The sequence below is a fragment of the Calypte anna genome, chromosome 13 (assembly GCF_003957555.1).
Source record: "Calypte anna isolate BGI_N300 chromosome 13, bCalAnn1_v1.p, whole genome shotgun sequence".
In the NCBI taxonomy this organism is placed as follows: domain Eukaryota; kingdom Metazoa; phylum Chordata; class Aves; order Apodiformes; family Trochilidae; genus Calypte; species Calypte anna.
Genome location: NC_044259.1, coordinates 16721416 through 16790411, shown reverse-complemented (window position 1 = coordinate 16790411; position 68996 = coordinate 16721416). Strand labels below are relative to the sequence as shown.

General features: G+C 51.7%; 3 protein-coding genes across 5 annotated transcripts; 2 read left to right on the top strand and 1 right to left on the bottom strand.

The window, feature by feature from the left end:
• The first annotated feature begins 3141 nt into the window (after positions 1–3141).
• Positions 3142–12586, top strand: FGF1 (fibroblast growth factor 1). 3 transcript variants are annotated; one of them, XM_030458983.1, is made up of 5 exons: positions 3142–3389; positions 4801–4837; positions 9195–9375; positions 10977–11080; positions 11939–12586. In XM_030458983.1, exons 3-5 carry the CDS (start codon positions 9207–9209, stop codon positions 12128–12130), a joined length of 465 nt encoding a protein of 154 aa, XP_030314843.1. In that variant the 5' UTR covers positions 3142–3389; positions 4801–4837; positions 9195–9206; the 3' UTR covers positions 12131–12586. The 3 variants fall into 3 exon arrangements, with proteins under 3 accessions (XP_030314843.1, XP_030314841.1, XP_030314842.1); XM_030458981.1 differs by having other exon boundaries at positions 11936–12586; XM_030458982.1 differs by lacking the exon at positions 4801–4837 and having other exon boundaries at positions 11936–12586.
• Positions 12587–32935: 20349 nt separating this feature from the next.
• On the top strand, positions 32936–41632 carry SPRY4 (sprouty RTK signaling antagonist 4). Its single transcript, XM_008495453.2, has 2 exons — positions 32936–33026; positions 40546–41632. Exon 2 carries the CDS (start codon positions 40591–40593, stop codon positions 41479–41481), a length of 891 nt encoding a protein of 296 aa, XP_008493675.1. The 5' UTR covers positions 32936–33026; positions 40546–40590; the 3' UTR covers positions 41482–41632.
• Positions 41633–52470: 10838 nt separating this feature from the next.
• On the bottom strand, positions 52471–68707 carry NDFIP1 (Nedd4 family interacting protein 1). The gene is made up of 8 exons (XM_030459027.1): positions 68532–68707; positions 59820–59907; positions 58628–58758; positions 57596–57683; positions 57300–57424; positions 56240–56306; positions 55672–55777; positions 52471–53752 (listed from the first exon to the last, which is right to left on the bottom strand). Exons 1-7 carry the CDS (start codon positions 68568–68570, stop codon positions 55674–55676), a joined length of 642 nt encoding a protein of 213 aa, XP_030314887.1. The 5' UTR covers positions 68571–68707; the 3' UTR covers positions 52471–53752; positions 55672–55673.
• Between the last annotated feature and the right edge of the window lie 289 nt (positions 68708–68996).

Below are 68996 nucleotides of genomic sequence, written 5' to 3'. Positions count from 1 at the left end.
TTGCAGGGGATGTGTCTGGAGCAGGTGGCTCATCCCAGGCCTGGATTTTCCCTCCTGTGCCTCCCCCTCCCCAGAAGAGCCATGGGGGAGGTGGGGGAGGTGGGGACCACCCGGGACAGGTCCCAGCACTGGGGACTTTTTCCACTTTTCCTTCAGGACTGAACAAAACCATTTCCCAAGCAGGAAGAAAACTGCTTTGGCTTGGCTTGGCTTCCAGGGAAGGGTGTGTGGGGGGGGGCAGCTCTGGAAACCCCTGGAAACCACACAACAATCAGAGGAAAGAGGGAAGTGGTGATAAGGAGCAGGCAGCAGCCATGGGGGGGGCTGAGGAGGGGGGTCCTGTCCACCCAGCAGCTCAGCAAAGCCCAAGGGAAGAGGCAGAGGGACAAATCCTGGGAATGAGCTGGGGGTCTTGGTGGGACTGGGAAGGCTTTGGGAAGGCTTTGGGAAGGCTGGGAGGGGTGAAAAGGGGGGTGCTGGCAGGGATAAGCATCAGCCCAGTGCAGCAGCTGGAGGGAGGGAGGGAGGAAGCAAAGCTGGGCAGCAGGAAAAATGGATTTTGTCAAGCTAACTGGATCTATTTTTAGATAAAACCCGTAATTAAGCCAGTCCTTGATAATAGCAGGACTTTAAAGGCAGCAGAGCTTCTGTTCCCTATCTGGCTGGTAACAAAAGCAGCCTTGGCACAGAGCAAATAAATCAGAGCCCGGGTGCTGCCCAGCCAGGGCATTACAGGAGGAGCCTCCCTCGGAAGTGGATCCAGGACAGCCCGGGGGGAATCGGGTCCTGAGTCCCGGCTGGGAGCAGTGAGCAGCCTGAACTTCAGTCCCCGAGGTGGGAAAGAAAGGTTGGGAATCATTCCTGGGCAGGGGGATTGCTCCCTCCTGGGAAAGGGAGGCTGGGAAAGAGCCAAAGGGATCCCGAGGAGCCAGAGGGGCTGAGGGCAAGGGCTGAGGGCATGGCAACCCAAACAGAACCGCTGGGCTGGTTCTTGACGGGGGATGGGGTGGGAAGGAGGTGATGGGAAGGAGAAAAAAACCTCCCTGCCCCCTGCAGCTCCTTCCTATCACCTTGCACCCCCTCATCCTGAACCCCCCCCCCCGAAGCCAGTGAATCCCTGCCCGGAGCAGCTGGAGGTGCTCTGAGACACCCAGGGGGGCATCCAGATGTGCTGGGTGCCAGATGTGCTGGGTGCCAGCTGGACCTGCTGCCAACTCTGCCGCAGCCCCCCCAGCTGTGCCACCCAGAGGTGCCACCCCCTGCCCATCCCGCTCCTGTCCCCGCTGTGTCACCTCCATCCAGCTGTGCCCCTCCGATCCAGCTGTGCCCCCAGCCCTCCGATCCAGCTGTGCCCAGCTGTGCACGGAGCGGGCTCCCGGCGCCCTCTGGTGGTCCCGCTGCCTCCTTTTTAGGAGAGGAAAAGCTGGGAAAAAAAAAAAAATAAACAAACCCAAACCCCAACCTCTCCTCGGTTCATCACATCGAGGTTTTTCCCCTCGAGGCTCCCCGCAGCCAGGGGACCCGAAAGGGACAAACGCGGTGTCCCAGGAGCCTTCGGTTCTCCATCGTTATCAAAACCTTATCAAAGCTCATCAGAACCGATCCTGTCTGCAGAGAGCATCAAAGAAAAGCTTTTTCCTGGGGGTGCTCATAGAGCTCCTGTAAAAAGAAAAAAAAAAAGAGAGAGAGAGGAGAGCAGCTCTTGCTGATTCTTCCAGCTCTGGTAATTCTGAGGTTCTGTGATTCCTTATTCCATGTAAACCTGGGGAATGGGAAGCAGGAAACCAAACAATTTCCCCTGCTCCTTAAAGACTGAGGAATCGACCCAGAGAGGGAGTGGGGCTTTGATTCTCCCACCTGAAACCCTTTACCCAGCAGGATCAGCCCCTGGGCACCTCCTGCCTTCAGGAACCACTCTGTTTCCTGCAAAGTCCCAACGTGGGCAATGCAAAAAGCTGGGCCAGGAGCTGCCCCTCCTGCCACCTCCCACGGAGGAGCAGAGCCGTGTCCCCAGGAGGCTCAGGGACACGGGGACACAGTGTCACAGCCCAGCCATCCCATTCCTACCCCTCGGGGGCATCTCCTGCCTCTCACCGAGCCAGAAAACCCAACTCCTACCTCCCCTCCCGAGGGATGTAGGATGCCAAGGGGACAGACCCAGCCTGCCCTGCCACTGCTGAGCCTGTCCCCAAGGACACCAGCATGTCCCCAGGGACACCAGCCTGTCCCCAGAGACACCAGCATGTCCCCAGAGACACCAGCCTGTCCCCAGTGACACCAGCATGTCCCCAAAGACACCAGCACGTCCCCAGGGACCTGACACCAGGGTAGGGATGGGCAGGATGGGTGCAGGGCCACAGCATGCAGGGGACCCCCGGCAGCCCCCCTGCCCTCCCATGGCACCAGTGGGGCCCCCAGGACCCCTCTGAGCATCACTGGGAGCCTCATCATCCCCCATGTCCTCTGAGAACTGATGGGACCCCCTGCACCCCTCTGAGCACCAATGAGACCCTCAGCCCCCCTTGGGCATCACTGGGACCCCCAGCACCCCCCATGCCCCCCCACATCCTCTGAGCACCAGCGGGACCCCCTCAGCCAGCATGGGGGGGATTCTGAGCAGCATGGGGGGGGCAGAGGAGGGGGTCAGGCCTCAGACTGCTGCAAACTGCAAGCAGCCTTTTTATTTCTCCCCCCTCAGCTTCCTGCCAGGCTGCTTCTGGGGGGGAAAGAGGCAGAAAAAGGGCAAAACGTTCTGGGGAGCCTTAGACTTTGCAGCTGTACCCAGCCCAGAGAACTGTGGGGGGAGGGGGAGGGCAGGGGGTGCCCAGGGGGTGCCCAGCAAGCTCCCAGCCTGCTTGCTGTCACCCTCCGAGAGCCCAGGGACAATTTGGGGACAGAAATGGTTTTGCAGGAGGAGAAGGAAAGGGCTGGGAAGCAGCACCCGGGGCTGGACCCCATCCCGAGGTCCCGGGAGGCCGGCGGGGGGGTGCGGGGGGGGGGGCCAGGCAGCCTGTCTGGATTCAATCCCTGGTTTTCACCTGGGCTGGAGTCCAGCCCCCAAAAATAGCCATCCCAAAAAAAACCCCAACGAGGTCACATGAGAAGGGGGGGGAACAAAAAAACCCATAAAACCAACAAAACCCAAGGCAAAGGATGATCCCTGCTGCCTTCCCCCATGTGGGTGCCCCCACTACTCCCAGCCCCGGCGACATTTGGGTCCCTGCACCCATGCCCGCACCCATCTGAAGGACCCTGCGGGGTGTGTGGGGGGGTCCCTGTCCCCGGGGAGGGGACGAAGTGACACCGCGGGGACCGCTCCGCCCCGGGCAGCCTCGGCTCCTGCTGCCCGCACCACCACCACCCCCCCAGCACCCCAACACATCCCGCAGGTGAGTCAGCACCCCTCGGAGTGTCCCCCCCCCCCAGGGCACCCCGGCAGAACCCCGGGGAGCTTCACCACCCCCTCCCCAAGGGAGCTGCGGGTGCGTTCCGCACCTCCTTCCCAGCCCGGGAGGGTGCGGGGTGGGACAGGGACAACTTGGGGTCCCCTTTCCTCTGGCTGGGGGCGGGGGGGGGCACATCCCTACTTGTTGAAGCCTTCCCCCCTTCCGAGGAGGAAGAGGAGAGGGGTGAAGCACAAGGGGGGGGATCTCGAGGGTCTCGTTGCAAACGTGCAAACCAATTTGGGAGAACTCGTCTCTGCTGTCTGGAGGGTGGGGTTTGGGGTGGTTTTTTTTTTGGGGGGGGACGACGACAGAGGAGCTGCAGAGGGAAGCACCCAGAGGTTCCTCAGGGCAGAAAGCATCTCGGTGGTGAATTATTCCAAACAACCCTGAGAAATCCTGGGGGTTATTGCTGGGGCTGGTGGAGCCAGAAATGCCTGGCTGTATCCTCTTTTTTTTTTTTTTTTCCCTATTTTCTTTTCTATTTTCCACATGTGCCTGAAGGAAACGTCCTGTTCCAACTAAAACTAACAAACAAACAGGAAAATTGAGCTGCTGGGAAAGCTCAGAGCTCACCTGAGCTGTTGGCTGTGGCAGGAGCCATCCCAGTGCCTGCAGCTCAGCTGGGATAGGTTTTAAATATATATTTATATTTTTATATATAATATATGTAATAATATATAATATATTTTATATATGTGTATATATATGATATATGATATATATACATATATGTATATATATATATTTAAAACCTATTCCATATAGGAATATATATATATATATATCAATATATATATCAAGGCTCGGTATACTTTCAGTTTGGGCTGGCAGCTCAATACTGGCTCCTTAGCCCACCCGTGGCTCCCGTTAGCCCACCCGTGGCTCCGTGGCCCTCACCCCCCCTCCTGGCTGCCCTGGGGAGCTGATAGGGACCGGGGGTCCCTTCCCCAGCCCTCAGCATCCCTGGGATAGCACCGAAACCACAGAATCCCAGCCTGGGTCGGGCCGAACCGAACCTTAGCGCCCACCTCAGCCCAAGGCGGGCCCTGGGCAGGGACCAACCCCCCTCAGCAGCCCTGCAGAGGGGACATCGCAGCCCCCCCGGGATGACAACACCCGCATTCCCTCCCGATTTTTAGTGTTTTTCTCCCGCATCCCCCCCAGCCCCCCCTCGGCGCTGCAGGCTCAGCCCCCCCCAACCCCCACCCTCCAGGCCCCCCCTCAATCCTCATCCCAGGCAGCTGCAGGTGACCGGTCCCTGGCTGAGGGGGCTGCTGGGGCTTGGGGGTGGGGTTTTTTGGTTTGGTTTTTTATCCTTTTCATCCCTTCCATCCCTTTCCTGCGCCCGCTGGAGGCGGCGGAGCCGCAGCCGGAGGACGGCGGAGCCGGGGGTAGGTGCGTGGAGGGGAGGGGGGAAAGGGGTGGGATGAGACCCCCGGGATGAGAGCCCAGGGATGAGAGCCCCGGACCCAATTCCCTCCCCCCCCAGGTTGAGATTCCTGGCCAGGGGTCCCCAAGGATGAGACCCCCGGCCCGAGCCCCACCCCGCCAGGGCTGAAAACCCCTCCCGAACCCCCCCCGGGCTGAGCTCCTCGGCCCTGAGATCCCTGCCCGAACCCCCCCCCCCAGTGCTGAAACCCCTCTGCCCAAACCCCCCCGGGGCTGAAACCCCACTATCTGAGACCCCCCAGGGATGAAAACCCCTCCCGAACCCCCCCGGGCTGAGTTCCTCGTCCCTGAGACCCCTGCCCGAAATCCCCCCCCCCGGGAGCTGAAAACCCCTCCCCAAACTCCCGGGGCTGAGACCCCCGGAGGCTGAACCCCCCTGCCCGATCTCCCCAGGGCTGAAACCCCCCCTGGATGAGCCCCTGCAGACCCAAAACCCCCTGCCCAAGCCCCCCAGGCTGCCCCCCCTGCCCTGCCAGATCCTGAGCCCAGATCAGAAAATTAATTTATATATATATATTAAAAAAAAAAATCAAACAAAAAACCCCGTGACAACCAACATTTTAAATAGCAAATCACAGGGTTTGGACCATTAAATTAAAATATAATAATAATAATAATAAGGTTTTTGAAGTGACACAGCACTATAAAATGGTTCCTTCCTGATGCAAAAATTAATACTACTTCATTTCCATAGAAAGAAAAGTCCTTGGACTGTCCCTAGCCAGGCACCCAAATCCTACTGACAAATAGAACCTGTCAACTGGCAGAAGATTCTGTAAATTCAGCCCTTTCCAGGAGTAACTGCCCTGAGCATCCCCCCCTCTGGTGCTGGAGGTCCCCAGGTGTCCCCAGGGAGGGCTCCAGCCCCATGCTGGGAATTCTGGTGAGGGGGAGGAAGAAAGAAAAGAATAAAAAAGGAACCCTTGAGCAGGACAAGGTGGAAGCAAGGGGGATGAAATTCAGTTTTACATCACTTGCCTGTTGGACTCCCTGCTCCTTCCCCTCATCCCGGGTCAGCCAGGTGGCTCAGCACCCTCCAGGATGGGTCCTGCAGCACCCAACACCCAGCCTGGAGCAGGATGGGGACCTGGAGCTCTTCTCCAGGGCTTCCCCTTGGCCAAGGGGCAGGAGAACAGCCAGGGGGGGTTTCTTGCAGTCTCCCTCCTCTTATTTCCATGGTGCACTCAGAGGAAACCGAGCCCAGATTCCCAAGGACCTTCTGAAGGAATCCATGGAATCCTGGGATGTCAGGGTGGAAGGGTCCCCCAGGATCATCTGCTCCAACCCAGGATTCTTTTGCCACCAAGCCAGAAGGGAACACATCCAGGTCCCTGGGACACCTGCTAGCCAGGAAATATTCCTTATATATAAAATATATAATATTCCCTGAAATATCTCTTCAGGGAAGGGCCCAGTGCAGCCTCCCTGACCCACACCAGTGGCTCTGGCACAGCTGGTCCTGGGTACCAGTGCCATCACCCCAGGTACCAGTGCCATCCCCTTGGGTACCAGTGCCATCACCCCTGGGTACTGGTACCAACACCCCTGGGCACTGGTACCATCACCCCAGGTACCAAATGCCAGCCCCTGGGTACCAGTGCCACCCCCCAGGGCTGCAGGGGACAGCGAGTCCCTTTAGAGCAGCAGTGCCAGTGTTTATCTCCTGCTTTTCCCTCTCAGCTGATGCTGGAAAATCCCTTGGCAAGGAATCTGTTGAAAAGCAGCTCAGCAAAAGAGAGGGGGGGACGGGGACAATTGCTTTGTCACTGCAGCTCTGTCACTAACCCTGTGGCCCCCATGGACTCAGCTCCTCCTCTCCCTCTCCCTGCTTGTTCAAAAGGAAGATGCTGAGTGGGGATTTCGGTGGTTTTTGCCTTTTTCCCCCCCATTAGAGCTGTTGTCTCCATGCTGCTGGAGGGCTGGCAGCACCCAGCAGTGAGTTGCAGATTTTCAGGGCTCTGGGTGCTGGGCATGGAGCTTGGCTGAGAGGAGGAGGAGGGGGACACAGCAATGGACTCCAGCCAGGGCAGGACCAGGGCTGCAGGGGAGCCAGGAATTGAAGGAGACAAAACTCTGATCCCTTACAAGCCCTTTTCTCCCCCAAAGCTTGCTCAGACCCAGAGGAAAATAATGTCAGAGAAAAGCTCCGTGTCCCCAGCTGGCAGAGAAAGACTGAGACAGAGAGTGCTGTGCTGAACACCTTGGAATTCCTTCCCAAACCAACAAATGCACCAAATATTCTTCCCATAACCCCAGCACAGCACCTGAACATCCCCTGCTCCAGCCTCAAGCCCAGATTTTGCCTGAAGAGGGCAACACCTGGAGCCTCAGCTAAATAAAAGGTGTTGAGCAGAGCCCCTTCCCCTCCTCTGCCTTCTCCTCCTTCTGACCCTTCCCAGAGAAACTTCCAGAGGAATTAAATCACCCTGGAAAAAACCCTGCAGCCTCCTGAGCTGTGCCAGCAGGAAAGGAAGATACAAAAGAGGGGAGCAGGGATGGCTGGGGATGCCTCAGGGATTGCCTGTGCAGCCTGGCCTGGCTTTTCTCTTCTCCCATCCCCTCTTTCTCTTCTCCCACCCCATTTCCCTTCTCCCACCCCATTTCCCTTCTCCCATCCTCTCTTTCCCTTCTCTCATCCCATTTCCCTGTTCCCATCCCCTATTTCCCTTCTCCCATCCCCTCTTTCCCTTCTCCCATCCCTGTCCCTCCCCCAGGATCCTCAGCTGCCTCCCACCCTGACCCCTCAGCTTTCCCAGTGGGGATCCCATCAGGACCAACACCCCCCTGGCCCCAGGCTGCCCACTCAGGACCTGGAAATTCCCCGTGGGGGAGGCCTGGGCACCCCTGCCAAGGGCCCCCAGGTGCTGCCTCAGCTCCCTCCTACAGACAGCTCCCTGCCCCCTGCTTTTTATGGTGCTTTGTTGTTTCTGCAGATGAGAAAGGGCAGAAGAACCTAAAAAAAACCCCAAACCAAACAAAACCCAACCACCCCCGGGCTCCCAGGGTGCTGCTGGGTTTGTTTGTCCCTTGCAGAGGTGCAGGGGGGCTGTGGGCACTTTGTCACCTCCCTGTCCTGCTGAGGAGCCCACAGGTGCCCAGCTCCTCCTCACCCTGTTTGGGACAGGGAGAACCAGGACAGGGAGAACTTTTCCTGGGCTGGAAATGAGGATGACAAATGACAGCCCAGGGTCCCCCAGGGTCCCCCCAGCTCACGAGGGAGGGAGGGAGCCAGGGAGGGGGCAAGGTGAGCACCCACCCCCCAGACAACCATTGCAATTGCATTTCCTCTGCTGAAAAACCCCAAAAGTGTCCCCTGGGACCCCCCAAGCTTGGCTGGAGCCCCTGAGCTGTTGGGTCCCATGCACCCCCCTTGGTCTGGATGCAGGCAGGAGGCAGGAGGAGCCTCTTGGAAAAGCTCCAGGAGAAGCCTGTAATTAAGTTAATCACCAGACTGCCAGGGGCTGTGGGTGGGGGATAATTACACCTCACCTCCTGTCCCTGTCACCCCAGGAGTGCCACCTAAGCCTGTGAGCTGGGATGCTGGGCTGGGATGTTGCTCCATCCCAGTCCCCGCTGGGTCACCTCCCCCCTGGGCAGCTTTGTCACCCCCAGGGCTGCCTCTGCCTGCAGGAGGATGAGACAGAAACCCAGAGCCCTGTGTCCCTGGGGTCATTCCTTGGAAATCCTGGGATTTCCCCCTAGGGCTGGGCTCTCCTGCCTCTCCCACCCAAGGGAGACCCTGCCAGGCTGGGGGGGGAGCAGCAGAGGAGGAGAGAAAGGAGCATTTCCAGGAATTTCTACCATCCTGCCCAGGCTTTGGGCCACGTATTCCACTTCCAGAGGTTGAAAGCTGACTGATAAATAATTCAAGAGGGAGTTAATTGTAGTGCTGGAGATAAAACTCCCCTTGCCACCCAGCACATCCTGCTGCCAGGCACAAGGTGCTGTTACACATTTATCATGGGTGATGTTTATGCTTTGCCCAAACATTGATTAAATCCTTCCAAAAGGCTCCCCAGCCTGAGGGGGGGGAGGTGACAGTGCTGGGGACAGCTCTGGAGCCACCAGCACCCCCAGGAAACCCCTTGCTGGTCCCCGCTCCTTGCCTGGGTGAGGAAACCCATCCCACACCATGGATCCCTGGAAGAAAATTCCTCTTTATCCCCCAGAACTCTGCTGGGGGTGCTGCTGTGAATCAGCCCCAAGACCCCCCTAAACCCCCCCTGTGCCTTCCCTTTAAACCCCTGAGCCAGGAGCAGCCTCCTCCAGCAGCTCCCTGACCTTCCCCATCTCTTCCAGCTGGGCAGAGGGATGGCTGAGGGGGAAATCACCACCTTCCCCCCCCTGACTGAAAAGTTCAACCTTCCCTTGGGCAACTACAAGCACCCCAAACTCCTGTACTGCAGCAATGGGGGACATTTCCTACGGATCCTGCCAGATGGGAAGGTGGATGGCACCAGGGACCGCAGCGACCAGCACAGTGAGCACCCCAAAAATCCTCATCCCCCTCCTCCCTTTTCCTCACCTGGAAAATAAAAGGATGGGGTTGGGTTGGGCTCTCTCTTCCACTGCTCCTGGGGTTTTTTTCCAGCTTTTCCAGCCCCCCTTTTTATCCCCTGTGCTGAGCCCTGGGATGGGTCACAGCTGGAAGGAGCATTCAGGAGTCCCAGCTCCAGCTCTGGGCTCCCTGGTTCCAGGGTCACAGAAGAGGTTCCCAGTTGGGATTAAAGATTGGGATTAAAGATCAGCTTCCCAGATCCCAGTTGGGATTAAAGATCAGCTGGTTCCAAGCCATGGGAAGGGACACCTCCCACCAGCCCAGGGAACTGCTGGAAAAGGGACAGCAAAAGGCTACAGAGATGTTTAGGGGACTGGGATATCTCTCCCATAAGGAAAAGCTGAGGGATTGGGGTCTTTTTGGTCTCAGCAGTGCTAAAATAAATACTTCAACCCTTCTCCTGCTGCTTTAACCCAGGCTGGCAGCAGAACTTCAGTTCCAAAAGCTGGATTTTGCAGGTGACACTCTGGATGTCACCACAACCCTCTGCAGGTGCTGGCAGGGCCACAGCTTGTCCAGATTCCAGCTGGGGACAGGATGAGGAGCCCCAGCCTCCCAAAGCTGCTCCCAGCCACGCAGCCTCTTCCCCAGAAATGCATTAAAGGAGAAACTTTGGGCTGAGCTTTAAGCACCTCCCAAGATTCCTGTAAATAGCAAAGCCTGAAAAAGAAAAAATAATAATAATAAAAAAACCCAAAACAAACCCAAAAAGGAACCCACGGGGCAGAAAAAGGACCCAGAAATAGCCAGGTGAAAGCTGCTGGGTCGGGCAGAGGATGCTGAGCAGAGGCAGGAGGTGGCTCAGACACCCTGCCCTGCCACTGACCTGCTCCCCTCCCACACTGCCAGCCCCAAAAGGAGCTTTTTTTGTCCCTAATCAAGGCCCAGCACTGCTGGTTGATGCTCCATGGGCTGCAGGACCCACGACCCCGCTCAGAGCTGGGCTGAGCATCAAATTCACCCCCCTGGGATGAGCTGAGATGTGGCTGGGGGACACTCACATGAGGGGTTTTTTAGGATGCCCACCAGACCTTTCCATCTCCTCCCTTCCCAGCCCAGGAGGGAGCATCCCAGTGGATGGGAGGCTTTGGATTGAGGTTCTGAAATGTGCCCAGCCCTGGCTGAGCTCCCAAAATTCTTCTCCCTCGTGTCCCTCCCTCAGTGTCTTGTCAAAACCACATCAGGAGTTTGTAAATTAGAGCCAGAATTAAAAAACCCCAATCTCCTGTGTCCTGTTCCAGCACCTAAACCAAAGAGGCTGCCCTTCCTTTGATGTGAAACAAGGGGAAAATTGGTCTCTGGTTCCTGAAGGATTGCTCTGGGGTTTCTCTGAAGGAAAGGGTACAAGGAGCCACTTTTATGACACTTCTTATAAACCCTTTTATGAGCAAAAATCCCCTCCTGACTTTCCGAGCTGCTTGGACATCATCTCTGATGGGGCTTTTTTATTGGTTTGTTTGTTGTAATTCCCCTTTTCCTATTTTCATTTTGTTCTTTTCTCTTTTTTTATTTTCCCCCTTCAGTCCAGCTCCAGCTGAGTGCAGAAAGCGTGGGAGAGGTGTACATCAAGAGCACCCACTCAGGACACTACCTGGCCATGGACCCCACGGGGATGCTCTATGGCTCGGTAAGTGGGAGGGGGCTGCATGGACCCCCCCAATCCTCATCCCATGGCTCCAAGGTTTGGAAAAATCTGGGAGCACTGATGCAAACCACAAGCAGCAATCAGGCTCTGTTGGGTCTTTTGGGCTGCCCACTCTTCTTCACCCAGATTTTTTTTTTGGGGGGGGGGAATAAGGAAATAATCCAATTAAACCAATTCCCAGCCACCCAGCAAAGACCCCCCCAAAATGTTGCTTTTGCATCCTGGTTGCCCCAAGTGAGAGCACCCCCAGCATCCCAGTGCCAGGGGCATCATGCAAGGCAGGAGCTTCCCCCCTCTGCCCAGGGCCTGGAGGTCACCCAAAATAATGAGGATTTTTGAGAATGGTCCCATTGAGAGCACTAAAAGTGTGAGAGGAACCCCAGGAGCTCTTCTGCTCCCTGCATCCCACAGCCTCTGCCACACACAGCATGGGGCTGGGCTCTTACTGCCCCACAAACTGCCCAGGACATGGATAAATCCCTGCAGGGGACCAGGATCAAGGAGAGGTGTCCCTGGCCATGCAGGAGGTTGGAGCTGGGTGACCTTTGAGGTCCCTTCCAACCCAAACCAGTCTAATTTTGGGATTCCACTTACCTCCAGCTTTAACCAAGAACTTCACTGGGGCTGGGAGGTGTTGGGGACAGGTCTGGAGGGCATCTCAGCAGGGGTGACATCTCCTCAGCAGGGGTGACATCTCCTCAGCTGGGGTGACATCTCCTCAGCTGGGGTGGCTGCCTGGGGAGCATCTTCCTCCTCTTCCTCCTTCTCCTCCTCCTTCTCTTCCTCCTCCCGGGGCATTATCCCAGCTCCCCATCCCTGCCTGGGGCTCTCTTGCAGCAGCTGCTGGGGGAGGAGTGCCTGTTCCTGGAGAGGTTGGAGGAAAACCATTACAACACCTACGTCTCCAAAAAGCACGCTGAGAAGAACTGGTTTGTGGGGCTGAAGAAGAACGGGAGCAGCAAGCTGGGCCCCAGGACACACTATGGCCAGAAAGCCATCCTCTTCCTCCCCCTGCCCGTCTCACCTGACTGAGCCCAAACCCCAGAGGTGACCCAGAACCCCAAAACCCAGCCAGCACCACCACCACCTTTGCCCTCCCCTTGCTCTCTGTTTTTTTGGCCGGGGCTGCAGAGCCCAAGGTTGGAGCATCCCAGAGCAGAGCTCCTGCACCCTGCCCCGAGCTTGGCAGAGGGGAAAATCCCCAGGAATGTGGCCAAGGGCACCCCAAGGCACGCTTCCACCCTCCCCAGCCATCCCGAGGCTGGGATGCCCTCTAGTAAGATATTTACCCACCTAATTCTGTAGCTCCTGGTGTGCCCTGGGAGCAGTTTCAGGCTGCATCACGTCCCCAAGGACCAGGAGACATCCTCAGCCCAGCTCCAAGACATCCCAGCTGCCCTCCCAGCACCAATATTCCTGCATTTCTGTGCCCCTGGTTGCCATATGTTATTTCTATTTATTTATGAAGTAAAGCCATCTCTTCTACAACCTGCTCCCAAATTATTCCAGGCCCCTGGGGGTTTGTTCCAGTGAGGATGGGGCAGAGATGGAGGGTGGTGAGGGTGGGATGGGGCAGCAGGAAGAGCCAGGACCTGGTTTTCCATAATTTTCTGGGGAAAAACTGGGCAGCCCCATCCAGAGTACCCTCAGTTTTCAATCAGAAGCCCTTGGAGGCTGCAGGAGCAGGAGTTTTACAGCAGCTCAGCTCTCCTCCCCATCCCTGGGGAGTCCCTGCTTCCCAGTCCTGTCCCCAGGGACATGGGACAATCCCTGCAACCCCCCCAGAAAGCCTTTGGACAGAGAAGAAAAGGCACCCTGCCTCTCAGGGGTGTGTTTTCCTTTGTTTTGGGTTGTTTTGTTTTTTTTAATTTATTTTCAGGAGCAATCAGCCACTAATGACCACACCTGAGAAGTGCTCTGCTAATTACAGAGCTCTGGCACTTGCTGGCTCCCCAGATCTTTTCCCCAGTGCTGAGAGCATCACAGTGAATCCTCCTCCCAGGCAAGCAGGGAGGATTTTACTGCCCATACCAATGGCAATATTTTCATTAAAAGAAGAAAATAACCCTGGCAAAAAAAAAAAAGAAAATAATCTACCCTGCTCAGCCACCTTTCCCCTTAAAAAAAACCCAACAAAAATACAATAAGCAGAGCAGAATAATTTGGGGTTTCTTCATTACCATGGTGTCCCTTAACCAGCAGACACCTGGGGAAAGCCACAGACAAAGGTCCAGTGGCCAAAACTGGGCAAGGAGGAGTGATGGGGACACCCAAGAGCACCAAGCCCTCCCTGGGAAAGGCCAGCTCATCACTCAGCTCAGAAAGGGCAGGAACAGAGGAGCAGGAGATGCAGGGTGCTAATTAAACTGGAATTAGGAGAGCTGAACAGCAGCTGCAGCCCTGCTGGCTTCCCAAGCTCATTAAGCACAGGGCACTCCTCTCCTTGGGCTTCAGAAATTACCCCCCCAGGTACACGGCTGCTGCCTGGCAGGGGGAAAATGCCAACATTTGGTCTGAAAAATCATCCCTAAGGAAGCCACAAGAGCTGGTTCAGGAGCATGGATGATATTACCCAGAGAAACCATGGAGAGTTTTGTCCTTAGGGTGAGAAGGGAGGGGAAAAGAAGAAAAAAACCCAAAAAAACCCTAAACCAAAAGCATGATAAGATGAAATTAAATCATCACCCTGGAAGATCTTTTTCTGGAGGTTCAGGGAACACAAGTGTGCTGGGAGAGGGGTTTTGGAGCATGCTGGGAGGAAGGAAAAGCAATGCTGGGATCAGTGTCCAGCACCCAGGGACACCCCACTTCAGGGCCTGATTTTCAGCCCCTGTTGTGCTGCTGGAGCTCCCCAGGACCTTCCCAGTGTCCCCATCCTAAAAGCAGGAGGAAGGGGGAGGGCAGGAAGTGTCCTGTGGGGTCCCACAACCCCTTGGCCCCAAATCCTGCAGCACCCAGACACCCAACAGCCCCAGGTTCTCCCCAGACAGATTTTTGCCTCTTGAACCCCTGGGGCTGAGGACACCTCTGGAAGAGCCTGCTCAGGGTCACCTCCTCTTGGAGATGTTCCCAACCCCCCCGGGATGCTCTCCCCTCTGCTCCCTGCTCCGGGACTGCTCGCTTGGGATGAAAATCTCCAGATGTCCCTTCCAGCCCCCAGCAGGGTGCGGAGTGGGCACCTGGGGCACCAAAAAAAACGAGAAAAAACCTGAAACAAAGGAATATTTTCCCTCCTCCGAAGGACTCAGCTGTCCCCACGCCGCGGGATGCCCAGGAGGTGGCGGTGGGGAGGCGGCCACGGAGCGGGGAGGGGGTGCGGACTCCAGGGGGGTCTCAGGAGGATCGAGGAGATCGGGGGAGACCTGGAGGGGACTCTGACACCCCCTAAACCCCCCCACACCCCGCGCTGCCGGTGCCAGCGGGCAGAGAGCGAAGCATCAACATCTGGATCAACATCTGGCTGCCAAATGGAGCTCAAAGGGGCTGGGGAGGGGGGGAGTCCCTCCCCATTCCCTCCCTGCCCCTCTCCCTCCCACCTCAAACCCTTGGGGAGGGGGGGGCAGCCCGGGGTGCTGCTGCCAGAGCCCCCTCTGCAACCCCCCCATGGGTGCGGGGCTGGGACCCCCGGGGGGAGCAGGGAGGGGAGGAGGGGGTTACATTCCGGAGGGATTGATCCCAGGGAAAAGCCTCATTCCCAGAGGGGCTGCTCCTTCCCCCGCCTCCAACCCCGGGGGCTGCTCAGCCCCCCAAAAGCCCAAGGGACTGGAGGACGGGAAAAGCCTGGAATGATCCATTAGAAGCCCCGGGAAGCGATGGGAATCCAAGCAGAAGGAAAATCGGGAGTTTCCGCTGCCTCCCTGAGGTTGGCATTTGGAAAAACTGCCGGACACCCAGGGCCAGACCAGGGCTGCAGAAAAATCCCTGGAATTCCGTGCCATGGAGCATCCTCCCCTCATCCAGCAGGGACCAAGGGAGTCCCTGCAGCATTCCCTGGCACTGGGTGCCCTTCCCACCCCCTCTTCCCACCATTCCTGGAGCACAGACCATGGGTTGTGCCAAAGCTTTTCAGGAGGGACTGGGACAGCCCTGGGACACCCCCCTGACCCTGCTTTTAGAGCCACCTCCAGGGGGTGAAGCTCTGCTCTGGGTGCCCACCAGTTATTCCCACTGCTTCTTGGTCACATCAGGAGGAAAAGGGGAATTTTGCCCAAGCAAAGCCCAGCAAACCACCTCTCCCCCCCTCCTCCAAGCATGCCAGACTTTGCACAATTATTTGGGCTCTTTGCACCAATTTGTTCTGGCTGCTGAGGGCAGCTCCTGCCTCTCCCTAATCCCAGTTTGGGGTCAAGACCCCCGAGGGGAGGGAGAGCCCCCTGCTCCCAGCCCTTGCTCCCGAGCATCAGGAAGCTGAGGCTTAAAGTCCCCTTAATCCCCAGGCGAGGAGGTGGTCCCTGGGAATGGCTTTACCTGATTAATTCTTCCCGGCTCTTCCTGCCTCTCAGGGTTGGGTTTGTTTTGTTTGTTTGGGTTTTTTCTCCCCACTGAACTCGGTGCAGCAGCAGGAAACTCTGCTTCCCACATTAAGCAGCTTGGCTGCAGCGGGAGAGGCAAAGGCATTTATCACCCTGAATTCCCCAGCCCTTACACCACGGGGGAGCCGGGATGTGAATCCTCCAGCACTCACATCCTCCTCTTCCCAGCCTCCTTTCCGGACAGGGACCACCACACATTTATCACCCCAGGCTCTTCCCCTGGGAGCAGCTGCTGCCCCAGCCCCATCACAGAGCATCCTGAGAAACCTCAGGAGAGATTTGGGAGGGATCAGGATTAAAATGCACCTGTTGGGGCAGAGCTCATCTCAGACCCACAGGAAAACACTGGGGGGGACAAGTCAAACCTTTGGAAAAACAAAACATTTTCTCCTTCTCCTTCCCTTCTTCTTTTCTCCTTCTTTTCTCCTCCCTTTATTCTGCTTTTCTCCTTCTGCTTATCTTCTTTTTTTTCTTCTTTTCTCCTTTTTTCCTCCTTTTATTCTTTTCTCCTTCCCCTTCTCTTTTCTCCTCTTCTTTTCTCCTTCTTTTTTCCTCCTTTTATTCTGCTCTTCTCCTTCTCCTTTTCTCCTCCTTTTCTCCTTCTCCTTCCCTTCTTCTTTTCTTCTTCTTTTTTCCTCCTTTTATTCTGCTTTTCTCCTTCTTCTTTTCTCCTTTTTTCCTCCTTTCATTCCTCTTTTCTCCTTCATTTCTTCTCCTTTCCTCCTTCCCTTCTCCCTTTCTCTCTGGGGCTGGAGGAAGGACAGGATCCCACCTCTGGGTTGATGCTGCAGCAAAGGCTCCAGCAGTGGAGGCTGCCAGGAACCAAAGGCATTCATTACATTCCTCAGATCACATCTATTCTTGTACCTACCAGGAGAAAAAAAAATAAAATAAAATAAGAATGACCAAACCAAATTCTGACAGCTCCTCCCCCAGCATCTCTGGGCTGAGGAGCAGCTGCTGGGATCATTGGAGCCCAACGTGCTGCCTGAGGGACAACTCCTCCCTGGGGTGATGGGAAGTTGCCTTTATTGATTCATTCACCACCAGGGAATTCCTCAGTTTTCCAGAATCCTGACACAAAAACCCCTTCCCTGTGCCTCTGGAAATGGTTCAGCAGCTGTGCAGGTTCCTGTCCCACCCCCAGCCCATTCCCACTCCTCTAGGAACTTACATCCAAATATGTATTTTTTTATATTTGTCATACCTTCAGGAAGGCTTTTTTGGGGTTTTTTTCCAAGTTTTACAGGGAACAAGCAACAATTACTATCAGGAAGTGAGCACAGTGAGGTATCTCCCATCTTTCTATGGAATATGAGTCCCAGTTCTATCGTTATAGGAACAGAGCTGTATCAAACCCCAGGCACCTGAACAGAGGGGAAAAAGGGGGATTCTCCATAGCAAATGTCATACTGAGCAGTCAGATTTTGCAGGTTCAACTAAAGCAAAGAAAATGTAAAATGACTTTGATCTCCTGGATTCAGCAGGGCCAGGATCCTGCTCTGCACCCTTCACAAGCAGCAGATGGGAACAGGGGGTTACTTTATTTTATTTTATTTTTAGTTTCTTACTTTACCACGGGCTTCCTCCTCATGCCAACACATCAGTTAGGGTTCAGATTTCTGTAGACAAAACCCCAAAGAAACTGGACCCCAAGTGGCACTTTTCATTAAGTAGCAGCTCAAGACACCTTGGAATGTCCTAAAACCCCCTGAAAGCCATAAATAATTCTGCAGCCACAAAGCTGCACTTGGGCTGCCCATGAAGTGTTCTACTGACCTGAAATGCACTGAATTAACAAAATACTTATTGGGTTAATAAATACATGGGGAAAACACAGAAATGTTTGCCTGCTCTCAGAAAGAAGAGGCTAAATCACTGATTTGCATGAGAAAAGTGAAGGTTTCCCTCCTCTTACTTTATTCCTGGGCAAGTAATGGTTTAGAAAATAAAGTACATTATCCTCAAGGCTGTGATCACAGCCCTGAGTCCCTAATGCCCTGAAGGAAGCCTGCACTGCACATAAACTGAGCTGCTGGGGGCTCTTGGAGCTTCAGTTCCTTGAGGATATATTTTGAAGTTCCTTGAGGATATATTTTGAAGTTCCTCTCCATCAGGGATATGATGAGTAACAGGAGTAGCTGCAATTGTGGCTTCTTGGAAATGGTTCTCCCCCAGCCTGTTCTGGAGAGGCTCTCTTAGAGGTGCCTGGCAGGACGTGCAATTGAGTTGGCATCTGGTGGAGTCTGTGTTTTCATTTGTAAAAAACTGAAAGAAATTCTTGGAAGAACTCCACAGCCTCCAAAAAAAATGGGAAAAGAAAAAAAAGAGAGAGAAAAAAAAAAAGAAGAAAAAAAGCAGTTCTTCTTGAAAAGTAGTTATGAGTTAATGGTAATTCCACTTGGGGCAGGAAGGAAGGGTTTAGGCAGGGGGGATGTTAACCACAGCCCTGCTCCTCAAATCCAGCTCCCAGCTCCTGCTGGATGGGACAAAACATTCCCTTTCCAGGAGATAATTTAAACACACTGCAGAGAAGCAAAGCAGCAAGCAGCAAGTAATTCTGAATGTGCTGAAGGTTTCTGAATGGAGTTCAAACCCAGCTTTCCTCTCGGATCCATCCCTAGAAGGAACTCCAAGTATTAAACCCTGGGAAATGCAGACAAAACCACGTGGAAGCTGCAGACATCCCAAGGACCTACAATGAGATCCCTTGTGCCAAAGAGACAGGGAAACATTCAGAGCCAGGACAGCAACACTCCAATCCTGATTTATTCCTGCATTTAGCTGCAGCCCAGGCTGCAATCCTGCCTAGGGAATTGCCTAGAATAAATTTGTTTTATCAGCTTTGGAGTGATCCTGTGTTGGGAAAACCCAGCAAAGCCAGGGCATTATTTGGAAGGATCTGCTGTACTTCCAGCTTAGAAACAGGCATGGAAATAACCAGAATGGGGCTGGAAGGGTAGAGGGGCAGGTAAGGGAGAAAAAACTGCTGTGCTATCCATTGTTTTTCCAACAAAATGCCCAGATTTCACACAGATAAGATGATAACAGCAGGATGGGCAGGCAGAGGTTTCTGTAGCTCCAGGGACATCCAGACCACAGAGAAATAGAGGGAAATTTGTGGGAAGAACTGGGGGAGGGAAAACATCCCAACCTGGAGAGCAGAGAGGTCCAGCCCCTCACCCAGCACCTCCCAGGCTGGGCCAGGAGGTTCTCAGCCTCCAGGGCACCTGGGAAGTCATCACCTGGAGAAGAAGGGAAAGGAAAGGAGCTCCAAGGGTCCTGGTGATGCCTTTTGTCAAGAGCCTGCAGAATTTGGGGTAGGACGCATGGAAAAAAAGACAGAAACCAAACCCTGCCCCTTCCCCCCCCAGCAGAGCCCCTGCTTGTAAAGGTTTCATTGAGCTTCTGGAAAGCAGCCGGGTGTTTTCCAGCTGCCTATGGGATGATGTTGTCACCAGCCCAGCTCTTTGCTCCTCTTGGATCTTGGTAGAGCCCAGGACAACGTGGATCCAAGGCTGAGAACCCTCAGCTGCCCCCATCCCCACCCCGGGATGCTTCCCAAGCCTGGGAGCAGCGCCCAGCCCTGCCAAGGAGGGATGGGTGATGGAGGAGCATCCCTACCCAGTGAGCAAGGCAGGGGGGAAAGCTTTAAAGTGAGGGGAAATGGGGCAGGCTGAGTGCTGGGGGCTGCAGGGTTTAATCCTGGAGCTGGGGAGGAGCAGGCTGGGCTGGATGAGCCTTCTGAGAAACAAGAAGCACCAAAATAATCCAATAAAATGGGCAGATGGTCCTGGAGCCACAGGGGGGGAGGGAAGGGGGCTGGAAAGGAGGAAACCAGATATGAAAAAAATGTAAATGAGAGGGAAATGATAAAAAAGGCTCCAGCTCCTGTCCCGGAGGGAACAGCTGTGTATGCTAATCCCTCCTGGGCTGCTCCTTTTTGGATCTCCCTTCCTTCCTTCCTCCGTCCCCTCTCTAATAGCTCCCTTGTTCCTGCTGGACAAAACCAGCCCTTTGTGGCTGCTCCCAGCACAACATTAAAAACAGGAATAGGGAAATTGTAAACAGGAGGAATCTTTGGCCCAGAGGCCAAGGCAGACACCAGCCCCTCCGAGGTCGGCTCCACGCTGAGCAAAGAACCAGAGCTTTGTTGGGAAGAGGGATGAGGGGCTGGGGATGGGGAGGCGTTCAGCTGGGATGGAGTGGGGGCTCTGTAAGGAGACACCCCCAGGATGGGCCCCACTCTCCGTGTGTGCCAGGGGCACGGGCAGAGCATGGAAAGCAACATTTCCTCCCCATCTCTCCTCAATGGCAAAGTTCTGCTAAGGAGATGGGGGGGAATCACCAAGACTGGATGGGAGGGGGGGGAACCATCCAGATTTAACCCTTTTGGAGAGTTTCATCTTTGAACCTTTTGGAGAGTTTCATCTTTAACCCTTTGGGGGAGTTTCATCTTTAACCTTTTTTTGGGAATTTCATCTTCAACCCTTTGGGGGAGTCACATCTTTAAACCTTTTGGGGAATTTCATCTTTAAACCTTCTGGGGAGTTTCATCTTCAACCCTTTGGGGGAATTTCACCCAAGAGCTGCTCTGGGGCTCAACCCTGGTCACCTGGGGTGGTTTCATCCCAAATTCCCAGAGTTGTCATGGCTGGAAAAGACCTCAAAGATCACCGTGTCCAAGCACCAAGATCCCCCCCAGTATAATAAATAAAGTGTATTTATCTATATCTACATCACCTCCAGAACGGGGGCTGAAGGGCTTCATGGTTTTTAGACACTTCCAGGGATGGCGACTCCACCACTTCCCTGCCAAGTCCTTCCAGCCCCTGAGAATTCCCTCAGTAAAGGAATTCTTCCTAACAGTTCCTCACCAAACCCATCACCCCAACCCAAACCCATCCACCCCATCCCAAACCCATCCACCCCAACCCAAACCCATCCATCTCCCCAACCCAAACCCATCCACCCCAACCCAAACCCATCCACCCCATCCCAAACCCACCCACCTACATTCATGTTGCCCTAAGGTTGCTCCTCAGTTACCCACAGCCCACACCCCCTATCCATAAGGATTATGGATTTTTCCATGTTTAATTTCCCATTTCATTCCCCAGCTGAGCACAAGAAGCAGCACAAACACCCCAATACCACGAGCACCTCTTAAGGGGGTGCTTACCCTTCTCCTACTGATTACTCCTTCTTTTCACCCAAAATTGAGAGCATCTGGGAGCAGCAAAGGAGGCTTTGCTCTGGGAAAAGAAGAGAAATGAGGTGCAATTGTAGAGAGGAAAACAAAGATGAAGCAGCAGAACTGATTGGCCTGATAATTAAAAAAAACCAAATTAATAAATACCATCTAGTCCTTTTTTTAACTTTTTCCAGGCACTGACTAAATCTCAGCCTTTCACCTTTTTGGCTCAAGTTTGAGACTCTCTTCCCAAGAAAATGTTTGTAAAAATGATTTGCTATAATTAGAAAGAAGGAATCCTTGGAAATTGATGACTGGAGCCCTGGCCTGCAGGGTGGGCTCCAGGGCCCTTTCTTCTGTGACACTTCAGTGCCCAGACTGAGAACCCAAGAGATGCCAACCTTTGGTTTGCAAGAGAAAAAAAAGAACTTGGGTTGGGTTTTTTTAAGTTCCTTTGGGTTGGTTTTTGGTTTTTTTAAGTTCCAGCTCCCAGAATCAGGGAGAGAGCAGGAAAAGGCAACACTTGGAGACATCCCCCCTGGGCTGGGATCAGGGGATTTTCCTGTCCCTTCAGCTCGGGGACTCTGCAGCTGCAGGGGAGCAGGTTTGGGGGTGCTGAGGGCTGGGAACTTATAAATTATATAATAAGTATAAAATAATTACCAGGGGCTTTAATTGGCATCCCCCAGCCCAGCCAGGAAAACACAGGAGAGGCTCTCAGGATGCACATGGATCGTGTAGGTGGAGAAAGCTGAGGGGACCATTCCTTTGGGGAGGAAGTGGATTTTCTCTCTCCTATAATCTTGTTAAATTACCCTGGGCTTAAATCAATGATTTATATCTCTCCAAAACCCGAGGGGGGTGTATGGGGGGGGAACCTCTCTGTGACAAGCCCCACATTTCCACTTTCAGTGAGAAATTCCCTCAGCAAACCCAAAGCACTGAAGGGAAGTGCTGGGGAGGATGGGTTAAAAAATGAAAACCTTGGCTGAAGGGAGATGGAAAACAGATTCCCCGGGTTAGGCAAGCATCAGAAAATAATCCAGAATGTGAGATGGCTGGAAAAGGAAGTAGGAAAATATTCAAGGACTTGCAGGGCCATTTGAAGGGGAGAGGAGAGGAGCAGGGCTGGTCCTGCAAGTGCCCAAGCAGAGCTGGGGAGGAGTCCCAGAGAGGGTTTTATGCACAAAATTTGGGGTTCCTGGGAGTTTCTGCTCCCTTTTGCATCTGGGGAGGTCTGGAAGCTTCCCTGGGGAACCATCCCTCAGCAACACCCCCAAAATGCAACCAAAGCCTGGGCAGACCTGAGGGACCCCAGCAGAGGTGGGGCAAGGAGCCAGGAAAAACCCCTTCCAGCAACACAAATCTCCCTGACACAGAGGAAATAATCTGGCCCTGGGAGATGCAGATTTCACCTGAGGAATCACAGAATCAGGAAAAGACCCTTGGGATCACCCAGTCCAACCAGCATCCCCACCCTGCAAACTTCTCCCCAGCATCACCCCCAAAGCCATCCAGGGATGGGGACTCCACCACCTCCCTCCTCCAGGCTCTGCCCATCCCTTCCAGGGAAATTTTCCTTTCCTAAGGCCCAAACCTGTCCTGTTGGACCCTGGAGCCACCCAAGCTGGAGCATTCCTGAGGATCTCCGAGGTCCCTTCCAACCTCAGCCATTCCATGATTCCCTCTTGTTCTATCCCTCATCATCTGAAACCAACACCAACCTCTCCAATGTCCTTTCAGGGAGTTCTAGAGAGGGATGAAGTCTCCTCTCTGCCTCCTCTTCCTCAAACCCAACAGTCCCAGCTCCTTTCTCCATAAGATTTATTCTCCAAGCCCTTCACCAGCTCCATTGCCCCCCTCTGCACTCCCTCCAGCCCCTCCAAATCCCTCTTGTATTGAGGTGCCCAAAACTGGACACAAAGAAATTGCTGGAAATAAGGAGGAACCAGGTGGAAAGAGATTGTCAGGTGCTGAGATGCTTTTGGCATTGAAAGTGTTACAGAAATCAGGCCATAAAGCTCCTCCAAAGCTTTGATTTCCCTTCCCCCCAATCTTCCTTTGAGTCTGGTCCCCTCCTCTCCTCCTCCTCTGTGTCCTTTGAACTTTTCAAGAGGCACTTTGAAGATGTGTCATAAAGTGGTGGGTTTATTCCTGAGCTCCTTCCTCTTTGATGCTCCTGCTGCTGGGTCTGGAAAGCTGAGGAGCCAAAAGCTGAGAAAGGACAGGAAAGGAAAAGTGAGGCCCTGGGGTCACCCAGCAGCACCCTGGGGACACCTGGGCTGGCACAGGCAGAAAAGTCTTGGTGGCTTTTAGGACCTTGGTGGCTTCTGAGCTTTATGGACCCGTGGAGCTGGTCCTGAGAGGGGAAAAAAGGGATGGGACTGAGACCAGGAGGATGGAAGGGACCTGGAGGAGCAGCTGGTCCCAACTTCCCTGGCCAAGGCATGGTCAGGACAGGATGAGCCCCTGCATCTGGAGTGTCCAGAGTTGGTGAAATGGATTTACTGTATTCCCTCCAGTCACTCCTCCTCCTGCTCCAGATCTGCCTCCCTTGCATTTAAACAAAGCCTGGTCCCCTCTTCCAACGTTTTCTACTCAATTGCAAGGGATGAAGAAGTTCCTAATGTCCCAAAAGCTGAGATCTGTGGTCTGGCCAAAATCTTAATTTCAGTTTTCAGAAGGTGTTTGGCTGCAATGCTGAGGGCAGAATGACTGAAAATAAATAAGCTTAAAACAAAACCCAAAACCCCCATACCCAGATGAAATAACAGTGACCAAAAGCACACTGCAGGTTTCTGTACCATGACCTCCAAGCCCTGAATCCAGCCCTGAGATGGAGATGGGTCCCACCTTGGACATTTTAACAACCTCAACCCCAAACCCAATGACACCACAATCAATTCTGAGCCTGAAATGCCACCAGCCTGTCCCCAGGGTCCCCACAGGGTCCCCACTTACCACAGCCCCCTCCTTGGCCACTCCAAGGTGTGAGGAAGAGATTTGTTAATTCTGAGCTGGTTTGAGCCCAACACTAATTCTTTGCCAGGCCAGGTGCTCTGGGATTGTCCCCAAGTGTCACCAGAGCTGCCTGCAAGGGGACAGCAAGCCCCAGGAGGGGATTACAGACAGCCAGGGAATTCTGCACTCAGAGCTACTTAAATATTGAGCCAGTGCTCCAGGATTAGAGACATCTGATATTTCCTGCATCAAGCAGACTGGGTAATCCCTCCTGATCAAAGCTACAAGAAGGGGGTTTTGTTTCTAAAAAAAAAAAATTATAAATAAATAAAATAAAGAAAAAAAGCCCCCAAAGCTCCCCAAGAACTCTGCCAGCAAGCAGGTTGCATTTCACCACCTCCTCCTTTCTGATCCCACCCAAAGGGCTGTGGGACCCCCAGCTCCTCTCACCCAGGAGCAAAACCAAACTCCCAACATTGCCCTTGTCCTGTCCAGCCAAGGACATCACAAGCTGGGGGAGTTATGGCCCCAGAAGGACTTTCTGGGGTTCCCCTTGCCCTGAAGGTCCCTGTGGGGTCAGGGGGAGATGCAGCGGTTGGGTTGTGTCCTGATGCTGTGGGCAAGCAGTGGAACCCTGGGACATGGGGAGAGAACACAGGGAATAAAAACCCCAAACCATGGATCACCCCAATTTGTGGAGAAAAAAAACAAACCTAGAAGCTTGTGAGCAGAACTTACCTTAAGGACAAGGTGCTCACTCAAGCCCTAAATTTTTTGTGGTTCTTTACCCCAAAACTGCCACATGGGCAAGGGGTGAGGTGCCAGTCCCATAACACAACTTATTTATAGGCAGGAAACTGGGTTGGGCTGGAAGGGACCTTAAAAATCATCAAGCTCCATGGGCAGGGACCCCAAAACCAAGCCCATCCTGCAGGAGGATGAAGCTGCCCAAGAATCACAGACTCCTGAAAGCATCATGGCTGGAAAGGACCCTCAAGATCAATCCTGAAGTCATTAAACCCACATTTACCCGTTTTTTGGATGCCCTCAGGGATGGTGACTCCACCCCCAGCTCCCTGAGCAACCTGTCCCAGAGCTTCACCACGTTTTTAGTGAATAAATGTTTCCTTCTTTCTAATCTGAACCTGCCCTGGTGCAACTGGAACCAGTTCCTTCTTGTCACTGGTCTAGAGGAGGCCAAAAGGAGGAGGAAAAAGACACAGAGCTCAGCACCCATGGTTCAGAGCATCCTTTCCCTGTTGGAAATATGGGAACAAAAAGCTAGGAAGTTGGTTTTTTCCCCCCCTCCTGAGCTTCTCTCATCTGGAACTGGAGGTTTCCAGCTTTTCCCAGCAGGCAGAGACTCTCAACTTGATTTAACCTTTGTGTAGGGGATTGCAGGAGCTCCTGGGGAGAGGAGAACCCCTGAGCCAGGGCAGAACCAGATGTGCAGGAATTCCATAACCTCCAGGGACATCCCTGGAGCTCCTCTCAGGGAGCTGAGCTTGGATTTGTCCTTGCCCAAGGCTGAGCAGCTCTGGGAGGGAAAATTCTCCTGAAAACTGCTCAGGGGCTTTGAAAGGATGTTTGGTTTGGGGTGGTTTTTCCCTTCAGTTGTTCCTTTTTACCTGCAATACCCATTTCTTTCTTTTCTTTAAATTACAGCCAAGGATCTGCTCTGGAGACTGAAGGCAGATGCAGCTGGAGCTGGAAGTTTGAGCTTGCTTCCAACCTGGGAATTCAGCACTTTAAGGAGAGAACTTCATTTTAAAGACACAGGTCCCCTAAAAATAAATAACTAAATAACTAAATAACTAAATAACTAAATAACTAAATAACTACTTCTTCAGCTCCAGAGAAACCACCAAAACACAAATAGCAAAACAAACCAGCAACACCTAAAGAGCTCTGACAATCCCAGTGCCCATTTATTAAATTATCCCCACTTCATACACCCCTCCCTGCTGGCTCTGGAAAAGAAACAAGAAAATACCCGAGTAAAAATGATTTCTTTTGATTTTTTTGTCACAGCTCCAAGATCTGAAGCTCTGTCCCCAGTGGGCCCACGTCCCTTCCACCAACACCACCCAGCTCAGCCCCTTCCCTCCAGGATTAAAACCCAGCTCCCAAGCACTCCAAAAGCTGTGAAACCCACCTGCCAGCCCTGGGGACCTCTCCACAAAACCCCAGAAGGTTTCACATTGATCCCAGGATAAACTGGAGGAAAATTCCCAGGGGGATCCAATGGGACAAGGTCCCAGGCTCCCCACACCCCAACCTGCCCAGTAATGCAGGGAGAGCAGCACTAGGTGGCAAAAAAAGCCAAAAGGTCCCTAGAAAAGCATTAAACCACCTAAAAAACGTCAGGTAGATCCCCACCACCCAGCTGATTCTCAGCCCTGGCACCCCCAGGAGTTTGTGTGGCTCCCAAGGGGAGGGAAAACTCCCAATTATAGGGAAAAAAGGGAGGAAAAGGGTTAAACCCCCAATTGTTCCTGAATAAGTGGCACCAAAGTACAAAGAGCATCTTGCTGGGTTCCTGTGTGCTGTTTCCTTCCTGGAAATGGCAGTGTAATAAAGCAGCCAAATAAACAGTAATCAAAAAAAAAAAAAAAAGGAATTGGTCTGTATTCCAGATGAGAAACATCTGCTGGGGGGATCAGCAGCTCTGCTGCCTGCCTGGGCACTCAGCTAGACAATGCTGCACTTCTTCAGGTGAAATTATTCTCCCAGCCTCTTCTATCATTCCATAGATTAAATTGGTATTTTGGGGAAAAAAAATTAAAAATTGCACTGGATAAATAAAAAGCCAAAGGCTCCCTTGGATGCAGGCCTGATGCTTCCAGACCCTTTCCTGGACAGCCCTTCTCATCTCTAGCTAAACACATGGGGAAAACAAAAAAAACCAGCTCTGAAACACTTGAAAATTAAAAAAGAAGATTATAATCATTCCTGGGCTGAAATGAATGGAAAAAAAGGGTGGGATTAGAGCAAGCTCTGAGCTGCCTGCAGCAAGGGGACTCTCAGCAGTTTTGGAACCTCCATGCCAATCCTGAGAGCTTTGTGTCTGCCATGCTCAGTGATGAGAAAAGCTGTTTAGTTGAACTAATAAAGCAGCAAATGAGCCTAAATTGTCTTTGCTTTATTTTTTAATATGATAAATGGAATCAGCTCTGGGTACATCTGTTCCAAGCCTCTTCTCCACAACATCCTCTGTCTGCAAAGCCTGAAAAATGCTCTCTGCTCACCCAGCATCCAAGTTCATGATGTGTCTGCAGAGCAGCCCCTACAAACCCCCCAGCAGTGCTCCCAGGGCTTCCTCCTCCTCCTGCACTGACTTCTGACCCAAACCAGATGACAGGGGCAGGAAAAAAAAACATAAATTCACCTACAAACTCACATCCTCCAAACAGACATCATTTTAACCACAAAATTACTTTTCCTCTCCTATTGTCACTATTTTTTCTTTCCAGCCAGGCTGGAGCCCCCACCAGGATGAGTCCCTGCTCCTTTGGATCAGGGGTGGACACACAGACTGCTCTGATTTGTAAAAGATTTCCCCCAAACAGCAGAAGCAAATCCACCCCCAGCAGAGCTCTGTGTTACTCCAGCCCCACTAACATGTTACTCCATGGAGTAAATGCCAAACCTCTGTTTTTTTCCCCCAGGAGCTGTGATGACATCCTCTGCCTCTTTGGCTGTCAAGAGATGATCTAGAAATAAAAAAAAAAAAATAAAACCAAACCATAGATACACCTGCAGCCCCACTGCTCACTCCCAGCTTGGCCATGGGCCCAGATTAATCCAACCCAATTACTTACTAATTGTTTTGATGGGTTTGGGTTTTTTTTTTTTTTTTTTTTCCCCCCAGAAAATTTCCCAAGGTAGGAAGAGGGAAACCAACCCAAGGAACCTCCCCCCCTCCTTCCCAAGAGGGACTTTTAAAGAGCAAAAAGCTTGGACCCAAAGCACAACAGAGGGAATCAGCTCCTCCCCTGGGGATAACAGATTTCCTGGGAATTACAGGTTCATTTCCCTTCTGCATAAATTCAGAGCCAGGCTCTTGTCATGCCCTGACCACAACAATGTCTGAACTGGGAGTGTGGGCACAGCCTGCAGAGACTGCAACCCCCCCCTTGGCAAACCTCCTCGTTAATATTATGACTTGTCTGAATAATGTTACTTCATTTTAATACTAAAAATAGGCTTTATTAGATTTCTCAAGTCACAACAACCCTCTTGCAGAGCCTACAAGTGGTTAACTTGGCCAAAGCCTGGGACTGGAGGGTGTTTTGAGCTAGGATTGAGCTCAGGATGTTTCCCATGCAACAGCCTGAGCCAGGCTGCTGACTGGGATGAGATCCTGAGTTCTCCTGGGAGACTTTTAACTTGCTATTCCAGGGCTGGAGGGACAGCCCTTCCACAGTCCAGGGCTTTTCCATCTCCAAACAACACAAGACATCACCTGAAGCTGAAATCTCCAACCCTCAGGTCACCAAATCCTCAGCCCCCCCAAACCCATTGGTGAACTCCTCTTTTTCCTGCTAAAAATCCCCCAGCCAGACCCAGACCCCAGGTTTCTTTTCTGACAGCCTCAGCTTTCCCTGTGCCCAGGATGCTGCTTGACTTGGAAAACAACAAAAAAATCCCCACATTTCCCCTGGAGATACAAACTTCCCCACTCCAGGGGTCCAGCCAAGCCCTGAGCCACCAACACCTGAAAAACCAGGGGCAGAACACACCCAGATATCCCCCCTGCAGCACCTCTTGGGATACTGCAGCATTCCCAGGGAATAATCTGGGTTTGGAAGCACCAGGGAGACCCAACAGTAACAAAGAACCTCCAGGAATGACCCAGGGAAGCTGCAGGAATTCAAGGGGAACACGAGGGCTGGATGGGCTCTGCTTGGGGTTGTCCTTCCCTGGACAGGCAGAATTCACACCAGCACTTCTGGCAGGTCACTTGAGGCCCAAAAAAAGGCCACGTGGCATCCCCTGAAGTCTCTTTTTGCTGAGGAAAGAGGCAGAAAGAGGTAACTCAGCACCAAGGTCCTGCTTGGGATGCAGGGACCAGGAGCAGTGGAAGTTGGTGGCTTTGATCCAGCACCAGAATTCACCCTTCCCAGCAGCTGTGGTGGGCAAAATTTGGGTTGGTTTGAAGTGTTGGGGTTTGGTTATGAAATTCTGGGGTCATTTCCAGACTGTGACCACTGCAGTTCTACTGACTGGGTAAAACATGAAGCCTTTCCCAGCACGTGCTGCAACAAAAAGGAATTCACCAACAGGTCAAAAATCTCCAGAAATAACTTCTCCCTTCCAACATCAACCCTTTCAGAGGACGTGGGACATCACACCCTGCTCCTGGAAAGCATTGGCCAGCATCAGGAGGCAGAGACTCCACTTTTAGACTGGAAAAGCTGGGACTGCAACCCAAATCTCATCCTCCCTCTGTGCCAAGGAGCCCTCGCTCAGTTTTCCATCACTTCCCATGTCCCCAAACCTCTCCCATTTGACCCACAGCTCAGACCAAACCCTTGCTGCACAGAAGCACAAGGGCTTCAGGGTGTTTGCCCTCAGAGGAACTTGACCAGCACATCCCAGTACAGCTGACACTGGGACTATTTTTGCCCCAGTGCCTCTCACTCCGTGCTTGTCCTCACGGGCTCCCCGAGCTGCCAGGATGATGACTAACTTTCTCCCTTCGTGTGTTCCCTGAGAACATCCACATCCATCTGGGCTTTCTCACAACAAAATATTTTCAAGCTCACCAAAGCACCATTAAAAAAAAAAAAAAAAAAAACCAAAAACAAAACCAGGATCAAACTTCACCCACAGCCTCCTGGGTTTTGGGGCTCCTGGACCTTCTGGGGGGCTCCTGTTGATGCCAGCCTGGGTGAGAAACCTTCTGAACCCTTCTTTAACCCAGGCTCTGAACAGTGCTTTGTGTTTTTCTTCAGCAATCAGCTCCTGTTCATTATTATTTAACTTCTTATTTTGAAAGGAAAGCAGAGGGAGAACCTCTGAGCTCCTCCAGTCCTCCTGCTCCCCCCCAGCCTCCCTCTTTCTGCTCTCATCCACTCCCTGCTTTTGTTCATCAGCTGCTAATTGCTACGTGGAGGAAATGTGTTGTCCAGATTGCTCCTCTCCAGGCTGGGAGCTGCAAGAGCATCACTTGACAGGGGGAAAAGATGATGAGAAGCAGCAAGAGCAGAGAGGAAGAGCACAGCAGTGCCCAGAACAACAGACAAAGCAAGAATAAATAATTAAAAAAAAGCTTTTGGGGATCCATTTCAGGCAAACCATGGAACAGGCACTTTGCTTTCTGTCCCTGCTGCAAGTTTCCACATTATGGGCTCATTAATTGGGCAAAACTCAGGACGTGCCAGGTAGTTTGACAGAGTCTGACTGCTGGACCTGGCCCAGAACTGTCAGAAAATCCTGATCCACAACCCTCAGGGTGCTGGGGGGAGGCTTTTTCAAGAAAAAAATACAAATTGAGGAAGGAAGCTAAAGGCCAGGAGGGAACAGGTTAAAGCCACAAAGAAAAAAGTGTTTTAGAGCATCCAAAAAAAAAAAAAAATCCCTTTGAAACCAGGAAGTTTCCAGCCTGTGACTTTGTCATGGACATAACCTGGGCCTTCCCAAAGCTCCCGTGATGAAATGCAGCATTTCAGCCTTTTTTATTGTAATTGTGCTTCATCCCATTCAAAACCTTGAAACAACCCACATGGGGATGGACACAGGAGCCACACAAACATTTTGGGGGGGCACTTCCAGAGGGGTTTGTTGGGATGTTGTGTCCTGGGGGGATTTCCCTCAGTCAGAATCTCCTTTTTTCCATCCCCTGTTGGAGAACCCCATTTTTCCACCATCCTCACCCAAACCATCCTCCCCAACTCCCCCTGCACTGTCACCCAACCTCACTGAGGTTCAGGCAGTGCTGGGGGCTCAGTCACCAAATTAACACCAAATTATCCATGGAAAAAAAAAAAAAGTAAAGTGGGTCCATAGTGATTAAAAGCTGGATGACCAGACCAAAACCTTCACTGTTTTCATTCCTTGTGCTGGAACCTCCAACCAACACAGACAGTTTCCATCCCCAGGTAAAGGCCCTGGGAGGGAAGGAAGGAAACAGAGCCCGGTTGGGGTTCATTATGCAAACCAAGATTTGACTTCAAGGATGTGAGTAATGTCTGGGCACAGCAACAGGTGCCTGATAAGAGAGGAGGAAACCCAGAGCTTCCATCTGTGCTGCAGAAGCAGCTCCATTGCCAGCAGAAATAACCAAACACAGGCAGCTCCAGGGGGGGTGACAGGGAAGTCACAGCACAACAAGAGGTGGGGACACTGCCCCAGGGGCAGGCAGCAAAATGAAGCTCAGGAACCTTTCCACACTCACAGGGATTCCCCCCTTTTATTTTAAATTGCGTTTGCTTCTGATATTCATTCATTTCCCAGTTCTCCAGCCCATAAACCATCCCATGTTCAGTGCTTGCCTGATCTCCAAGCAGCAGAGAACCCCAGCAGTACCAAAGCAACACTTTTAGCAGCCATATTCTATTGATTCCCCAGCCTTGCAGCTTTGAAATCAAGCAATATTTTAGGTGCCACCCAGAGCCATTTCTTCAGAGATTCTCCTTCCCCCCTTGCCTTGTTGAATTCCATTTGCCCTCAGCCCTGCTCCCACTTGGAAAGGTCTCTGCCCCTGGGGACAAACCCAGACAGGACCCAACCATCAGTCTCAGAGAGAGAACCTTTTGGGTGGTGTCTGCAGCAGCACCCAGTGCTCAGATCAGCACCAAGTGAATGAAGAACTCGGACATTTCATCAGGGCCCTGCAAGCCTCTAAATCCCCTGCAGGATCCCCCTGCCTTCAGCAGGGCAGGAAAGGAGAAGGGATTTGCTTGGTGCTCTGAAGAGGACCCTCCACACCTATTAAAATACATTTAGTATTTAGCAGTGTGTTTTCTGGGTACAGCAACCATCCCCCCCGGGATCCTGGGGCACCCAGACCCAGCACCCCCTGGGAACTGAGATTCTGCATTTGCTGAAGGGAAGGGAACCAAAAAGGCCGTTTCAGAGCAAGGTTTGCAGGGAAGCTCAGGACAGATGTTTGCTACAGATAATTTCCCAGCCTGGCCCCGAGGCCCTGCCTCGTTTTGCCTGCAGAGAGATGGGGAGGAGACCCAGCAGAACGCACAAAAAACCTGGAAAAAAAAAAAAAATTCAACTGCCAGGCTGAGAATAACCCAGAACTCGCCTCCCTTCCACCAAGCCGGAGCGGCTCTGGGCGGTTGGGTTTTACCTGCCCAGCTCCACCCCAGCTCCTCTGCCTTCTCCGGAGCCCTTAAATCAACCCGGACACCGCACACCTGAGACGCAAAACCCCCCGGGGGCTCTGGGGACACTTCCCGGGCACCGCACGGGGAGGACACGGGGCTGGGGGGGGGAGGGGGGTGGGCGATGCGGCAGTGCAAAGGACAAACCGGGGGGCTAGAAAGAGGACAAAACCTCCGAGGATTTTCTCGTACATCCGCAAAACCCAGGATGACCAAATCCTCCGGCTTCGCACACCCCATTGCCCCCACCCCGGCCCTACAGAGCCCAACCCGCCCGGGGACAGCCAGGGAACCCCCGCCCCGGTGCTCCCGGGGGGCTCCGGGTGGAGCGGAGAAGGGGGGGACCGGGAGGTAGAAAGGGGGGGACTAGGGGGTGAAGAGGGGAAGACTGCGAGGTGGGGAGGGGGAGAAAAAAGGGGGGGTTCGGCTGCTTCCCCCGCCCGCTCCGTTACCTCCAGCCCCGGGCGGGGGGCGCGGTGCATGCGCAGCTGCCGCCTGCCCTCCATTCATAAAAGAAAAAATGGAAAAGGAAAAAAAAAGAGAGAGAAAGGAGGAAGGAAGGGGGGAGGAAACCCCCCGTGAGCCGTCTCCAGCCTCCGCAGCTCCCGGCGCTGCTCTCAGCCCCCCATTCATAAAAGGCAGCGGCGCATGCGCAGAGGCGCCCCGGTGCCCACCCCATTCATAGAGCCGGGAAGTCCGCGCCTGCGCAGAGGAGGCGGCTGCCCTCCCATTCATAAAATAGCCATTTTCCCAGGCAGCGGCGGGTGCAGCTCTGACAGCGCCGCGCTCGCAGGTCCCTCCCGCACCTCCCGCAGGGATTCTCCCGGCTCCGCACCCCTCCTGCCCCGCCGCTCGCCGATTAACTCGCCCAGGGGGAGATGGTTCTGGCCCAGTTGGTTAAAGTAAGTACGAGAGCCGCGGGGGCGAGGCGGTGTTAAAAGGTTTTTCAAGTGGGGGAAAAAAAATAATGTTAAATTCTAGAGCAAGGCAGCTCCCCAGGGAAGATCCTGCGCTCTTTCTAGATGGAATTCGTCTGGTCCCTTAAAGATCGCTACTCAGGGGCATTTCTCCGGCTGCGACTTTTCCAACAGTAATTATCTGTAACTATTTAGAGGATGGTGCTTCCCAGCCTAAGGGAGACTTTGCATTCGGAAGAAATAGATCCTGTTTCTTGCTGAATTTGCAGTTGTGTCTCTGGGTTTCTGGTTTCTCCCTCCCTTCTGTGCTCTTCCATCAACATCTGCATTGGGGGGATGTCTACAGCAGGCAGGTTTCACCGGACTTGCGTCGGGTTTGCTTGCAGGGCGTTCAGAGCAGGAGGAGGCTCTGGTGCTGGGATGTCCCCTCTTTCATCCCTTCTTTCCCCCCCAAAAAAAAGCAAAAAAGAAAAAGAAAAGCAGCAGCAATCCGTGGTCACCTGAGCTGACAAATAAGGACTGGATGCTCCTTGCTGGGGAATATGCAGCCGAGGAGATGCATTTCCTCCCCTCTCCCCAGCCCTCTGGCTTCCTAGTGTCAAGTACTTCTGAGCTGGCTCCATAATAGGACACTTCAGAGATCAGGCACTGCCGTGCCAGAGCTTTCCAGCACGACCTTTGCTCTTCACCAGGTTATTTTATACAAATCTCTCTCTTTTTCCCTTTTTTTTTTTAATTTTTGGCCTCAGTGCTCGATCCCATCCCTGCTCCCTTCCCTCTCTTCCTGCCCATTTCCTCACCTCAGATTTAAATCTGGGCAGTTTATAGAATTGAGAGGATGGAGGGGTCATAAAAATGTGTCCCTAGAATCGTTTCATAAAGGTGTGTGGGATTTTATCATATATGGAGGGGGAAAAAACCCCAAAACTGCCTTGGCTGCTCTTCCCTCCCAACTGCGTAGCAAAGAGAAGCCAGGATTTGATTTTCTGGTACCAGTCCTGGCGTCAGAGGAGAAAGAGGAGCCTGGAGACGACATGTTCTGAAAATTCATTACCTGGAGGGGACTGGAAAAACCAGAAAGGGGCAGAGAAAAGGCACAAAGGTCTCGGAGGAAAGCGGGGCTGGAAAGGCAGAGCTTGGAAATGGCAGTGCAAATGAACATCAGCACTGAGCACAGGAGGAAAACACTTCTGCTTCAAGTGGCCAGAGGGATGATTATTTAATATTTTTTTTCCTGTTGTTGCTGTAATTTCAGTCTTTTATAGCCCTAAGTTTTTCTCAAAAGGGTGAGGAAAAAAAATGCAAATACATCTCTATATAAATATCTATATCTATAAAAGCATCCCTGAATTATCCAGGTGAGGAAAAGCAGATTCTGGCTGCTTTAAAACTTCTCAGCTCCTGCCTTTCCTCCACGCCATGCTGAGGGTCCAGGATGTCAAAAACCAGCCCAGGAATTGCTGGGTAATTGGGCAAAGAGAAGCCCAATGGCACCACTTCCCCCTTTCCTCTCCCTTTATTTGGGGTTACAGACCAAAGCTCCAATTTGTGCCCGGAATCCCAATGATCCTGCTTGCCTGGCTTCCCCCCTCTCCCTGTAAAACTGACTGATAGGAGGAGGGGTTGTTCTCAGTTATTGGAGCCCTGCTGGGGGTGGCTCATTGATCAACGTGCTGGGTTTTCCGGGGGGCTGCTGGCTTTGCTGTTGCTAGAAGGGGCTCAGTGTTGGCAGGATGGAATTAAAAGGCCCATTTCTGAGGGCTGCAGTGCTTGTTGGAAACCCTCCCTGAAGGGTGTGCAGGGGAGAAACTGTTGAAACAGGGAAACAAAAGCTGTTTTCAGGGAATGGTGACTAATTCCCAAACCATGCTGGGAGATGCAGCATCTCCAGCCCCCCCTCCCCAAACAACAACAACAAAAACCCCAAACCCTCCTATCAGACCTCGGTGACAGGAAATTCCCAACCTTTGCAGCACTGCACTGATCATTCGTTCACAGTTATCAACCATGAAAGCAAAAAAAACCCTGAATTAATCAAACCATTGCCCAGTTTGCTCCTGTGGTTCCCAGTTCAGCCCAGCCACCCAGCAGCTTTCCACGGGGGCCATTTGGTCTGAATTCTTTCTTTTTTTAGTGCAATATAATTCATTTCCCTCAGAATCCATGAAGCCCTGCTCACACAGTTATCAGTCAGTACCCTTACCTCAACAGAGCAAATCCCAGCTTCATTTTATGGCCTTAAAAATCAATGTTCTCCTCCCAGAAAAACCTCGAGGAGGAGACTGGAGCCCCAGAGATGGGGACATCAGTGCCCCAAGATGTGCTGTACCCACTCCCAGCAGAGGAACAGACTGGAGCTGGCCAGGGACAGCTTCTTGGGAGTCTCCAGGTCTCATTTCCCAGCTTCTGAATTTCCACACTCTGGCAAGAATTTCATGTCTCGTTTTTAAAAATGGCAGCTTTCCCTAACAAGCTGCCTCTTCTTTTCCTTTTTTTGATATTTTTTCCCTTAATACAGGTACAGAAGATTCTGGCTGTCCTTAGATAAGGCTGCTAAGGAGGATGAAGAAGTTCTCTTGATATTTTGTTAATATTAATCCACATTTCATGGAAAAAAACTGTTTTGTTTTTTTTAAAGCATTTGCAGCTTGACTCCAAATTCAGGCAGCCTGAGTCCTGATGAGCTCCAACATTCTGCATTCTTCTTAATCACACATAAAACCCATGCTCTGTCTCCTCTAACTTCAGTACAGCTGGGATTCTTCTGAAAACAGGAAAACTGGGAGGCATTTTCCCCTGCTTCCCAGCACTGAGTCCTCAGGATAAATTCAGGCCCTCCCTTGACATTTCCCAACTTCAAAGTATCCCAGGGCTGGGATTGCTTCCACCCAGGACCCAGTTCTGGACTTTCCATCTCTTGTTCTCACGATTCCACTGGTCCTGCACACATCCAGGATGCTGCCAAACACCTGAGGAGGAATTCCTTAAAATTATCAGCCCCCAGGCAACTGAGGGTTTGGGGAGCATCACCTGTGGCTGCACTCAGCAGACATTCAAGTCAGGATCCATTTTGGGTTTCGTCAGCTGGCAGACAAGTTTTCCACCCCCCCCTGGAAAATCAGGATGCCAGACACTTCCAGCTTCAGGAGTTGTTCATAGAACCCCAGAATCCCAGCTTGGAAGGGACCCCAAAGCTCCAACCCTTCTGCTGGGATTGGGTGTGTGGGATGTCCCAGCCCCCTGGGGAGCTGAGACTTCAGACTTCCCAAAGTGGGGGATTCCACCACTTCCCCTGGGAGCCCATTCCCACCTCTGCCTCTCCTCCTGGGGAAAATTTTTCCTCTTTTGGGTCTTGTTCTGAAGCCCTTCAGGAGCTTTCCTGGGGGTTTCTCACAGCCTTGGCTCCAGGGACGCAGCTTCCTACAGACCCGTGGAGGCAAACCCAAAACCCTGAGCCTGAAACCACCCCCCCAAGACCCTTCCAAATGGCAGCTGGTTTCCTACAACTTGAGGACTTGTAATTACAGCCTCCAGAAGTCATTTGGCCTTGGCAGCAGCTTGGTGTGGAGCTGCAGCCAGCCCTGCAGAGTCAGCCTGGCCCTGGGAAGGGATCTGCACTGGGGGCACTGAGTGGCTCTGCGTGGGACTTTGTTGGCATTTCTGCTTTGAGGGGAACTTCATTGCTTCACCCACCTCTGAAGAATGAAGAACAAACTCCTGGATTTCTGTTTCTCCCACCTGCTTTGCTGTCAGGAGGCTCCCCAGGCACTCACAGGTCTGGGCCACCCTTTCTGCAGTTGCTCTGAGCAAAGAGGAGCTCAGTTTCCTTACAGTTCTTCTGCCTGGCATTTTTTTTCCTCCATTTTCCTCATTTTTCCTCAATTAAAATGCAATTTGCAGTCAGGGCTGGGTTGGTGCAGTGAGCCACAGGGACACTGCAAAAAGTCTCAGAGCTTTTGTGAAGTTCTGGTGCTTTGGTGCCTTCAGTCTCCTCTTCTCTTGGCATTCCTCGTTGCAAGAGCCCCAGGGTCACCCCACTCCAGCTTTGTCCTTTTTTCAAGGTCTTAACATTCTGCCAGGTGCCCCTAAACACCAAGTCTGGGGGGGATGTGGCTGGGACAGGAGCTGAAGGTTCTCAGGTTCCAGTGCTGCTCCTCAAGGCAGTGATGTCCTTGCTGAGGATTCCCGTGGGCTCCTGGTGAGGAGGTGAGGAAGCTCATGGTGTCCTGCTCCTGGAGAGGGGATGAGTGGGCACCCAGGGCCTTCTGCTGAAGTTGTTCTTCCCACAGGATGCAGACCCAAACCTTAAAGCAGAAACAGCTCAGGGGAAGATGTGCTCAGGGCACACAGGCACCAAAACTGGGGTGTCCACACCTTCAGATGTCACCACCTCTGTCACCTGGGCAGATGCCACTGGGGCAGAACCTCTTTGCAGAACATTTTTGCCCCCCAGCTGGCTCTCTGGTTCAGCCCTGGATGAGATGTCTGACCTGGAGCTGTCAGCAGCAATTTCCTGCAGTGCTGGAACATCTGGTGACAGGAGCAGCAGCAGCCACGTAGGGATGGCCCTCAGGAAAGTCCATAAGGAGCAGAAATTGGTGTCCCTGCAGCACAGCTCAGCAGATGGGAGCAGTTCCCTGGGAAAAGCCTCTGCTCAGGAGTCAGAAGCCAGGGCAGAAGCTGGAGGCCCCTGTGCAGCAGGAGCACAAACCCCAGCTGGGTGTGAATCTGTCTGTTCAGAGAGATCCTCAAGAGAGACACAGGGTCCAGTCTGGGAGTTTGGAGCTCTGGGTCCAGCTTTACTGTTTCCATTCCAGAGGCTTCATCCAAGCAGCTCCTGTGCCCAAATACCTGCAGGGACTTGGGGTTCCCCAGCCCTGGGCTTCCATTCCCCACTCTCTGCAGCTTTGAGACAGAAAATTGGGACCAGCCCAGATGAGGAATCATTTTCAGCATGAAGCACCCTAAAGTCTGGGGTTTACCCTGGGGTTCATCTCCTCTGTGTGCTGATTCACTGACCCTGAGGAGCCCCTGGCCCAAGGAGCCCAGAGGAGCTGTGGCTGCTCCATCCCTGTCCCAGCCCAGCTTGGATGGGGCTTGGAGCAGCCTGGGCTGGGGGAGGTGTCCCTGCCCATGGCCCAGGTTGGGATGAGGTGATTCCCAAGGTCTCCTCCAGCCCAAACCAGTCTGGGATTCCCCAGCCCAGCATCCCACCATTTCCAGCCTGACACCAGCCCTGCTGCACTCCCCCAGCCCAGCCAGCTGCATCTCTGCTTAAAACCCAAGGAACTGGTGAAACCCAAGTCTTCCTGCAGACACAACAGCCCAGACACAACCAAGTCCTCTGCTCAAGGCTGCCTTGCTCCAAGTGCTTTTTCTCTCCTGCCATCGGATTCCCCTGTACAAGAGGAAGTTGAATTATTATTATTTTTTCTCCCCTCCTCATGCCCCCTGGATGTCAGAATCATTGCTGCTTTTCATACAGTAAATAGGAAGAGATGCTTGCAAACCTCTCCCGTTTCTCCAGCCAGGATGTCAATGAGCCATGAATAATGAAAAACAAAATTTTTTGCACGAATGGCTGAGACCCAGCAGAGAATTTTAACCAGGGAAGAGCGACTGGGAGGCAAGAACCATCCCTGCTGCTTGCTCAGCCTCAGAAGGAGCCTGCCCAGCCCTGCTGCCACTGGCCCCAGGTGCCAGAGAGGCCACACGTCCCCCCTGCCAGCCCTGTCCTGTTGGTGGCAGGGGACCTGGCAGCCTCTCCACCTGCAGATGCCAAGTGATCCATCAAAGCAAGGATTCCCAAACATCTCCCTGGGCTCTAGTAACCTGGGGGTTTGTTGGGGTTTTTTTTTAAGTTGTTTTTTTTTTAAGTGTGTAATAATGCTCTTCCCTTCCTCCTTCCCAAAAAGCATCATTATTTCATGCTCCAGTTTCTGTTGCTTCGTGGTGATTTTTTTATTTCTGAAGGAGGGGAAGGTTGTGCTCTTGCAGGAGAAGCACCCACATTCCCTCTCCTTTCTCCGGGGTGATTTGGTCACAGCTGGCTGCAGCTTTTTCCTTTTTTCCCCCTGCCTTCTTCTCAGCCTGCTGTGATATTAAAATCCTTCAGTGCTGCTGGAAAACCCTCCCTGTGTTTGGCTGCACACAAACAACTGGCGATGCCTTCAGCTCTTCAGAGTTTCCTCTTCCTCCTCCTCTCCCCGTAACTCTCTTCTTCCAACCCATCTCCAGCAGGATTTTATTTCTGAATAAAGGTCGCCCCGTGAGGAAATGGCACATCCACCAGAAAACAATGTGCACTTTCTAAATTTGAACCCGAGTCGTTTCCGTTCTTTGATTTAACTTTAGTTACTTCCTGTGGTTTCTTCTCCTCCCGCCGCCGCCGAAGCTTTGGATGGGCTCCAGGAGAAATTGCACTCTTCCCATGAAATTAGAAACTGTGGCAGCAGGCAGCCTGGCTGGTCCAGCTCCTTCCTCAGCAGCCCTTCCACTCCCCAGCAGCTCTCTTGGGCTTTTGACACCAAGGGGTTAAGTCCCCAGCCCCTGGGCCAGGAGACCCACGCTGGCTGGCAGCAGCCAGGGATGCTCAGCCAGATTTTCCCCTCTGGAAGCATCCCTGGAGACCCCAGCAGCTCCCCCAGGAGCCTTCCTGGCCACAGCCAGGCCAAGGGCTCAGCCCCACGCCCTGGAGCATCCTCGTGCCAGGCCAAACCTAAAATCAGAGGATGGGTTGAGTTGGAAGGGAGTTTAAAGCCCATCCAGTTCTGACCTCCCTGTGTGGGCAGGGACACCTCCCACCTCCCCATCCAGCCTGGCCTGGGATGATTCCAGGGATGGAGCTGCCCCAACTTCCTTGGGCAACCTGTCCTGGTGTCTCACCACTCTCTCATTAAAGAATTTCCTCCTCCTCTCCAACCTAAATCTCCAAATCTCCTGTTTTCCACTTTGAAACCATCACCCCTCATCACAGAATGTGCTGAGTCAGCACAGGATGGTTGGAAGGGACCCCTCAGGATCATCATGGGCTCCAACTCCTCTCCCTGTGTAGGGCACCCCCAGGATCACACCTGTGATTGTCCCCCTTGGGAAAAGTCCCTGCCCAGAGCCACAGCTCTGCCTTGAGGCTCTTAGGGATGGGGCTCAGAGAGGTCATTGCAGGCAGTTTGCTGGCAGGAATTCAGGGCAGTCTGGATGGGTGACCCTAAAATGGGCTTTTCCTCAGCAAAATGGGGCCCTGCAGGAGCAGCAGCTCTGCCAGGGCTGGAGGAGCTATGGATGGCCAAGGTGAGGGAGAGGAACACCACAGCAAAGGGATACTGATGTCCTTCATCCCAGGGGAGGTGTCCTTCCTTCCCTGGACCCAAGGTGACCTTCTCAGCCCCTGCACACCACCCAGCTTCACCAAAGGGCCCTGCTGGGGCTGGGCTTACAGGGCAACTCTATAACCACCTTCTTTTTCTCTCTCTCTTTTTTTTTTTCTCTCCTTCCCTTCCCCCAGGACTCCTAAGAGCAGATTCCTGCCCCTGGCCAGCCTGCTCCGTCCATGGAGCCCCGGGTTCCCCCCAGCATCACCGTTGTCCCCAACTCCGTGCTGGTCCAGCCCTTGCTGGACGGCCGCATCCCCTACGGGCGGCTGCAGCACCCCCTGCCCATCCTGCCCATCGACCAGGTGAAGGCCACTCACCTGGAGAACGACTACACCGACAACCCCACCTCCTCCCAGCTCCCACCGGCCTCCCAGAAGCGTCCCCGAGCTCCCCACGACCCCGCGCCCGGGCAGCAGGATGTCACCCACCCGTGGATCTCCTTCAGCGGCCGCCCCAGCTCCATCAGCAGCAGCAGCAGCACCTCCTCCGACCAAAGGCTCTTGGACCACATGGCCCCGGTCCCGGTGGCCGAGCAGAGCTCCCCCAGGGCCGTCCGCATCCAGCCCAAGGGCTCGGGCTGCAAAGCCTCGGAGCTGAAGGGCCCCGGGGCGGCAGCGCAGGACGCGGAGCGGCACCTCCTGCTCTGCGAAGCCTGCGGGAAATGCAAGTGCAAGGAATGCTCCCTGCCCCGGGCTCTGCCCTCCTGCTGGGTTTGCAACCAGGAGTGTCTCTGCTCGGCCCAGAACTTGGTCAACTACACCACCTGCATGTGCCTGGTCAAGGGCATCTTCTACCACTGCGCCAACGAGGATGATGAAGGGACCTGCGCGGACCATCCCTGCTCCTGCTCCCAGTCCAACCGCTGCTCCCGCTGGGCTTTCATGTCCGCCCTCTCCCTGGTCCTGCCCTGCCTGCTCTGCTACCTGCCTGCCACCGGCTGTGTCAAACTCTGCCAGAGCTGCTACGACCGAGCCCGCCGGCCCGGCTGCAGGTGCAAGAACACGAACAGTGTCATCTGCAAAGCCCTGCCCGACGGCAAAGGACACGGGGCAGAAAAACCCTTTTGATGCTTTGGGGAAAAAAAAGGGGATGCTCCTCACCCCGGGGTGCCCTCAGCCTCCTGCCTTCCCGGAGAGAGAACAGAGGTTTCCAGCACTTGGGGTTCTCCAGGCTTTCTGGAAGAGGTCAGGAATTCCAGAGATGGGGCCAAAGGAGGAATCCTAACGAGGCTGGAGGGCTCCGTGGAGTGGGGGCTGCTGGAAAGACTCCTGGTTGGGATGGATGGATGGACAGACAGACAGCTGCTCACCATGACTGCACCCCCCAAGAACCATCACCTGCTCCTTCAGCAGACACAGCCCCAGACACCCCCCCACAGCTGGATCATCCCCCAATCCATCCAAACCCCCCCACAGCTGGATCACCCCCCAGCTCCATCCAAACCTTCCCCACAGCTGGATCACCCCCCAGCTCCATCCAAACCCTCCCCACAGCTGGATCATCCCCCAATCCATCCAAACCCTCCCCACAGCTGGGTTCATCAGCTCAGGGGGGTTTCTCTCTTTGTTTCTCCACCTCTCCTGCTGCAGGTGATGGGGTCACCCCCCTCCTCTCCCTTCCACACACACAGTCTGTCTTTCCTCTGCCCCTCCAAGGGTATTTTGGGAGCCAGAAGACACAGGTCACCTCTTTCAGGCACATCACAGAGGGGGTCTCACTGCCACCACCAAGACAAGACCTTCAGTGTTGGCTTCTCTAAAACCTCTTCAGCTCTGGGAAGAAATCACAAAAAAAACCCCAAGTGGATGGTGCCCAGAGAGGTATTTTAGTAAGATATCAACCCAGTACCTCCTCTCCTGAAGAAGCTCTTCTCTCCTCGTGACATATGAAGATTTTTTACAATTATTTTTGTCCTGGGGCAGAAGGCATTTGCCTGAAGTTCCCCCACCTCTCTTGCTGCTGGTCACCTTCTGCCTCCTCTGAACACAAGTTTGTCTTTTAAAAAATGCTTTGTTTGGGTGTTCACAAATGCCAGGGAAAGCCAGGGGAGGGAAGGGAGTGTATTTAGGGAATCTGCCCATGGTTTTCAGTCAGCAAATACCATCAGCTGTGCCCCCTGCATCCCCTGAAGATGCAGCCACCCCAATTTACAACTACAAGGTGCTAAAGAAAATCCATGCACAGGCATGCAGCACTGTAGGAAGTAGGTAGGTACCTGCTGCATGCAGACAAACTGATCTAGTCCCCTTTGTTTCTTTTTTAATCCGAGGGAATTTCCTCTCTCAGTGCCCAGCAGTGCCAGGGAAATGGCTCATTATGTCTCTCATCAGCCAAGCAATAGGCAGAGCTCATGTAGCATCTCCAGGAACAAGGGTGCTGCCCATGGGGACACTGGTGGCACTGCTGGGCTCTTGGGTTTGCAGAATTCCCTTCACCTGGATGACCTGGGGTCACTGTAGATATTTATTGAAGTGGGAATTTAGAAAAAAGAGAAAAACCAAACCCAAACTTTCTATATTCACAACATTTGCTAGCTTGGATATGATAAATCAAAGAAAAAGGGACCCTTGGTCTGTCACCAGATGGAATCCCTGGAGTTTCCTGCGTGGGGACACCAAGGAGAAGGGCCCCAGAGCTGGATCTATGACCTTGCACAGACTGTAGGGGAAAAGATAATAGGAAAAGCCCCCCCAGCTGGCTGAGCTGCTGGATCAATGTATCAGGTCTCCTGTTTCATCAGAACAATCCTTTCCCTAAGATGCAAACAGGCTTGGAACCACAGCAGGAGAGGTGTCCCCCTCCTGCCCTCCTCTGCTGGGACCCAACAGCCTCCCCTGGGGGGACTTTGCCTTTTTGACCCCCTGTCCCTGGGGGATCTGTGCCCTAAATCCCCAGGGGCTTCACTTCCTGGTCCTTGGGGGCTGGGGGTCCCCCTGTGCCCATCCACACTCATGTACATACCCCCAGCAGGCAGACCCCGACCTCCCCTCCTTGTACATAGCTGTAAATTATTTCTCTGTTGGTTTCTTTGGATCTCTGAGCCCCACACTGGCTCTCAGACCCCAGTGGATGGGTTGGAGCAGTGGGGGCCAAACCCCCTCCTGGGCTGGTGCCCAGACCTCACTCCATCAGCCCCAGCCCAGGGGCACAGAGGATGCAGCCCTGCTCCATAATCCCTTTATTCCCCCTCTTCTCCCACCCCAACACCTCTTTTTCCACCCCCTTCCCAGCCCCTTTTAAGGTACTTGGGTCCTGCCCCCCCTGAGACCTCCCACGCCCCCCTCAGCCCCACGTTGGTCCCCACGCTGACTGAGGAAGGTTCAAGGTTTCCCCTTTCTCCTCTTCCCACCCCACCACCCCCACCCCTCCTGAGAAGTTGCCACAGAAAGTTTTTTCCTTTGTACAGAATATTTATTTTGAAGCTCTATTTTAATAGTATTTATTTTAGAAAGTCTACTATGGTAAGAGGTCTTCTGTTTGTGAAGAAAACCAAGTACTGATGAATGTACTGATCTAGAAATTATATATAAATATATATATAAAATATATATTGTTAAATATACACATGGCTGTTGGGGGTTGCTTTTTAGTTTGTTTTTTTTTTAAATAATCCCAAAGAATGTTTATGGGAATTGCTCTAAGCACAAGCAGAGAGGAGCCCCAAATGGGTTATCTGATGCTGGGTACAGCCAGGGTGGGATAAGTGGTGACAGGGATGGGCAGATGGCAGAGCAGGGACACCCCCTCACCCCAAGGTGCCCTCTGGGATCCCCCTGCAGCTGCTCAGCCCTGGCTGGGACCATTTCATGGAATTCCAGCTTGGGTTGGGTTGGGAAGGACCCCAAAGCCCACCCAGTTCCAAGCTGGGCTATGGGCAGGGACACTTCCCAGTATCCCAGGGTACTCCTAACCCCATCCAACTGGGATGGAACAGGGATGGGGCAGCCACAGCTTTTCTGGGGACCCCCATTCTAACCTCATTTTAATAGAGCTTAGAAAACACCCACACCCCAAGGAACAACCCCCAGTGCTCACTCACCTACCCCCAGCTCTCCCAGCAGCAGGCACGGCCTCCTCCTCCACAGGTATTTATTTGTAGGGACAAAAAACTCCAAGGTTTCTCCTCCAGGGCTCTGCTGGATCCAGAGCACCCACAGAACCAACCAACCCTCACCTCCCTCCTGGGTGCTCACCACCCCCCTCAGCTGATAACCAGAATTTATCAGGGCTGGTTTTGCACCATCCCTGTGATTGATTTGCCCCAGCTGCAGGCTCAAGGACTCCTGATAAGCCCAGGTCACCTCCTCCTGTGTCACCTGTGGCCCAGGTGCCACCTGGCCTGAAATAATATTCTGGGAATATTCTGGGGTCCCCCCTGGGAAAGCTGCAGAGACACAACCTGCACTGGGCAGCTCCCCCCATCTGATGCCACAAAGTCTGGCAGTGAGGAGAAGATGCTGAATTTGTTGCTGCTGGGGCTGGGTTTGGGGTTTTATTTATTTTTTTTTAATTTATTTCCAAACACCCAAGCTGAGCCAGGCTGTAGAGATGTGAAGCAGAGTTTGACACCTCTGGCTGATGTCTTGCACACAAAGCCTTTGAAAATACCAGCCTGGCATTGCCATCTCTCTGCTGGCAGCACCCCAGAGCCCTCGTGGGGATTTCCCTGGAGATGTTTACCCACATTTTGTTCAATCAGAATTGGCACCTTATATTTTTTTTTAATAATCTTTTTACACCGTTTTTCAATATTTGACCAGTGGAGGAAACCAAAGCCAACCCCACAAGCAGAGGTTATAAAGAGGCAAAGAGCCTGCCCAGGTCCAAAGCAACCCCTGCTCAGAGGTCAGAGCAAAAAGGGGATTTTGTGGGGGATCAGAGCACCCCAAATCCCCATGAATAATGCACCTGAACTTCTAGGAATAAACCCCTAATTTGAAATTGCCTTTACACTTCTCTTGCTAAAATATCTACTTAATAAACACAGTGAGATTTAGTTTCTTTTTCTCCAAGGGTTTATAAAAGGTTTTTGGTGAGATGTGGGAATTCCCAGCTTTGCCAGCAGCAGGAGGAGGAGCTGTAACCCCAAACTTGCCTGCTCAGGGATTTTGGGGTGAAATTCTTTGCAGTTGTAGAAATGTGGTGCCAGGCACAAGAGGGATGCTCGGGGGGTTACTGGGTGGGGGTCCTCTCTGAGCACCTCTGTTCTGCTGGGATGGGAACCAGAGCAGGGATTCAGGGGCTGCTCTGGGGTTTTGTTGTTGCTGTTGTTGGGTTTTTGGTTGTTTGCTTGTTTAAAAAAAGAGGAATTAAAAGTCAGCAGAGCCACATCCCTGACCACGCTGCTGCTCCAGGAGCTTTTCTGCCACTTCCTGGCTCCCCAGGTGTGATGCTGGGGCCTGGGGATGAATAAATCCCTTCCCAGGAAGAAATAATTCCTGTCCTGGGGATGAGATGTGGGCAGGAACTGGGGGAGAGCCCCATGTCCCAGCTGGATGGGGAGCAGGGCACCCCGAGCCCAGCACACATCACCCGGGGCTGAAATTTGTCCTTTTGGCAGCAGCAGACAAACGGGGAGGGTGAAGCCAAAGAAATTCCCCTTTTGCCTTTTGTTCCCTTTCCCAAGGACAATAAAAACACCATAAAAACTTCAGGGATCTCCTCCAAGAGCCCAGCACAGCTCCAGGCTTTCAGAAGGTTCCTCCTGCCCCCTCCTGCCACACGTGGCTTTCCTCTTCCCAAGGGCATCTGGAGCACTGAGGGGGCTCCTTGAGCTGCAGAAATTCCAATTAACTGGAAATCCCTTTCCCCAGCATCCCATGGGCAGTGATTGATGGGCTTTCCTGCAGCCCCCCCCCCCCCAAAAAAAAGAATTAGTGGAAAATAGGGGTGCTGCCCCCCCAACCCCAGCTGCCAAACAACTGGAGAAACCTGGAGCCCCCAAGTTCCTCTGGGTTTCGTGGGAAGAGCAACTTGGAATCCTCCATCCCGTCTGGCTGAGAGGAAGTGGGCAATAAATAGCAGCCTGGCTGCTTGGAGAGGATGTCAGCTATTTATAAAAAAACCCACAAAAATAAAATAATAAGAAAAAAAAAATCCTTGGGCTTTTTGAACTCTGCTTCTCCTACCCTTGGGTAGCTGGGGGGGACTGAGCAGGAGAAAGCAAAGAAGATGAGTTGGGAAAGTTGCTGGGGGGGGGGTCTGGAGCTGGGAACACAGCTCCCCACCTGCCCTGGGGTTGTCCCCAAAGGCAGAGGGGAGCAGGAAAAGGGACACACCAACTGCTCCCAACAGAAGGAGCATCATTGGAATAGAAAAAGAAATACAAGAATATGGTTTTTTACAAGTAATAAAAGAATGTTTTATCAGTTAAATGCCTCGCATGCAAAGGGGCTTCTGTGTGTCTTGTAACACAGAGGGAAGCTTGCAGGATTCCATCAGCTCCAGGATCAAACACCATTTCCTCCTCACCATCCCTCCATTCCTCCCTCCATCCCTCCCTCCATTCCTCCCTCCATCCATCCATCCCTCCATCCATCCATCCATCCATCCATCCATCCCTCCATCCATCCCTCCCTCCCCCTCCTCCTCACCATCCCAGGTCCCATGGCACCCAACGAGCCCTCCAGGTTTTCCATTTATTTTATTTTTTATGTCCCTTTTCCCAGGGGGTGTTCAGCCCCCATCTCTGCTCTGTGGGAGCCACACACCACGCGTCCTAAAACACACAAACAGGCTCAAAAGGAGGAAAACCCATGAAATTCGGGATAACAAACAACAAAGAGAAACCCATCCCCAGAATCTGTTGGTGTTTATGAGTCACCCAGACCTTCCTGTCCCCTCTCAGAAACTCTGGGAATCTGCTGTGCTCCCTCCTTCTCCTTGAAAGCCACCCAGGTGCTATTTTCTTCACAGCCCCCATGATGCTGGATGAGCAAAAGATTTTTTTTTTTTTTTTTTTTTATTTTTTTTCCTTTTTTTTTTTTTTCTCTTTTATTTTTTTTTTCCCTTCAAAGTAGGAAACCCAAGCTGAGGAGCAAAGCATGGGAAGAGGCTTCTGCAGAAGCCTTGGAGATGAGATCACCCCACGCTGTTTTCCGACGGCGAAAGCTTTAACAATGGGATGGATGGGAAATGCCAGGAAAAGTCAAAGAGCTCTGGAAAAGCTGCTCCCTTATGATTATTAACAAACAACTTCTCCTTCCTTTCATCCCCTCAGCAAACAAGGATTTTTTTTCCCCTCAGCTATGTGTTTTGTGCCATCCTTGGTGCCTCCAGCCCGTCCCAGTGTGTCCCTTCAGTTCCGAGCAGGATGTCCCACACTGCTGGGATGTTGGCAACCGTCACCAACGCCCCAAGATGCCAAGGTTTCCCCTCCCAGGGGGTTAGGAGGAGGGGGTGGGTGCAGGAGAGCACCCAATAACTCCTAGGATTCAAGTCCATCCCCCTTGGGCAGGCAAAGCCTCTGGCAAAGCCCAGGGAAGGGGGCTCAGCCCATGCTTCCTGCCTGGAACTGGGCACAAACCAGCACCAGGAATGCTGAGGATCTTTGGGTTTGTGTGGGAAAGGCTCAGAAAGGAGCTCAGATGGCTTTGGGAGAAGCCACCCAGCCTCAGCCAGGCCAGGGCTCAGCAGCTCATCCAAACACCCAAGAACAGGGACAGCTCAGGGACTGTCAGAACCCACTGGGGTCTGGAGATAAAAACACCCAGGAGGGTTGGGAAAGGCTTTGCCCTGAGATTCCCTGGCACAGCAACACCCAGAGAACAGTCTGGAACCCTGAGCAGCTCAACACCCCAGCATGGAAAGCTGAATGGAGACTGAATCTCAGGGGTCTGCTGCCCAAATTCCCTCCTTGCCTTTTTTCCCAAGGCAAATCCCATGCCTGGATCTCTGGTTTCTGGAGCCTTGGGGGATGGACAGAGCAGAGCCTGGAGCAGGTCCTAGGAGTGCTCAGCAGCATCCTGCCCCTGGCACTGCTGCTCAGCTCACCCAGCTCCTTCTGCCACCTCCCAGGACTTTCCTCCTCCTTCCCTCTGGATTTCTGGGCTTCCATGCCACTGGCAATGAAATTATTGTAATAATGATCATGCTACAAGGGAAAGACTGCCCCCAAAATGACAGACTCTGGAAGGCAGAGGGGAGTTCAAAACCCCTGAAATGGCAACTGGAAGTGTTAGAATTCTCTGCCCTGCCCTGGGGGCACCTTCAGCAGCCCCTCCAGCATCTCCTGCACCTCCCCTGGAGCAGCCCCAGGCACGGGGTGGTGGCTGGGAGGGGGCAAGGCAGGGACCCCAGGCTGCAAGCCCCAACAAACCCAGTTTGCAGCACTAACTGGGGGAGATCTGGGGTGGAACCACAGCAAGTTGGGTTTTTTTGCCATCTCAGTGCAGAGCTGCAGAAGAAGCAGAGCATCTCCTGGGTACCAAACCCACCCTGCCCAGAGCCCACCTGAGACAGTGCCTGGAGCTGAGCCCTGGGCTCAGACAGAATTCGTCAGCAAGTTGGACCTTTTTTTCTCAAGGAAGTCTCTTCCAGTCGTTTGTGCACTGCAAAAATCAGTGCCCCAGCTCCAGAGCTCCCAGGGAAGATGATGTTCTGCAAACCAAGCTCAGCATCCAAAGGGAGCAGGGATGGAGCCTGGGGTCAGCTGCCCAGCTGGAAACTTCCAGCCTGATCCAGGCAGTGACTGGGAAACAGCACAGAAACCTCCCCATCCCATGAAATTAATTCCATGAAATTTAACTCCCTTAAAGATATCCTTAAAATCAAAATAATCTCAGGGTTTTTCAGCACCCACTGGTGCTGCTTGCCCCATCCCTGGGCCAGTCAGACCCACAGCCTCAGATTTACTCATCCCAAATAAAAAAAAACCCAAAAACCCCCAACCTGGTGTGGGTGCCTGGGAGCTGCTGGTGTCCCAGCCCCAGCTCAGGACATCCCCAGTGTGGCAAAGCAGAGCATGGGGAAAACAATAGGTACCACTCATCCCCCCCGGGGGCTTCCTCATACCGGGGTTTAATTTCCCTGAAAAACAAAGAACAATTCCCTGCATGGTGTATTGATGGGCTCTGGGTTTGGGCCCCCGGATGGACACACACACACACACACACACACACACACACACACACACACACAGTTTTTTCTGGTGCATTTTTGCCTGGTGACTTGCCTGAGAGGCCGAATAAAAGCCCAGGCTTCCAACCCAAAACACACAAAAATGTCAAACTGTTTCATATTAACTTCCAAAGCACTTCCCTGGCTGGGGGGAGAAGCTGAACTGAAACACTGGGACAAAAAAAATCAACCATGTAAGGAAAAAAAAAATCTCCGTGGAAATGACCACTTAAAAAAAATAAATAAAATAAAATAAAATAAATCAGAGAGGGTGATGGTGATGGAGCTGGGCAGCAGCAGAGCTGCTCTGGGACACCTCTGTGCAGGGCTGGGTGGCTTTGGGCTGGGGATTGTCACCCTCACACCAGGACAGGGTGAAAATCAGAGCAGAGAGGATGCTCTGGAGAGGATTCTCTTGGCAGGAGCTGCTGGGGCTCTTGCTCCCTGCCTGCACATCCCCCCAGGGACCCAGGGAGGGGACCAATGCATCCCATTTTCTGTCCTCATTCTGGCAGGGAAAAGCCTCTGCCCTCCAGCCACACATCCAAAGAACCAAGAAAAAATTAAACCAAGCTCAGAGCACCAAAAAACCCACCAGAAAATTCCTACAGTGTAACAGGAGTGCTTTAAACCAGGGGCTCTTCTCTTCCCCCCTCCTATGTATTTATAGTCTACCTGGGGGGGATGTAAGGGTTGTTATTGTTGTTGTTATTATTATTATTATTATTATTATTATTATTATTATTATTATTATTATCATCTAAGGACCCTAATGGCTCTGGGGAACAAGGCAGTAAAGATGTGACACCAACAGCTCCGTGCAGAAGAGGGAAAAAAAAAAAAAATCCTCGCGAACCTGATAAAGGGCTTGGAAACCTCTCCCGACTTTTCCGGTGGTGCCAAAGCAGCTGCAAGAAAGAAACACCAGCAGGAACGGGAAAAAAAAAACCAAACCTTGCCACTTATTTCGCTCGGCTGCCGGCCAGCAGCCCGGGATGTCCCGGAGGTGGCCCCGGAGGTGTCCCCGGAGGTGTCCCCAGGACCCATCCCCGCTCCGCTGCGGGACCCAGGGGCTGAGCTGGAGCCGCTTCCTCCCCCTCCGAACAATGGGAGGAGGAATTTCCACAACCCCCGAGGCTGCCCTGACCCCCATCGCTAAACTTGGGAAAAAAAAAAAAGAAAAAAGGAAAAGAAAAAGAAATGAAATAGTTAGAAAACAATAAAAATGTCAGGACATCGCTCTGGGGTTCCAGCTCTCTCCCTGTTTGATCTGAGTTGTGTTTTGGTGGTGGTGTTTTGGTTGAGGGGTGGTTTTTTTGTTTTATTTTGGTTTTTCTGTTTTTTTCTGAGCCAATTAAAGAATTCCGATTTCCCCTGGGAAAAAAAAAAAAAAAAGAAAAAGAAGGGAAAAAAAAGGAAAAAAAAAAAGAAAAAAAAGAGGCAATGCTGCCTTTGCTACTTCGATTTTTATTTTTTTTTTAAGGAATTGCTTGGGAGGTGGATCGCCCCCCCCCCCCCTCCTTCTGGTGGGGGTGATTGGACGCTTCAGGAGGATTTGGGGAATTGATCCCGGGAGAAGAGAGGGCTGGAGGCATTCCCAGCAGCATTCCTGCCTCGGGAAGGGAACTCCGGAGTGCTGCATTACTGAGCAGCTGGAAAAGTCTCAGATATCCCCCAAAAAACCCCCCAGGCAGTGCCCTACACAGCCCCTTCCTTGGCCCTGAGGGGTGGGAAGTTCTCCACATCCATGTTTCCACTCCTGAGGAACATTCCTGTCCTTTGCTTTTATTCCCAAGGGTTCCATCCTCTCAGCTCCCCCTGACCCCTCTCATCTCCTCTCCCAACCTCCCCCTGCCCAGCCCCAGGATCAGCTTCTCCATCACTTCCACCCTGGAGCTCTGGGCACCAGTAGGAGCTGGGAACCAGAGAATCCCAGACTGGTTTGGGATGGAAGGGACCTTTGGGATCACCCAGTCCCAAACTGGGCCATGGTCAGGGACACCTCCCCCAGCCCAGGCTGCTCCAAGCCCCATCCGAGCTGGGCTGGGAGAGGGATGGAGCAGCCACAGCTCCTCTGGGCACCCAGGGGCTCAGCACCTTCAAATTAAAGATTTTTTCTAATATCCAACCTAAATCTTCCTTTTTTAACCCATTTCCCCTCGCCCTCTCCCTACACCCCTGTGTCCATCCTGACCTCCAGCTTGCTCCAGGGGCTCTGGGTGGGCAGCAGAGCAAACCCAGGGAGCTGTGGGAGCACCAAGGGTCAGAGCTGGGTGCACCTTGACTTGTTGAGCTGTCCTAGACCCCAAAATAATTCCTGGGATCCCAGGACAGGGAGGATGGAGCAGGAGGTGCCTGCAGCCTCAGGCCACCAGATGGAGGAGAAAGAGGAATGCCAAATATTCCAGTTCTCTGAAGACACAAGACCAAATAAGGCCCAGATGCCAAGAGAGTAAACACAAAGCTCATCTACCAAGTTTGGGCAAATGTGCTTCAGAGTTCCTCAAGGCTGCTGATTTTTGCCTTGCAGGAGCCACTGAGGAATTCTCCCCGGGTACATTTATTCCTCTTTAAAAAGGAAAAGTCTCTGTGCCCCCCCATCTATCACTGTCACCCCCAAATCCATCTCTGCAAGCTCTACACGTTTGGGAAGTTCAGCCACGAGCCAAAACCACCAAGAAATCACTGGAGGAGAGGTCAGGGATGGGAAATGAAGGGGAAAAAACAACATTCCCCCTAAAAAAAAAAAAAAAAATTAAAATACGGAATGACCCTTTCCTGGCTGGTTTTGGAGGAATCTCTCAGGGTCTGAAAACCCCTTGGAGATTTCTGATGACACCTTCCAGGGACAAGTCACCGAATTCCCACGGATTATCAGGGTTTGTAACCAACAACCAGGTGCAACCAAGCACTGAAACTAAAATAAACACCAAAAAAAGTGCTACATAAGTGACATTTATTAAGGTTCTGCTGTATTTACAGTTTGAACATAGTAAAACTCCAAAGTGAATGAAACCACTTGGCAGAAAGCACGGGAAGTGCACAGGAAATCTACAGTTAGAAAGCATCATGGGCTCTGCTCACACAAATTAAAAAAGCAGGGATTACAGGAATTGTCCCCAAAGTCCCAAGCCAGAGAAAAAGAAAAAAAAAATCCAGAAAAAAAATAAAATAAAAAGGCCTTTGTTTTGCAAGGAAAGTTCTTTATACAAAGCTGCGACGTGAGCTTTCTGTTTACACTACCAAGGTGCACTGTGAAACCCCAAAGAGTCCAGAAAGTCAGGAAATTAAAATCATTAAAATACACAACAACACTGAGGAGATAAAACTACCCAAAAATTAATCCTTGTGCTGCCCCCAGAACAATCCCCCCTCCCCATGGCACCCCGAGGATCCCACCCGCAGGGACCCTGCTGGGAGGGGGTGGCACAGAGGTGTCACCAGTGGGTGATGCCACCCCTTGACCCCACTGATGTCACTCAGGGGTGATGCCACCCCTTGGTGTGGACAATGCCACCCCTTGACCTCACTGGTGTCACCTCAGGGGTGATGCCACCCCTTGGTGTGGAAAATGCCACCTTCTGACCCCACTGATGTCACCTCAAGGGTGATGCCACCCCTTGGTGTGGACAGTGTCACCCCTTGACCCCACTGATGTCACCTCAGGGGTGATGCCACCTTCTGACCCCACAGATGTCACCCCTGGGTGATGACACCCCTTGCCCTCTTCCTCCCACCCCTTGCCACCAGCCCCATGCAGCTGCCTGGGCCCCAGAGGAGGAGGAAGAGGAGGAGAAGGACCTAAAGCAATCCTGTCCCCTGGTGGCTTTGGGGACAGGGCTCAGGCTACCCACAGCACGACAGGAAGGACCTAGAGAGGCTGCATGAGCACGTCACAGACTGGACTGCAATAGCTTGTTCAAGCATTAGCCACTATGATTACAGAGCTCTGCATTAATTATTAAAATTTTACACCTAGAAACAAATAGAAAGAAATGCTTCTCCTTTTTCTCTTTCTCTTTCTGTGTGTGTGTGTGTGCAAGGTTGATTTTTTTTTAACCCAACAGTACTTTTATTTATTTATTTATTTTAAAGCAGGTGATGATTTTTTTATGTTTTTTTTTTCTTCTACTCCAGAATCTTGATTCACTTCCTGCAGGTGTCCTGTTGCTTCTTGAAGGGAGAATTCACTAAGGCAGGAAGAGACTTGCCAGAAAACATCTGTCAGAGAAGGATATTGAATATTGAAACTATAGTTAGGTTGTTGTTTGGGCTCAGAGAAGGATGCAGAGCACAAAGAGTGCAGGATGTCTAAAGGCTCAGAAAGCATCTCTGCACACAATGACACCACTGCAGTGACACACTCTGGAGTTCTCTGCATATTTCACAGTTCTGAAGAGTTCAAATTCCTTAGGGGGAACAGGAACAGAGCAGCCAGAGCCCCTAGGAGCCTTTTGCACCTTTTTCTCAGGTGCTCTGGTGTGAGAGACACAGGAATTCTCTTCCAGCCACACTGGTTCCAACCCTGTCCTACAGCCAGTGGTCTCTGCTGAGCTGGGTTAAATCCATCAGTAAACACCAACCTGCCCCCTGGATTCCTCTCCACCAGTTATTATTTTCTGACCTGCACTAATTACTCCTCTCCTGATTTTCCAAAAATGATCCCTGCTCCCCAGTGAAAAGGATCCCTCCCTGGGCCCCTCTCATCATGCCCTACAGAGGGGAGCTCATCTGAACGATGCTACACTGAAACCCAAGTCTTGTTGTGGCTTCCCTGCTCAGAATTCCAGATTGCAGATTTGCTTTCAGGTGAAGCATCAGAAGTTATAACATTAATAAATTATTCTGGACATTTATCTCCACCTATCTAAAAGGGAGGATGCTTTCTGGAAGCTCTAAACTGACAAAAAATTAAACACGTAAATGAACACATAACAAAAAACCCTCTACACCTCTGTCCTCCCAAACAAGGTCTCTGAAACTGTCATTTCCAGTTCCATACGTAGGAAATGGCTCCTTTAATAGTAAGTTCCTGTAAAAAAGCAAAATTTAACAAACTCAACCTGTTCAGTGAGCACAAGCTGCAGGCAACCCAGCTGATGCTGGAGCCTTCACACTAGGTGAGGGAAAGAAACTCTCTGGTGATTCAGCAGGAACTGGAGAGGATATTACAAATCCTGGAGGAGGTCATAAACCCTGATTTTGTTAAACAGAGCTGAAACACTTAAATAAATTGACTGAACTATTTTTACACACTATCAGCAGCGGAAAACTCAAGCTGGGAACCACTGCAGAGTGCTGGGGTTGTGTCTCCTTGCAGAGAGGAGGCAGAACCCTCCCAGTGAAAGGCTTTGGGTTCAGATCTGAACAACCTAATGACACCACCCTCCTGTGAACCCGGGGTTTGTTTGGCTTCTTTATGGCCCAGCTGCAATTGTTTCAAGCCTGTCTTGGGGAAATCTCCTCTTCTGCTGGCATTTCTAAAGGGAGCATCGTGTTGCACTCACCATCTGGGAAGGAACCTATTACAGGATTTCCTTCCCCTCGGGGAGGGACAGTAAATGCAGGGTCATTATCTGCTGTGAGCAGGAAATGATGCTGGAAGGGCCCAACTACTTAAGCCTCCTCCTTTCAAGTCCCATTAAGGCAGCAGACATTAAGGTTCAGCTTTAAAGCCAAAGGTTTGGGAAGATGCTGAGGCAGGCAGGGGTGTCTGAGGCTTTCCCAGAGCAGGGGTGTGCAGGAGTTGAGTTTCTTGAGGAATCTGGCAGAAAACTGGAGCAGCACACGAAATTCAGGCAAATTGCTCTTCCTGGGACCTGAGCCAAAGGCACTGGCACAACGTTCTAACTAAATTTGTACCCTTTGACCCCTGTCTGGGACACCACCAGGCGTTTCAGCCGTGATCTGCTCTGACAGACACGCTCAGGGAAGCTGATGGACACAGAATTCCTCACAGAAAAACCCAGGGAGAAATGTCAAGTATTCCTCTGCTCCCCACCCAGTCAGACTGGAGGGAATAGCAAGGAAAGACTTTGCTGATGCCTTGTGTTCTAAAAACATGCATGCAAAGCACAGAAAAGAAGAGCTATAAATTGAGTTTAAACCAAAACATAAATTCAGGAAAGCAAAACCTTTACCTTTAGTAAATGAAGAGAACTCTGGTTCTGGGGAGAGTGGAGAAAGTATCTGGCATCTTCCTAACCTTTGCATAATTAATAAATCCTCTGAGAAACAGCAGGAAGCCTAGATGGGAGAAACACAGTTGTCCAGTTTTTGGTTTCTTGGTTAGAAAAGGAGCAGCTCAACTCACACTGGTACCTCAGTTGCTGAGCTGCACAACAGCTGATTAAATACAATCATTTAATTGTATTTAATTGTATTTAATTGTGACCCATACAATTACACCTTATCTTTCCATGTCAGCCAGTCTCAAGAAACAAACTTTCCCCAGGCAATCACAAAACTTGTAATTCCAAATGAGATCCAAGGAAGAAAAAATAAAAATAAACAAAGAAAGGCCACAACCCACTCTTCCATTTAAGACAGAAGAGTAAGAGCATCAGTGACTCTGAAAACAAGCATTGTTCTCTTCTTTCCTCCTTCTGGAGATTTAATAGCCAGTAAAGCAATGCTCACACAAGCCCTAATTGCCCTTTTAGAGAGTTTCAAGCATGCATTCTCTCTGCCCCCAGAACAAACACTCACCTAGGACAAGGAAGACCCACCAAAGCCAATACTGGCCATCAAAGTAACCAGGAAAATAGGTGGAGAACTGGGAAAAAAATAAAAATAATACATGTACATTAGGGGACATGGCAGGTTCTGAAGGCAGATGTTTCAGCAGTAACCAGATCAAGCCCACTGCACCCAAGAGAGCCCAGAGAGCACTGCACAGCCTGCAGGGAACAAGCTTTTCCACCAGTTTTTATTTAGTGTTTTTCTACACACTCCAGACCAGCCCCCACCAGACTGAATTTCACTAAGTCAGAGGTAAATGCAGCCTAATTTATTTTTGTCTGTTTGTTTCATCTTAATCATGTTTATAAACCTAACAAAAGCTTCTTCTCAAAGCTGAAATCAAACCCAGACTTCATGCCATCTGCCTCTGTCCCCCGGGCTCCTCAGCCCCTTCCTCTCCCTGCCTGAGGGATGCCCATAGGATGTCCTAACAGCCTGGATGTGCCCAGAGTTTATAAGGAATTCCAACAGCCCGGGGGAATGTGCTTCCTCCTGCTCCCTGCTGCTTGTGCCGCAGGAAGGTCACAGCAGAGGGCACCAAAGGGCTTCTCCCAGCCCGGGGGCTGCATCATCCTCCCAACTCCTCTCAAGTCCCTGTTTCCCTCTCCTCCTCAGCCTTCTCACGGTTATCCCACAGTTCAGAGAATTTTTCTTTGCCAGGGAGCACCTAAGGAGCATCCTCCTGGAGAGAAACATCCCCCTGTTGGCAGCAGAGCTTGCCTTAGCTGGATAAATTCTTTAGAGAGAGCAGCTTGTTGTTGCTCCTGACACACACACACACATTTCCATCCAATATTCTGTCAGACAGAGCCAGAATTGGGTGTGCAATCTTTATTTTTTTCTTTTATTACAATACTAATTCCAGGATCAAATGATGAAAAAGCTCTGTTGTCAATGAATAAGGGGATGAAATTTTTTTTCATTACAACAAGCTAAATGTGTAACTAACTTCAGTGTGAGATAAAAAAGCAGCTAGGGGAAAAGAGTATCAGAGCCCATCCATGTGCTTTTCCCCTACACAACTCACCCTGACAATCAGGATCCATTTAATAAGAGACAGACCAAACCCAGAAATGGCCCCATATCGTCCTGCAGCTGAAGTAGTCAGACAGAAAGACAGGAAAAATCCAATCCAGTTGAACAGGAATGCCACTGAAAAAAGCAGGAGCAAAGCAGCAGGTCAAACCCTCTTTAGATTTCAAGGAGAAAAAAACCCATGAAAGCCCTGCACAGTGGGGTTTTTTTCCTGCTGCTAGGTAAGTGTGAGAATAGGTATTTCAGGTCCCTGCCTGGAAAAAAAAGGAAGCTGCCCCATGTACTTACTGAAGAAAGTGAGCATGAAAATGCCATCATTTCCTATCCTCAGCTGGTCAGTGTCATCAAAGTCATCCCGTGTCACAAAGTCCTCATCCTGCAAACCAAAGGCAGAGCAGACAGGGGTGGGTTTAGGTCATTCCAGTCCTCACAGCAAGGCCCAGCCTGCACCTGGGGGTGCAAACTGCACAGCCCTGGAGAGGAAAGGGCAGAAAGTGCTTCATTTACATCTTAGAAAAGAGGGGAAGAAAAGAGGGGAATCCTAAATTCTAAAGCCTCAAAAGGCTCCAAATGCAAGCAGGAAAAGTTCCTGTTTCTCATCCTGAGATGAGGCAGGGCATGAAATATGAAGTCACTGGCAGACTCTTTATTTATCAGGACAGTTGAGATTGGGCATGTTCCTGTTCTCACTGTGAAGAATTCCCCTGCTCATCAAAAAATTAAACTTATCATCTCAGCAAGGGATTTGGCTTCTGAGAAGAAGTGTATCAAGCAGTAAAGATCTGATGCTAGCAGGGGTGGTGGAAGAGGCTGAACAAGGGATAATGCTGAGAAAACAAAAAGAAATAAAAAATGACAAAATAGTTACTCTGACTGAATGGTTTTACCATCCTTGTATCAGCTACACTGGCCTCTGGAAAAGTCAGCTAAGTAAGAGGCAGAAGTACCAAGGGCAGCTATGCTCTAGGGCTGAACATTTAATCTAAATCTTTTTTTTTTAAATCAGAAAGCAGTGACAGTGCACACAGCTACAGTGTGCAGCTTGGTACACTGTCAGCTTGCCAAACTAATCTGGATAGCACACAGCACATGCTGGCATTACTGGGATGTCTTACATCATCACACCCATCCAGAGGAAAATTAAAAAACAACCCAAACCAACAACCCAACAACATCAGCCACAGAGCACTAGAAGCGTGTAACAACACCACCCCAGAAAGCTTCAAAAATAACAGAAGGAAAAGAAAGTCTAGATGCTTGATGGGCTGGAGCTGAGGCAAGGAATCTGGAGAAGAAATCTACAGAGCCCAAGGTACTCACCCTGCCAGGAACCAAGGGAATTGTGGCTTCAGCCTTGGTTCTCTCTGCCTCGTCGTAACTCGGCAGCGTCGTGGCCACGTTGTAAGAGGGAGGCTTTGGAAAGCCTGACTCATCCTTGTAGTCAAAATAGGCTGCAAAAAAGAAGTGGTAGAGAAGGTGACTCCTGAAGAACACCCCGTGGGCAATGAGAAGTGTTAATTTTGATTTCCAAAGAGCCCAGATGGTTGAAGCCTGCCCCTCCTGAAACAGAGAGTGAAAAACAAGGGGGCACCTGATGTGCTGCACAGTAACACCACTTCCCCATCCCCTGGCAGCTTTTATTTTTAAAACACTGACACATGCTGTGCCTCTCCTGACTTCAACAAACAGAAGCAGTCATATTTTCAACTCCCAAGAGAGCCAGAGAAGGATTGCTGCAAGCCTGAGGCCCACAGTGATCAATTCCTCCAGGGAGAGACTGGAAGATCAAAGGGGATTGGAACAAAAATCCATTTCTGAGCCCCAGTTACTGAGACCTGGTACAGACCCAGGGCTAAGGGGATGTCTGTGGGGGTGGTGTGCCAAAGGAGGACACTCACACACCATTCCAAATTCTATCCAAAGCTGGCAGTGTGTTGGATTGGATCTTATCTGAGAAACTGATTATGAGATGCCTGCAGGAACAAAAAAACAAAAAAACAAAAAAACAGAAAAAAAGAGAAAATATTTGCCCAATATTCAGAGACAGAACCAACAGAAAATAAGGTGTTTTGCTACAAGCTGTCAGTGCCATGACCACAGGAAGATTCAGAAGTAGAACCCTTATGACTGAGCCCTTAGTTACTGAAAACTGCAGAAAGGATGAATTCTGTAACTGCCTGTGAGCAACCAGTCCTTTTGGGAAGGAGCACAGCACCATCCCAATGCCAGAAAATGAGAGGGGAACCACAAATTCTCCTGGCACTTTGATTTCAACTGCCTTCCAGCTACTGAGAACAGGGAGAAATGTCACTTGAACACCCCCTGATGGGATGACATCAGATAACTGCAGCCCAAATGCTTCTTCTAAACCACAAGGAACAACAATCTCTGGATCAATTCTGATCCTGTGCAGCCTGGGCAGGGATGCTGCAATGCCACCTGCCAATAAAAACAATGAAAAAGGAACAGGAGAGCAAAGCTGCTGCTGCTGCTGCCTTTGGGTTCCTCTCACCTGTGCTCTCTGCAGAAATGCTGCTGTAGGGTGGAGGGGCATCATTCATCACTGCTCCAGTCTCTCCTGGCTCCTCTTCATTCTGCAGCTGAACAGACACAGACCTGTGAGATCCACTCCTCCAGAGCTGGGCAATTACACCCCTGGAGTCTGAATTCCCCACAGCAGATTCTTCAGGGAGCTGGGAGCCACTGCAGCAGCTGCTGAGGAGCTGCACTCCACTCCCATCCATTTTACTCCAAGAAACAGCAGGAGACACCCAACAAAAACCCCTCCATTGCTGCCTCTGGCTTTGCCAAGAAGTTTGCTGACTTTGGGGTTTTTTTTCACCCCCCAGGGACACGTTACACAATGATACATCTAAGCATGAATCTTCCCATTTCCCTCCAACCTTTCACACTGAAAGAGAGGCAGTTTGTTTGTTTGGTGCCCTCTGCTTCCCAGGGGCTCTGAATAAACAACCAAGCAGCTTATCAAACATTTCAGAGATTCACTTGCAGGAGGCAGCTGTGCAAACCCAGGCTGCCAGCAGAGAACTGGCAATACCAGCAGAGAAGCAGGAACACAGCAGAATGGGACCTCCAAACCAGCTGACATCTCATTTATTTACTTATTTATTTCCTTCCCTTATTTATTTTCCTTCCTTGTTTATTGCCTTCCTCATCACCAGCAAAGGAATTGAGTTGTGATGCAGGAGACAACTTCTTTCAAATAAAACCCCTTGGGACTCAGCTGCCTGCCTGGACTAAACCCTTCTGTGATCAGCAACCCTGCAGCTCCTTCCTTGACATCTCCTCCAACCATCCCCCTGCTAATAACCTTCAAGGCACCCAGGATTATCTTCCTTTCTGTTCTCTGGACAGACATGTTGCCATTCAAGTTTTTTTCCCAAGAGTTTCCTGCCAGGAGGTGGGAGGAGGGGGGATATGTTCTTATTTTGTTTGTGTGTCTTATCAAGGAGGAAAGAAAAAAAAGAAAAAAACCAAACAAAAAAGCCCACAGCAAATCAGCTTAGGCTTCTAAATGAAAGTCTTGTTCTATACAGAACTGATCTGCTGCTGCTTGGGTTTTTATTCCCTTTGCTGCCCAAGACGAAAGAAATCCACATCCCCTGAAAGAAAAAACCAAAAAAAAGCCAAAAAAACCCACCTTTTGCTAAGGGAGTTCAAGCTGATGAGGCTGGAATGACTCAGGGGAGCAGGTGGGGACATCAGCAGTGCTGCTGCACAGCCAAGGGGTTGGCAGAGAGGGGGAAAGGGGAGAAATGGCACAGGAGAGAGTCCAGCAGCACTGCCACCCCCTCCACCTGTACCCAAATAACAGCACACCAGCACCCCGGGCTTGGTTTTGCTGCCAGATGAAGCTCAGCCCAGCAGCATCCACCCTCTTCCCTTCCTTTTGTGAGCAGATGGGATAGAAAAAAAAAAAAAGAAAAGAAAAAAAAAGGGGGAAAGAAAGAAAGAAAAGGGGGAAAGAAAGAAAGAAAAGGGGGAAAGAAGGAAAGAAAAGGGGGAAAGAAAGAAAAGGGGGGAAAGAAAGAAAAGGGGGAAAGAAGGAAAGAAAAGGGGGAAAGAAGGAAAGAAAGGGGAAAGAAGGAAAGAAAAGGGGGAAAGAAAGAAAGAAAGAAAAGGGGGAAAGAAGGAAAAGGGGGAAAGAAAGAAAAGGGGGAAAGAAAGAAAAGGGGGAAAGAAAGAAAAGGGGGAAAGAAAGAAAAGGGGGAAAGAAAGAAAAGGGGGAAAGAAAGAAAAGGGGGAAAGAAAGAAAGAAAAGGGGAAAAGAAATGGGGAAAAGAAATGGGGGAAAAGAAATGGGGAAAGAAATGGGGAAAAGAAATGGGGAAAAGAAATGGGGAAAAGAAAAGGGGAAAAGAAAAGGGGAAAAGAAATGGGGAAAAGAAAGAAAGAAAAGGGGGAAAGAAAAGGGGGAAAGAAAAGGGGGAAAGAAAAGGGGGAAAGAAAAGGGGGAAAGAAAAGGGGGAAAGAAAAGGGGGAAAGAAGGAAAGAAAAGGGGGAAAGAAAGAAGGAAAAGGGGGAAAGAAAGAAAAGGGGGAAAGAAAGAAAAGGGGGAAAGAAAGAAAAGGGGGAAAGAAAGAAAAGGGGGAAAGAAAGAAAAGGGGGAAAGAAAGAAAAGGGGAGAAATGGGGAGAAATGGGGGGAAAAAGGGAGAAAAAAGAGAAAAAAAAAGGGGAAAAAAAGGGGAAAAAAAAAAAAAAAAAGGAAAAAAATGAACCCAAGCTTGCTGGGTAAGGAGTCCCCATGTGGCACACAGCTGAAGCACTTCCTTGAGGAAAGGAGGAATTAAGTGATGCAGATGAAAACCTAATCCATCTGGTGCCTGTCCCAGCTGTCCCCAGGAGCCACCTGAGCCTGCCACTGGTCTGGGGACAGGGGACAGGGGACAGGGACAGGGGGCAGGGGGCAGGGGCAGCTCTCTCCTCAGCCTCTGGCCACACACAAGTCATTACCAGGAGGAGGGAGCAGCAAGGCAGCTTCATCCTCTCCAAACCATCCAGCTTGGAGTCAGCAAGAAACAAGAGCTCCTTCTCTTACAAACCCCACGGAGTGCAGTCATTAGGAGAAAATGCAAAGTAATTGCCTGGTACAAGAAGCTAGGAAAAAATAATCTTAAAAATAAAAAAAAAGGGAGAGCACTGCTGAACTCCAGGAGCAGCCTGCACACAGCACCAGGAGCAAACTAAGGGATAATCCTGTGAAACGCAGAGCCAAAGCCCTTGGATTCCACCTCAATTCCCAGCAGATGCTCTCTTCAACCTCTCCAGGAAAATTCAGCACTCCTACATCTTTGGTTTCTTCTGTTTTGCTCAATATATTAAGTCAGGCTCTCAGCCCCTGGGGGCTCTGGGTACTGCACACCCTTCCTTACCTGCTCTCCTCGGGAGGGGGTCATGGATTAAAACCCTGATGAAGAAGACACACAACCTAAAAGTACAGTCACCAAGGAAGGGGAAAGCATCAGATGTGACCAGAGAGGAGACAGGAGAGGACATGGATAGTTAATTCCTACCCCTGGGATTCTCTGCAAGGTTTTCAAGGGTGAAAAAAAAAAAAGAAATACAAATTCTTGCTGCTGCCTGGTGGACTTGATGGTCTCAGAGGTCTCTTCCTGCCTCTGTAATTCCCTGTGGGAAAAAGGAAGCTGAACGTGCTCCTGGCTTCAAACCACTACAATTCAGGTAAGGACACCAAAACCATAATGACTTTTCCAAGTTGAGCTGGAGGCTGTAGGAGGCACACAGCTAGAGAAAACAATTGGTGGGTTGCTTGGTTTGGTTTTTTTCTTTCCTTCTAATGGACAAGGTACACAAATGCCTTCCAGGCTTTTTTTTTAATGATTCCAGGCATCTAAAATTCAACTAAGTGCTCAGTAGCCAAGCAGGAAGGGTTCATGTGACAGGAAGAATGAGTCAGATCAGTTCCTGCATGGCCCAGCACTGGGTGCTCACTGTGTCAGGAGGGGTGGGCAGGGACCCCCCCAGGGTCCTCAGAGCCCCCAGAACCAGCAGTGTGTGGCTGCAGCCTGGCTTGCTGAGGCTGGGGATGTTCTTTCTTTGGGTCCCTGATGGATTTCAGCTTCTCGAGTGTGGCTCTTGCTTTTTTGGCCTTAAAAGAATTGTCTTTAGAGAAGGCAGAGAGAAATAAAAAGTTTTCCACCCAGCTGCTAAAACAACAGAGAGTGGCCTGGCAGGACTGGGTAAGGCCAAGGGACATCTCTTTTTTTTTCCAAAAAGCCCCATCAGAAGCTGGGCTCTGAGCAGGACACCACCTCCCCCTGGCTCCCCACAGCAGGTCCAGACGTCCAAAACTTCCACAATGTTTAAACTCTTCCCACATAAACTCTAAGTAAAGCATTTCCAATAAATACACCTGGTAATTCTTCCACATTTTCTAAACTTAGCTTGGATCTTTTATTTCTTGACTCCACCCCAAGTCTTTAGGCTGCACAGTTCTGGATCTTTTTTCACTCCCTTTTGCCCCAAGCCCTTCCTTAGGCTGCACACAAATATTCTTTACATTAAACCAGGATTCCCAGGAGCTTTGCCTCAGCAGTACATCACCAGTAACACAGGGATGCTTCCTGCATTTCAGTTCTTATTTGATGCTCTGTCACAAAGCAGAACTGCACAGGAATCCCACAGAGACCCTGGGATGGAGATACCCCTGATCAGATCTCATTTTCAGCTGTTACCATGGTTTCTGTGAGCTCTCCAAACAGCAGATATTTGGGCTAATGACAGGCAGAGAATCAGTCTTTTTTAAAAATGGGATAGGATTGGGCTTTTTAGAACAATGGAATCATAACCTGTGGAAGCCAAATGGTAAAGACTGGGTAAAACCAGGGCTAAATGTGGGAGTACCCCAGGAAGGCAACCTCAACACCTCAACAAACACTCCTCACTTTTCTCCTTCCATACCCCTGGCCTTTTGGAAGCCAATACAAGTTTCTGCCCACTCCAGATCCTCAGGGAGTTATTTTTATGGATTCTGCTTCACTTTAAGCAGACCCCACTTTGAAATCTTGACTTTTGCTCAATGCTGTTGCAGATCCCATAACTCAGCATCAGCTTATTTATCAGCAGGAATCATGACAAGCTATGAGACAAGGCAATCCACCTTAACCTACCACAATTCTGTTTTAAAGAATGTTGAGTATCTCCAAGGGAAAAAAAAAATCCCACCATGCCACCATAGGTGAGACCTGGATTCCCCACAACAAGAGGCAGAAACAGAAGGAATGGATACACCTTAAAACTGCATTTTTTTTTTGCCAGCCCTACTACTGTGAGACAGCATTTCCCTTTGAGCTTGGGAATCTGTTTTCATCCCACAACTACTTTTTCACCCAAACCTTGCAAGCTCACCTGACAGGTGCTGTGCCCCAGACACAGATGTGGCCCCAGCAGAACCTTTGTGGCTTCATTTTACTCTGCAACATTTTAAAATAATCTTTCCTCTGATGTCAATGGACACATTTTCTACTTACATATGTATATATGCCCTTGTGGCCAAGAAGGCCAATGGCATCCTGGGGTGCATTAGGAAGGGTGTGGTTAGTAGGTCAAGAGAGGTTCTCCTCCCCCTCTATTCTGCATTAGTGAGGCCACACCTGGAGTATTGTGTCCAGTTCTGGGCCCCTCAGTTCAAGAAGGACAGGGAAGTGCTTGAAAGAGTCCAGCGCAGAGCTACGAAGATGATTAAGGGAGTGGAACATCTCCCTTATGAGGAAAGGCTGAGGGAGCTGGGTCTCTTTAGTTTGGAGAAAAGGAGACTGAGGGGTGACCTCATCAATGTTTTCAAATATGTAAGGGGTGAGTGTCAGGGAGATGGAGTTAGGCTCTTCTCAGTGATTACCAGTGATAGGACAAGGGGTAATGGGTGTAAATTGGAGCACAGGAGGTTCAAGTTGAATATTCGAAAAAATTTTTTTACTGTAAGGGTGACAGAGCCCTGGAACAGGCTGCCCAGGGAGGTTGTGGAGTCTCCTTCACTGGAGACATTCAAAACCCGCTTGGACACGTTCCTGCGCGATGTACTCTAGGTGGCCCTGCTCTGGCAGGGGGGGTTGGACTAGATGATCTTTCGAGGTCCCTTCCAACCCCTAGGATTCTATGATTCTATGATTCTATGATTCTATGATATATATATATATATAAAAGGGAAAGCAACTTACCCTGGAAATTTTCTTACTGCTCTTATCAGTTGTCTATCTTTAGCAAGAACATCTTCTGCACACCACCAGCACCTCACCAAGGAAACCAAAAGCCTGACATCACTAAGTAACTGACATTAAAACCCAGGGTATATTCTCATCTTTTGGTTTCAGTCTCCACACCCATTTCAACTGAAGAATTAAATACAAGCTTTAGGCAAGCACAAAGTGACAACTGACATCTGCCTCCCCAGTAAGCACTGTCAGCATCCCTGGATTGAAGCTGTATCCACACTGTACCTTCAGCAATATATTTCTTGTAGTTTCACTGCAAAAAAAAACCAAAAAAAAGGGAAAATCTTTCCTCCTTACATTTCCCATAGCCACCTCCCCCTTGCAAAGTGATTCACAATCCATGTAAGCCTCCAGTAGCTGGAAAAGGAAGAAATATCACTCAAGAAGGACTCTGCCCTGATTATTTAACACACCCACCATTTTCTAGGTGGGTTTACATTACCCACATACATCAGATATATTTCCAACTGCCTGGAGTAAAAAGCATGCCTCAGGTACCACGCAGTGTAAATACATCTATTAAAAGCCTGGCTATTTTTTTCCAGAATGGAGGCTGGGTTCTATTCTAAGGACAAAATACAGCTCTGTCCCTGAGCTCCCAATCCAGGGGTAATGCTGACAGGGCTTTAAGCCACCTAATCCTACCACCATTCCTGCCTGACTCCCAAAGGCACTGACAGCAGCCTCCCCGTGTCCCTTTCTGGGGACACAGCACCACGCAGAATAAAGACCCAGAGGATGTGCTGGAGCTTTCCTTCCCCCAAGCAGCTCCCATGCCCACCCCCAACAAGCACAGCCCAGCCTGCAGAGGAGGAACCAACCCCAAAAAAGGGGCTGGGGGGGGGGAGCTAGGATCCTGTCTCTGAAGTTTGAGCTTTATTCTCCATGCAGCCAGGCTTCCTCAGGGTGCCAGATCACCAGCAGCGTCAGCCTGGGCTATTTTTTATCAGCTTATCTCATGGCAGGACACAGAGCAGGGGCTGGGAAGTTGGCTTTAGCAAATAAATCCTCTGCCATTGTGCATCCCTCCCATCAGTGAGCAGACACAGGCTGGGGGGTTGCAGCAGAGGGGGCCCAGCCCCATCCACAGGGCAGAAGAAGACACAGATGGGTTTCAAACTCATCTTGTCCTCAAATCATCCTCATTAACCATCACTTTTTTTTCTTCCCCCTGAAAATACACACACTCAGGGAACCCTACGAGTATTTTAATACACCCACAGCTCAGCAACGTGGTGGATACACTCCCTGGAGCAGGGCTTACATGACCCTGGCACACTTGGGCTGTATCACATTCAGCTCTGCAGGAACTGCCAGGTTCTGTGAGCCCTACAGCCCATAAAAAATAAACCATCACGTTTCAAAACTCTCAGGTCTCTTCTAGCACCTCGTAAACTTAACAGGATGGCATGAGATTAGCCTGAATTTCTCTGGGCAACTGGATCCTGTATCCAGCTCTTCAGTTCCCTGCAATTCCTCTCCTGGCTGGTCCTTTGGTTAATTGCACATTCATGGACACAAGGAGACTCGGTGCATGGAAAAAACCTGAGACATTCAGTGCTAGAGAGACTCTCCCATCCTCTCCTCTCCTCTTCCTCATCTAAATATCCATTTGGTACCTTTACTTCAAACAGCTTGCAGGGTTTTTCAGACCAACACAAGCCTTAGTTCAGCAATAACACACTTCACAACAACACCACAAATACCAGGGCCTGGCAGAAGGTGAGGAAAAAAAGAAAGAAAGAAAAAGCAGTTTCTAAGCACCTACACAAAAGCAGATATATTTATACCCCCCATCGTTTCATTTGCACGGGGCCTGCATTATCTGTTTGCTTTTAGGAGCAGAGCTGCCTCCCTAACCCTGCAGCAGGGCACAGCAGAGGGCTGCTCCCTGTCTGCCAGGACCTGGGGACAGCTTGAGGACATTCCTGGTTAAGGAAAGCAGGAATGTGCTGCTCAGTCTGGGAGGGAGGCACAGGAGGGTTCCTGCTGTCACCCATCTCCAGGGGCTGCAGAGATTCCTTTGCTGGGGTCAGGATCCTGATGGGGAAGGTGATTAGAGAAGGGACCTCCATTACCTGCTCCTTCCATTTCCAAGGACAACAATAAAGAGATCTGTGTCTGGAAGAGAATACGGCTGGGAAGGATAAAATAAAATGCCCGAGTTTTCCTTGACTTTGACATTTTTAGTACCTATAGAAGAGGCACCTGGAGCTGTCACGCCCTGACTGATATCCCAACCCAAGGGGAAGGTGGGGACGCTGGAAATACTCCCGGGGTGAGGTGGTTCCTGGTGTCAGCCCGGGGGAAGCAGCCGGGAGCTGTGGGATCCCTGAGGGATTCCATCCTTTCACGCCGCCAGCCGAGCCGGGCCAGCCCGAACCCCTCCTGACAGCAATGACAAAACCCTGAGGAGGCGGGGATGGAAAAACAGCCCCAGGGATGACAAGTAAGGACAATCTCCGGCCTGCGAGCCTTTGGGTCGACCGCAAGTAAAACACCGAACCGAATTCCCGCCCGGCTCCAGTCCATCCAGAGGGAGCTGATCCCGGGATGGGCCCAGCACGGTTCCGCTGCCCTGCAGAGCCCGTGCCAGAGGGCGGCCGGGCCCACAAGGTCGCTTCGGCCCCTTCGGAGAGCGAGTCCCGGGGCCTGGGGAACCGGTACCGCGGCCCCGGCCCGGACAGCAGCGGAACCCCGAGGCCTCCGGTCACCGCCCCGCTCCCCCCTTTCCCCGCGGGGCCTCGGGGCAGGGCTGAACCCCCCCCCCATCCATCCCTTCCACCCCTTCCCGGCTCCGCGGATCCCGGGGAAGGGCAGAGGAGGGGAGGGGATGCCGGCAGCGCCCCGGGCCCCGCAGCGCGGAGACGGCGGATCCCGGCCCGGCCCCGACACCCGCCCTCCCCGCCGCGGCCTACGGAACCGCGGCCCTCCCCTCCGGACCGGGCCGGGCCGAGCCGAGCCGCTCACCTGCTGGTACCGGCCGGTGCCGGGTTCGGCGGCCGACATGGCGCTCGGAGGGGAGAGGGCGGGCGGGGGTCGGCGTCGGCGCTGCCCGAGCGGGCAGCTGAGAAGGGAGGAGGCGGCGGCAGCCTCGGGGATCCTGGCTGCGGGCTGCGGGCTCCGCTCCCGCCCTCCGCCCGTCACGCTCCGCTGAGCCCGCCTCCCGCTCCGCCCGCCCGCGGGGACGGGCCTGGGGCTGCGGGACAGCGGCGGCAGGAGCGGGAGATGCGGAGGGCGAGCGAGGGGAGACCCGGAGACATCCCGGAGACAGGGGCTGATGTGGGCCTGGTTCCGATGGGGGCCTGGTTACAGTATGGGCCCGGTTCTGATGGGGGCCTGGTTACAGTATGGGCCCGGTTCCGATGGGGGCCTGGTTACAGTATGGGCCCGGTTCCGATGGGGGCCTGGTTACAGTATGGGCCCGGTTCTGAT

What these genes read in the sequence shown, in the direction of transcription:
- FGF1 (XM_030458982.1), top strand. Translation starts at nt 9,207, where the DNA reads ATGGCTGAGGGGGAAATCACCACCTTCCCCCCCCTGACTGAAAAGTTC. An exon ending in GGACCGCAGCGACCAGCACA is followed by an intron (nt 9,376 to 10,976) that starts GTGAGCACCCCA and finishes TTCCCCCTTCAG; the next exon opens with TCCAGCTCCAGCTGAGTGCA. An exon ending in CGGGGATGCTCTATGGCTCG is followed by an intron (nt 11,081 to 11,935) that starts GTAAGTGGGAGG and finishes GCTCTCTTGCAG; the next exon opens with CAGCTGCTGGGGGAGGAGTG.
- SPRY4 (XM_008495453.2), top strand. Translation starts at nt 40,591, where the DNA reads ATGGAGCCCCGGGTTCCCCCCAGCATCACCGTTGTCCCCAACTCCGTG.
- NDFIP1 (XM_030459027.1), bottom strand. Translation starts at nt 68,570, where the DNA reads ATGTCGGCCGCCGAACCCGGCACCGGCCGGTACCAGCAG. An exon ending in TTCCCTTGGTTCCTGGCAGG is followed by an intron (nt 57,684 to 58,627) that starts GTGAGTACCTTG and finishes TTTGGTTTGCAG; the next exon opens with GATGAGGACTTTGTGACACG. An exon ending in AATGGATCCTGATTGTCAGG is followed by an intron (nt 56,307 to 57,299) that starts GTGAGTTGTGTA and finishes TTTTTTTCCCAG; the next exon opens with TTCTCCACCTATTTTCCTGG.